Genomic DNA, 72,089 nt, shown 5'->3' with positions numbered 1-72,089 from the left:
CTTACACAGCTGGTACTTTTATTTCCGGAACAGGGTTATCAGGGAAGCTCCAGTTGAGATGCTTCCATTTAACAACTGAAAGAGGACTCTTAGGAAGCGTAGTCTCTTACAAGACTCTCCAGATAAACGCACTAGAAAAGTGCTTGCTCAGTAGTGCTCTCTGTTCTCTTAAGCTCGCTCGTCCTATGCTGCTCGAATTTGCCATGTTAAGAAACAGTATTTGATAGTTATTGCAAGACCGCTCTGAAGTTTTAGAGTGTTGTTCCCTCAGGGTACTTCTGAAATTGAGTTTTAGCTCATGAGACCATCCTGTCAAGTAAAAGGGTAATTAAAGCAAAATATCAGGAGACAGCCTTTATTTTAACTTTAAAGCAGCACAACTTAAGCTCTCTTACGAAGTCAGCTCCGCTGAAGAGGTCTCTGTACTGAATTAATCCCTCCCTTTCTCCTTCCCAGCGCGGGACAGCAGCGAGCACCCTGACCGCGGGCTCCAGCGGGAGCGCAGGAGTTGAAGGTCTCCAGTGAAAGCTTTGGGCTCATTAGCTTTTTCGCCTGAAGAAGCACATTTTCCTGCAAGCCCCGGCGCTGATTTGAATTAATCTCTTGCACTTTCATGCAGAACACAGCGTTACTCCACTCCCGTTGCGCGGGTAGCTGCCGCTCTCCACGGTGGGCTCCCCGTGAACTGCCGGGCGACAGCCGCCGCGGGAGAGGGACGATATCGGGCTTGCCAGGCTCGCCATGCTCCCCCGGGCACGGCCACCGTCCCCATGCTCCGGCCCTCCAGGCTCCGCCGGGGCCGCCGGCGGCGGGGCAGCGCGCCCGCTCCGGGGCTCACCGCGGCGGCTCCGCGCCGGGGACCAGGCAGCTCCGCAGCCACCGCGGCACAGGGGCCGGCGCGCGGGTCGCCGGCAGCCGCGGCAGGTGCCGGTGGCGCGGCGGAGCCGGTCGAGGCGGCGGAGGGCAGCGCCTCCCCGGGACCGCCGCCTGCTTGCCCGCCCGCCCGCCCCCCCGCCGGGGGAACCGCGACCCGCGCCCCCCGCCGCGCCCGCTCACCTGCCCGCCGGCTGCTCCCGCTCGCACGCTGCCCCGCCGCCGCCCCGCGGCAGCGCCCGCCGCCGCCGTACCCCTCAGCGCGCCCCGCGCAGCACCATGCCGGGGCCGGGGCGGGCGGAGCGCGGCGCTGCCGCAGTGCCGTGCCGTGCCGTGCCGTGCCGTGCCGTGCCGCAGCGCTGCCCACCGCTCCACCGCCACCGCCGCTACCGGCTCCGGCAGGGGAAAGTAGGTCAGGGCGGCACTGAGCATGCTCGGGGCCGGGCCGGGGGGCGGCCCCGGGGCCCGGGGTGGGGGGGCGCGGGGGGCGGCAGCTCCCGGGGCCGCCGGGGCGCGGCTGGGGCCGGGGTGCTGCTGCCGCTGCAGGGCCGGTGGTGGCCGTGCGGCGGCTGGAGGCGAGGCGGCGGGGTGTGAAACGAGCGGGCGGCTGGGAGGCCGCTGGGGGGGCGGCGGGAGTGACGGGGGGGTTTCACCCCGCCGCCCCCGCGAGTCCCCTCTGCCCGTGCGGCGCCTGTGGTCCGGCGGGAGCGATCCCCTGTGCCGGCCGCTGCAGCCCCAGCCGGCGGGATGCACACGCCTGTCATCGCATCCCGTCTCAGAGATGTCTGCGGGAGCAAGGGCTGCAGGAAAGGGGGAAATACCCAACCTGTTTGGATAATCTTGAAAATCAAAATGCTGCGCTTCAGAGAAATGCTACGCGTGGTTTCCCCGCAGGCCTGTATTTGTAACGGGATTACAGCGCCCAGCTCCAGTTTAAACCCAGCCTGAGGAGGTCTCAGCCCGCGGAAGCCGACACTGACTCTGTAGGTATCCAAGTGGTCTGTCACAAGAGGGTAAAGCTGACTTTTAACTTGAGCAAAACTGCTTGAATGTGGTTGATGCTACTCGTCCAGGCTGTGCAGCCGCTAAAAATGGATTGGGATGTATGCGGGCAGCCACAAGCAGGAGTCTGGCAGGGACCTGGTGTCTGCTGGTGCTGTCCTGTGCCACTCTCACGTACTTCCTCCTTGACCTTGTGGAATCGGAAGAGGAGGATGAAGGGCCACCTTCAGCTGAGCATCAAGGCCAGTGGGATAAACCATGGAGGTCTATGTTTCCAGATGTTTGTAATCCTCCTATAGCCAGGCTTGGACCCTGATCTTGACATCCTCTTCTGATTGCTTCCAGGGCAGTAGTAACTGAAGCTCCTCTGCTCCTTGGAGGAGTAATCAGATGAGAGAGCATTTGCTGAAACTGCCAGAAGAACATTGGTTAGGACTGCATCTCATTGCAGGGGAGGGGGTACATGAGGCGGATTATGGTGCACGTCAAAGCAGGTCACCAGCCTGTATAGGGAAAACTGAAGAGGAACAGCAACAGAGGGTTCAGAAATGGAGAGGAAGACCCACTCCAGGGAGCTGGACTAGTTATGCCAAGGGCCTGGACACACCACCTTGCACGCAAGAAGAGCAGGGGTGCTCGGGAGTGGTGCAGGCACTGGCGAGAGCAGGGCTGCTGACAGCCAGGGCTTCTTGTGTTCAGGGTCTCCCATATGGAAAAATTGGAAGACGATGGGGAAGACGCATCTGATGTTGTCAGGCTTGGCCAGAGCCAGGTGCCAACTGAGGGAATAGGTCAAAGAGTGTGCTGCTTACTCATCCAGTCACCCAGCAAAACGTTTTCTTGATGGGAGGAGCTGTTTGGGTCATAGGACCTTGTTTGCCACTAACTTGTGCTAGCTTGGCCCCTTTTACTATGCATTTGTTTTTCCTTCTTCCCATGTTTAAGTACTGGTTTTGAACACAATCAGGTGGCTTTTATTTATTGGTTAATGATGGAGCAGTTAGATAACTGAGTCACCAACCCCACAAACTCCTTTAAGTCAGGTAGCACTCTGCTGCTTTCTGAATGCATGTCAAATCTGTGTGAGATGAGGTTGAATTTTTGTATTTGGAAATTCACAGATTTTTCTTTAGTGCCTCTGAAAGTGGCTACCCTTTCAGTCTCCTCAGGTTTCAGTGAACATAAGCCTGTGTTGCTGGAGACAGCCATAGGACTTTGGATGCCCACACACCTGCTGAAGAGGCAGTTTTGCTGGGACTTTTGTCTCCTTCCAGCACTTCCACATCTTGATATGACCCCATTGCTAACAGTAAAGCCACCACATTGTTTGGTCTATGCCCTTTCCTGGGAGATCACTATCTCCCACACTGGGTGCTGTCCATGCTTGTCGTCCCATTCACTGTAGCTGTTCTGGGTGTAACTCAGCAGGGAGATGTAGCCATGTAGACTACCATGGGAAGTCTCCTGTTGCTCTTCATGGTCTGCAGCAGGTAGGATGCAAGGACTTAACACCACCACAGCACTTAAAAGCAGTGCAGAGTTTCCTTTGGTTCAATGCTTCCTTGATGTCCCTTTCTTCCCTCCCCATCTCCCACTTTTGCAACCAACGTGTAGTAGCCCTGAGGAAGACAGCTGAGCTGTGAAGGGGAACTGCCTTTTCCAGCACCCATGGCACACAGTCGCTATCTCACCATAAACTCCTGATGGCCAATGGGGAACTGCCCTCCCTTGCAGGTCAGGCTGCCTTCCCAGGGCTTGAAATGGCTGATCCTGGCCCTTGCTTCCAGCGTTAGGTATATCCACCTGGTATACCATTTGTGCCTCAAACACTGCAAGTTTGGCAAGCTTTCTGAACTGACTCTGCACCCTGGTGGCTAAGCTTGATGTCTTTGGTGCACAGGAAAAAACAGCTAAGGTCTCTGGGAGAGAGAGAGAGAGAGGGAGAGCTGCCTTCAAATTCATGCTTTATCCAGCCTGGAGCAAGGTCTGGAATCACAGTCTGTCAAGTGAGCATGTGGACTTCTGGAGGCCTTTTTCCATTCCACCTTTCCAGTAGTGCTTGCACCAGCTGCATGCAGAGGACTGGCACACTGAGTGGGGCGGGCACTGTAACACAGGTCTTCTGGACGTGTACTCTAGCTCTAGATTAGCTATGAAAATCTTCCTAATTTTCCTGAGATTAAATTATTATATACAGATGAAAGCACGTAAAGAATAAAATTGAGAATGTTGTTACTTCCTTTGACAATGCCTGCCATAGAGAAACACTGGCATTTTATACTTAGCACTACAGTGAGGACATTTTACTCCTATAAAACCATAGCATAGTTTAATAAGAGGCAGTCTTTTACCTTAGAGGAAACAGAACTTTGGTGTTGCTGGTAGTTGTATCTGAACAGTGTAATCAGGGAAGCCTTGTAATCATGCTGTTAGAAATCTAAGATAAGATTAAATTGTACATTTTGTGTAATTACAGTCCCTCCGTCCACTATGCAGAGTGGGATACAGGAATGGCTGAGACAAGCTTGTGTGCCACACAATGTAAGGTAACAACAGAGAAACTAAAGAAAAAAGTTTTCAAATATTTTCAAATATTATTCAGCAAAATAGCTGTATTAGCGTGCCAGTCAACATAGGTACATGAGGGGATATTCCATTTAGAAATTAGATTGGCATATTCCACAAAAATTAGAAAGGAAAATTTTGATTGCAAGAAATGCCTTTTTGCAGTATGGTGATGTTACTCTTTTCTTTCTTTTTTAAAATTTCTAAACCCGAGTAAAATTAGATCTTGCATGAATACTAATGAGAAAACACTAACTTTCTTTATTATGATGTATTTCTTCAGCATGCTATGTGAACTCAATTTAATTGTTTTCTGAAATATGAACTGCATTTTAGTTTTATTTGTATCTGTTACCTGAGATTGTTACATTAGTCACTGTAATCACATTATTCCCATCTGAATGACTGCAATTCCAAGCTAGACCAGCGCTGCTTTCTTGGTTGAGTAGCATCCCGAGTTTTGGGAAAGATGTGGGCACCTGAAAGTCATGGATCTGGCCTGCAACTCATCTTGAGTGGGAGGGAGATGCAGAAATTGTATGGTCCTGGGAACTCCCAAATGTGCTGGACTGGTGCGGGAGGAGGTGTTGCGGGAGGGGATGGGTGTTCCTACCTTGAACCAGACAACTGGGGTCTAGTTCAACATTATTTATTTATTTATTTATTTATTTATTTATTTATTTAAACCAGCATACGTTCTTGCAGCAAGAAGGTCACTAGGCTTGTGTTTTGTTCTTGTTTCTCCTCCCTACCTTTTGAAAGAAAAGGCATGAAGCTCGTGATCTTATGGTGTTTTTATTTGTACCTCATAATATCATCTAATGGTAACTATTTCTCTTCTGCACTTCTGGATTTGTTACTTTCCAGTTTTGTTGGTGGTTCCTTTTTGTCCTCTACAAGTGTATGAATGGGAATGACCAATTAAATTTTATTCCTCCCTATGCCTTATCTTTTAAGGCATGGGGTTACAAAAGTAACTTGGTTTTATACCTTTACTGTGACCCCTCTCTTTGTTCCTCCCAGATGAGGAAAAATTCTTGTCTTGTTGAGGAAGACTTTCTCTGCAGTCATCCACTTTCATCACTGATCCACTTTCATCACTCACTTCTGAGGGAAATTCCTTCCTGAACTATGACATAGACACACTCCTTAAATGAAACAAAACCACTGATTATGTGGTCGCTATAATGTTATCTTACACAAATGCAAATACGATTCTTCTTGAAATTAACAGCATCTCTTTTATGGTTTCATTTCCTCTTTAAGATTCTATTGGCTTTGCAGTATATTCTCTTGACGTAAAGGTCTTTCCCTGTCCTACAGGATGTATATGGACAGTTTCTACATGTACTTGCAGTTGTGTTGAAAGTGGTGTTGCTCAGGCTTTTCAGTGATGTGTGCCACAGAAAGCCTACCCGCGTGGATATGCTAAGCCAAGGGCAGATATGTCTGCATAAATTATTGGCAGCTGAGGAGAGGGTGAAATCCACACCTCTTGTGATCTGAAGGGAAAATTCCACAATGAAGTCCCAGAAAACTGGGTTCAGAGGGTTTGCACCATTGCTTAAAAGTTGCCAAGCTCTTAAGGACATGAAGAAATAAAAGAAGGGCTAGTGAAAGCCGCTCTGTCCCCATCCCTTCCCCCAGCAACTTGCAGAAAAAACTTTCCATGTGTAAGTTGAGGCCAACTGAGAGCACTTCTTACAGATAAAAGAGTTTTGGTTCCTTTCTTTTTCTGCACACCCCACTACTTCCCTGCCCCATGGTTTCCTATACATTTCCTTCTAGCTACTGAAAACTAGAGACAGGGTATTGCTTCAGAGGACACTGATGAGATGAAACTCTAGGCTGGAAATGAAGAGTTACTGAGCAAGGAATAGAAGGATCTTGGTTCTCTGTTGAAGCCTAAGAGGACTTTTATCTTCAGACAGAAATGCTGGGTGACAAATGGATTAGTGGGGACCCTGGGGGAGCCAAAGGCCTAAGGGTCAAAACGATTGGTTTACAGTTACCTTAATAATGTCAGATGCCTCAGACTCTTTAATTCTTTTCCTTTCTACACCAAATAATCTTATTTATTTCAACTTTCTGTTGTATGAAACAATGATCATTTCTCTAATCACCTTTGCTGACCTCACCTGGCCCATAGCTCTCCAGCTGAATAGCCTGAGACAGGGCAACAAAAAACGAATCTACACCACTAATTAGCTTTTGAAACATCAGTGTTTACCATTCACTGCATGAACTGACTATCAGACATTATATCAGCCTGGAAACAATCTACAACTCTATGTCATGAATGTAAAATAATATGAGGCACAGAATATAGTGCTGAATTGCACATGAATGTGAAGATACCGGGAATGCTGCGTGACCTTCACAGAATCACAGAATCACAGAATCAGTACGGTTGGAAAAGACCTGTAAGATCATCGAGTCCAACCTGGGGGGAAAAAAAAAAAAAAAAAAAAGGAAAAAGAAAAAAGAAAAAAAAAGAAAAAAAAAAGAAAAGAAAAAAAAAGAAAAAAAGAAAAAAAAGAAAAAAAAAGAAAAAAAAAGAAAAAAAAACCCAACACCAAAAAAACCCAGGGAAAAAAAAAAAAAAAACCCCAAAAAAACCACAAAACCCACGCCACACAACAACAATAACAAGCCACAACCCACCCAACACCACACAGCACCATGTCCATCAAGCTACATCCCACAATGCCACATCCACACGCTCCTTGAATACCTCCAGGGAGGGTGACTCTACCACCTCCCTGGGCAGCCTATTCCAGTGTTTCACCACTCTCTCAGTAAAGAACTTTTTCCTAATGTCTAGCCTGAACCTCCCCTGTCGCAACTTGAGGCCATTTCCTCTAGTCCTGTCACTAGTCACTTGGGAGAAGAGACCAACACCCACCTCTCTGCAACCCCCTTTCAGGTAATTGGAGAGAGCAATGAGGTCTCCCCTCAGCCTCCTCTTCTCCAGGCTAAACAACCCCAGCTCCCTCAGCCGTTCCTCATAAGACTTGTGCTCCAGACCCCTCACCAGCTTCGTCGCCCTTCTCTGGACACGCTCCAGCACCTCAATGTCCTTCTTGTAGTGAGGGGCCCAAAACTGAACACAGTATTCGAGGTGCGGCCTCACCAGAGCCGAGTACAGTGGCACGATCACCTCCCTGCTCCTGCTGGCCACACTGTTTCTGATACAGGCCAGGATGCTGTTGGCCTTCTTGGCCACCTGGGCACACTGCTGGCTCATATTCAGCCGGCTGTCAATCAACACCCCCAGGTCCTTTTCTGTGGGGGAGCTTTCCAGCCACTCATCCCCAAGCCTGTAGCGTTGCCTGGGGTTGTTGTGGCCGAAGTGTAGAACCCGGCACTTGGCCTTGTTGAACTTCATCCGGTTGGCCTCAGCCCATCGATCCAGCCTGTCCAGATCCCTCTGCAGAGCCTTCCTACCCTCAAGCAGATCAACACTCCCTCCCAACTTGGTGTCGTCTGCAAACTTGCTGAGGGAGCACTCTATCCCCTCATCCAGATCATCAATGAAGACATTAAACAAGACCGGTCCCAAAACCGAGCCCTGGGGGACTCCGCTTGTGACCGGCCGCCAGCTGGATTTCACCCCATTCACCACAACCCTCTGGGCTCGGCCATCCAGCCAGTAAGATTCAGTGTTTATGTCAGTGAGAAAGATGAGCCAAATTATTCATGAGGCTGAAAGGGGGAGAAAAGACATGTGATCTTGGAGCAGTTAGAATTATGTTATTCTTGGGGGAAAAAACCAAGATGATCACGTTAACATTACCATTTCTGTTACACTCTCACCAGAGTCAGAATTTCATGAATGTGTCAAGCTTTGTGTGTCGTATCCAAATGCAAAAAGACAATAGGATTTTAAAGCATCAGTCAATGCAGTTTTTATTCCTTTTTGGTTTTCTATTTTTATAAAGCAAATGCTTTCAGAAACAGGGTGAATCAATAGGTGTGAATCGTCAATAAGGTGGCTATAGGGTGGAGGAAGCTTTTTCAGAATATAATGTAATCACACATTAATATGTAAAACCCAAACAGATATGACAACAAACTGTTAAGGATTTTATAAAATAAAAACAAATCCCAGAACTATTTTCAGTGACATAGTCTGAAGCTATGTTCTTCAGTGACACTGTACACTTATCAGAGGAAGTTAAGTATATTATTGCAGGAAATAATAGGAAATGTGACTTTGAAGATACTGTTTATCACTAGGAATGAGAATTCTGTTTTTCTGCATGGTCCACAATTTGTCCTGGCAGTGAAGATGTGCCAGGCTAGCCTCTATTTTTCAGAAGCCCTGTGTGTCGTCAGCCCATGCATTTTCTTATTAGATCTTCACAAAAGAAAGCAGGTAACTGCTTTTTATGAATAAATATAATATTTCCACTAATCCTCTAATTCCACAGTATAATAGTGAAATTAAATATGTGAGTAATTTCAGTGAGGCAAACCAAACCTGGCACAGACCAAATCAGAAGCAAAAGTATTGGGTATGTGATGTCTGAATCTTTTCTGCTAAAGAAAAACATATAAAATGTGGACTGGTATTTTTTCCTGCAGCCGTTTCAGTTCACCTGCAATGTACAGACGTTTGACATTAGTGGTTGTCCACAAATGATTTCAAAAAGTGTTGACACAACCAGAATGACCACATTTATATTCACCTCATGGAAATGAAGCTATCCTTCAAGGAAATCCCCATACAACCTTGGGACACTTACAAGGGAATTCACTTACTAGAGTCATTATAAGTGTTTGAAATACAGTGGGGTGCTTCTTACTTCTTTGGCTGGAAAAGCAGATTCAGAGAATTGTAGTTTTAAGAAGCTGAAGCCTCATCCATTTGCAGCCAGTTATTATTAAGTCATACAGGGCTGAGCGGTTCGGTTCCCAGCACGTAACAGAACATTTCTGAGATCCTCAGGGTGCATCAGGCTTTCTTCCCGGCTGTTTCTGAGGGGAGTTCCGACCTGGGAAGGTGTTTCCCACCCGCAGAAGTCACAATTTCTCATATTGACAAAACCGGCACAGAATTCCCTTTTTGGGGTGCTCTTCTTTTGCTCAGTTCCTAGAAAGAGGCAAACACTACACTGTCCAGCTGAACTGATTTTGGTCCTTAAAGCCACTTTTGCTGATCACTTTCAATAATACTTGCAAGGGCTTTTTGCTTTACCCATGACTTTATTCTACATCCAGCAACTCCAGTGGATTCTTACATTAAATACCGTGTTTTCTGTCTTGTCAGTTTTGTGATATAAACGGCTGTCTAAATGAAGCTCATTTTTAACGAAGCTAATTTTTAATACTATATTGAGGTTAAAGATTTTTCACTAGCTTAAAATAAAACTTCTACATTTCCCAGCTTGCATTAAATCAGTTAAACCACCATGTGTTTATGCCTTTTGAGATACTAGTTCATTCTGCTGATTAAATACACTTCACCAGTACTTGAACGTTTATCCATCAGCCCTTGCAGCTTGTGACTTTCAGCTTTGTCACAAGGTAACCCTGCCATCTACTGGGAAGTCTTTAGTAATGGGTTTTGGTCCGTAGAATTGGGGTGGGGATGTCTGCAGTTTTTACCTACAAAAAAGGCCACCTCTATTCCGAAAAGCACAGACTGATTTCCTGTTGTTCAGGGGAAACATGCATCTGAAATGCACAGATAATAAGAAGTTACCTTGGAAGGGATCAAATATGTAGTAAACAAGAGCTTTTCCTTTCCCTCTCGGACAGTCAACCTTTTCTCTACTAAAGGTTTTCAAATTTCTCATCCTCCCCTCTAGCTACGTTTTGGGTGGTGTCCCAGGATTAGGGAGGATGGGTGGGGAGTGCCCTGGCCTCCCAGTTCTCTGCATGGAGGGAAAGGTTGGGAGCTTGGAAGGCGGTTGGGGGTGCACAGCTCCTTTGACAGCTCAGACATGTCGCATGTGTGTGTCTGATTTCCAGTAGAGCATGCATCTGAACTCTGGGGACCATGAGGTATTCATCTGGAGAGACAGAAGAAACATGCATCTGGATAGACCAACTGTGACAGACCAGCTGTGCTGGGGGAGCTGTGCATGTTTCTGTGTTGCCAATCTCCATTTGCAGGTGAAGCTGTGGAAGAGGCTCTGGGGTTACCTGGTCCAATTTTGTCCTCTTCTCTGTAAGTTACTTTGCAGCTGGTAGACTACTGGCATCTGGCAATACTGGGTCTAGTAAAAGGCGAAGAGTCTTCTTGGCTTTCTGAGCTCATGTTTTTCTTTCTCTGTGTATCTGTGTAGCTGAGAGGTGCAAAGTTCCTGTAACATGGACAGACATATTCTGTTATGTCTGTGCTTCTGGCAACATCTTGCCTTGAAGGCATCAGAGCTGACATCTCTACTGACCGTAGACCTACCCCATGTCATGCTCTTCCTACTCTTTGTGGATGAGTTTTACGTTAGTTATTCCACAAAACTGGTTTTCTGCCCAGAATTAAGCCTATACCTTTGCATAAAAGTCAATCTAAAGAGCAAGAGGAATTATCTCCTCTGAGGGGGAAACAAAACCCAACCCAAAAAAAGTAAAACAAAGTTTGTCCCATAAAAGAATTGAAGGAATTCATAGATCATCTGGTACTGGTTTGCAAGGACTGGAGGCTATGTCCCTGTTTAATTAACTGCCGTGCAGAGATTCCCAGCTAAAACTGTCTGCATATGGGGGTCTGTACCGCTTAGCACAATACAGGCAACTTCACCAACTCAGATACAGCCCTATGTGTTGCATAATGTTCAGTCCCAGTGAATAAAATCAACAGCAACTGTAGCTGTGCATAGCAGGACATAGTGCTTGATCAGACTCGCATCCAGACGTCTTGGGTGGTGTCATTGTGCGGGGCTCCCTGCAGAGGAGCTAGGTTAGATGTGCCAGCACTGGCAGTGCAGCTATGCCTAACTACGATTGGCTTGGCAAGCATGACAGCTTCCCATTAGCAAGCAAAAGTTTCTCCAGAATGATTTTTAAGTGTAAACAGCTTTGCAAATTAAGTATATTAAGCATCTACTTCAGTTTTGCTTTTAAGACTAGATTAAAAAGCAAGATACAACAGGCAAGTAATTTTAAGGATTATTATGTAATGGCAGAGACGTAATCAAAGTCTCATTAGAGCGCTCTTTTCTCTACATACTATTTTTCAGAAGAGATGATACTTCTTGGTAGGAGACACTTCTGTTATGGGGGAAATGATGTAACTTTCTCTTCGCTAGCACAAAAGACCAAATTGTTATCTACTCTCTGTTAAAATTGGCATTTTACAGCTCACCTCCTCATGGAAAGACCTTGAATAGGGTTGGTATTACTTTCAGATATCAAAAGAAAAAAGTAATTGGTACCAAAACATTGTCTGGATGTTAATAATATTTCAGTTTTACCTTTGCTGAAAAAATAATTTATTCCCACCATATATTAGAAGGGATGAGGCTTGGCACAATCATAGGCTTACTTAAATTTAAGCTCAAAACCCTTTTAGGTTATTTAGTCTTATGGAGGATTGTCTCCTACAACATAATAGACAGCAGCTTTAGATCACAAGGTTTTAAAGCCCCAGATACACAATATCATTTATTTAGGACTGAAATGGGATGAAACTGTGTCAGGGATGGGACCAGTGGGGTCAGCCTCTGGGCTTTGCAGAAGAATCTTTGCATTAGGCATAAACAGGGATAGTTTTGCAGGGAGAGGACACAACTCCTCGAGCTGCTCACAATCAGAAGAGAAAAAAGAAGGATATTTTGGGTGATTGCCAGTGAAATAGGTTCTAATTTTCTGCTTCAGCTCTGAACTAGCACTGCTTGTACTTAGGCTGAGAGAAGGGTGGGATGAGGTGGGACAAGGTACTGTGATGCTGCTCTACCCCCCTGTGAACGCCACGTCTTTTTCATGCAGTCAGTCAACTGATGTGGGTTGCGTTATTTTTCTTCCTCCAGCTGCAATATATCTCTGCATATTACATTGAAGTATTTCTTGAACAAAAGTGGGACGATTTCAGTCATGGCTAGATCCTAAAGGGAACCAAAAATATTCTGGTTTAACGTCTCTGGTCACATCACGATACAGTGTGTGGGGCAGTAGTAGGAAAAATCTCTTCCACCTCCCCTGCATTTCACCTCCTGAAAGACCAGCTACTGTCTACCCTATGCAGAACATGGGGGTTTTTGCCCACATACCTCTTTTTTTTCTTCTGATAGTTTTTAAAAGCTCATTAAAACTGCTTCTTCCTTTTCACAATTCATTTCACAGAGCTTTGATATTTATGCATTATAAAACTTTCCTTTTGTCTACAACACAGGTTGATTTTACTGCCTACTCTTATTGTTCCCAAGCCCGCATTAATGAGACACTGTAGGAGAAATCCTAACAGATACTGGCAGATTGCCTAAGAGGGAGAAATTGGTACCACCTACTAGAATAAATAAAATTACAAGAAGTTCCAAGACTCATAGACTGCCAGAATGTTCATTGGTGCAGAGTTAAATAGGGTAATTCTTGCTTGCAGAAAGCTAGGTATGTACTTTTTCAGAATAGACAGATGTACTAAAATATTTGAAAAACAGGAAGATCAGAGAAGAGTATCCATCTGCCCAGCCTCCTACCAGTAGCCCTTCCTGCTCTGAACGTGGGAATAGCTGCTGTGAATAAATTGAGCATGGTCAGGAAAGGGTAACCACAATAACTCCAACTGGCAGAATAAACAGGGTATATCTGGTGTTTCTTCTGTGTTCTGGAGAATTGTATTCTGTCTTTTATTTTCATTTGTGCCGAATACTCATCACCTTTAGCATTTGCACTGAGTAGTAGTGAGTTGTCCCTCCACTCTGAAGAGGAGGATGGTGTCCTCATTTACAATGGAAACACACTGGAGGGAACAAATGCAGTGGTAGGAGCGGTACACCCCAAGGTGCTCTTTCCCCCATTCTTCATGCACTTACAAGCCAGGAGTCATCTTAGATAAACCCAGCTGGTGTGAGCCATGTCCAGCCACTTCACAGGTGTGGTGGGGCAAACATATTCAAGCTCTTCACGTCAGGTGTTTGGTGGGAGATATAACTGTGCGTTTCAAGCAAATAGATAATTCAAGAGAATTGATTCCTCACAGTAACAGGAGCACATGGCTTTCTCTTCACTGCACATGAGCTGATATATGGGTAACTGGTTTCTCTTTGCATGATATATATTGATGACAAGTGGTTGTTGAAAGTATTTGCAGCTCTGGAAAAATAAAGCACTTCTACTCTTGGTGTTTATTGTTTGATGAAAGATACATAATTTTGCTTGCAGAGTTTATTTCTGGAGTCCAGAGAACAGCTTAATCACTTTAGAAACCTAATTTATGGAACTGCTGGAAAATATTACAGTCGACAGAGTAACTTAACTTGTGTACAGCATGGCTCATAAAAATCAAACAGTATTTAAGCATAAAAAGTGAGAAAATTATTTGATAGTATATCTATAATTTAAAAAGTATTAGATAGGAAATCAAGATGTATTAGAAAAAAGTACTCCTTTCTTATTTTATTTGGAAAGTATAAATTGGTGGTAAAATGAATTAGCTGTAATATCTATTGATTTTAAAGCCAACTGAGACTTTCAAAATGTAAAAATTAAACAGTTATTCGCTCAAATGTCATTCATTCTCATAAAGATAAAGCGGACTGTCAGTTCATCTGAGTGGGGATTTCCTATTATTTGTTTGTTTGGAAATAGTTTATGAAGACATTTTCAAAACTACCTTTTTTCTTTTGAAACAATGTTATTATTAAAAATTACCAAGATGTTAAGGAAAAGGGACTCCGTGCTGCAAAAGAGATTTACCTTTGGTGACATTTCTTTATGGAATGTAAGGTCAAGCACATCAGACTTGCTTAAGTCCTGCATGAAGGTACGTGGAGATGCTGCTGGGTGGTTGCAGGCTGCTCTCATGGTTTTCCTCTCCCTCACATGCTGTGCAAGGAGGATTGCAAATGCTCAGCTTTTACATGGGGAATATAGAATTCATCTTTTTGGGTCTGCTGTTTCATATTTTAGGATCTCAGAGCACTAGAAAAACTGTATGAAGCCACCGGGTGTATGCAGCCACTTTCTTTAGTATTACAAACGTTATGGCTGACATGGTAGTGACACTGCTGAGCAGGCAGTATTTCTTTCTCATTGGGGTTCTTGGGATGCTTGGTGATGAGTGTAAACACACTTATTAAAAAGGAAACAAAATTATTGTGTACATTGGTCACACAGAGAGGCAACAATAGTCTTAAGTCACACGCCCAGGGGGCTGGATGCTCTGAACTCCTGGGCTCTCAGTAAGGTAGGGTATATCCTTGAGCCAGTTGCTTAAACTCTTTTCCTTGAGGTACACTTAATACACCAGTAAAATGGGGGTAGTAGATTCATAATTAGGTTACAGAGATACTTTCAGGAGGTCATTGCTGGATCTTCCGTTGTTCTCATATGCTGTGTAAAGTATTAGTATTTGGAGTTACTGTGCAATTCTTGACAGTTACTGAAGGTAAGATTGCAATTTTTTTTCAATGTCTCAGTGAAATTAGAGCAACAATTTCTATACATTAATAAATTAATAAATAAATGCAGGTTTCAAAAAGTGTCAGTTCACAAAAGAATTTTGTTTTGATCTCTTCATACAATTTCTCTTACAGTTTCTGATAGCGTCCTAAAATCCTGCTGTTGAAAATATAGGAAAAAGCAGATAAAACAAGTGGTGTAAAAGAAGAGAAGCTGGAGTTGACTTAATCCAAATACCAGCAACTAACATACTGACTGCTAATATCAAACTGTAATACTGTGCTTGTAAGGAACTTTAGGCAGTAGTGGCATTTCACATGTTAAAAACCCCAGGCAAACTTTCCATCTTGTTCCCCTCCATGCCATTCAACTTGATGGCACTTTGAGCCTTCGTTCTCTCAAGTCATGATTGACTTGACTCACTTGTTTAGGATGGCATATAAGCTGATGTCTTACACTTCAGAATTTATACTTTAATGCAGCAATTTGTCAGTGTCTGAAATGACCCTGCTCTGAAATGAACTGAATAATTAGTCGGAGGGAGCGGGGGAGAAACGGGCAGCACTTCTACTTGCCTGGGACAGTCTCCAACATCTGGAATCAGCAAACACAGCAACAGTGTCTCTGAAAGCTGCCTGGTGAGATGCACAAATCATATATGAGCTAGAGATAGATGGTTCAGCTCTGGAGAAAAGCATATGGAAGCAATGAAGTGTATCAGGAAAACTGCACTGATTTGTCACGTTACATTTGCTCCCTTCCCTTGGGCAGATGGGTGATTTGCTCTGCACCCTCTGAGCAATGGAGCTTGGCACTGCAGACACCCAGTGCTGACTCCGTCTTGCTCATCTCACCTGCACCGTGTGGTTTGCATCAAAACAGCTCAGAGAACTTTGCAATAATATATATTATATCTGTATATAATATATATTATATAATACACAATAATCTGTATAGCTCAAAGTTGCCAGACATTAACAATTATGAATTTTCCAGTATTGTAAAAATTAATTTGACTGCTTACAAATAACGAAAATAACCACACATTAGTGAGGGGTTAAAGATATGTGGCTTTTTGGATGGGCCCATTAGGCAGAGAGAAAGCTAACCATGTGCCATTATCTTGCTTTTTGGTACTCTAGCTGGTGTTGGTCAGTGTAGACAAATCTGTTGTCTGCCTGGGCTGACTGATTGTGTGAATGGCTACAAGTCCATCACTACCACATCTGGAACTGCTGACATCTCCAGTGCCTTGGCTTGGCTACTGCTGACCACTTTGAGTCTCACACCCAAACATCCCCTGGACTTTCTGACCCACAGGGTGAGAGCCAGTAAGTATTTTCAGAGTGTTCCTATGACAGAGGAAAGGAGCGTATGTGTTCATGTGTGCTGTGTCAGCTGCCTTGAGAGTTCAAACCTACCAAGCAGAGCTTCTAGCCGAGTCCTGAGATAGCCAGCCTTGCTAGAATGGTACCACACCTGAGCTAACGAGCCTTCTCTTTCAGTTTATGCACGTCAGCACTCTAATGTAGCTTCACTGCTGCCAGTTTCAAGACGAACCACCTCTGCTAATTGGGGTTGTGCACCATCCCCTGTAGCCATAACCTGCTCAATCTGGTTGTAGGGTTCCCAGCACAAGGCTGCAGATCCCTTTGTGCAGCAAAGAGGCATTGCTCCTAGGAGTGAATGATAATTATGATCCATTCTGGATTTTGATCCCTAAGCTCCCAGCTGTAAAATGAAGATTTTATCTATGCAGTAGGCATGTTGTGAAAATACCTACACTGTGTATTATCCAGCATTCCAATACTATGGTAGTCTCCAACAAGCAGAAGCAATGCTGCTTCTGATTTTGTTCAGGATACCACTTCTTAGGTCTTTGTGGCTTCAAGTAATTACTGACATGCAGGATCACATACCAGCTTTAGGCTTTTAAGAGAGTTTTTAATAGCTAATCTCACCACTACCTGGCATCTCCTTCCTCTCTCCTGGAATTACACTGATCCAGGCTCAAAGTGGACAGAATTGGCTATAATGTCGTGACAATGTCATATGTGATTATAGGCTGTAAATAACTAGCTAAAGGGTTATCACACACCCTCTAGGTTGATGGACAGAAGAGGTCAGGAGCTAACAGGAGCTGGGAAGGAATATCATTTCTTCATTTAAATGAGTAAAATCCAAAGAGCAAATTTTGAATAAATGAATGAATTTGTGATGGGTGTGCAAGCCAGCTCCAGTGGGGACATAAAAACGGAGTTGTTAATTGCATTTCAGTTGCCAGATGATTGGAAAATGGGTGTAAATATTTGATAGTGGTGCAATGCAACTGCTGTGAGGTGTCAGTTTATATGACTTGGGCACTCATCAGTTGTTTAAAACAAATCATTTGCATGTGAAGGCAAACAAAAATGAGAAGGATTTGACAAGATTCAGCAGGATGAAAATTAAGCATCTCAGTCATCAGCTTTAGTTTTCCTCACAACACTTTCATATTTTTTTCCGACAAGCTTAGCTGTAAGGGCTATCCCTTCTCTGCCATCTGTGGAGATTATGCCTCTTTGTGTGAGAAACTTAATCTGAGCCTTATAGGGCTTCAGATAAGTAATTGCAAGTGTTTTGGGCTAGATTCTGACAAATAACCGGTACAACTATTTACAGAAATAACTGAGGGGTTTTTGATTTTGTGGAAGTATCATTTCTGTTCAGTAGTGGAGGAAGAGTTAGGTGCCGCTTTGATTATTGTATAAATGTCTCTTGCCTTTACAATAGTGAAGGAGGATGTATTGCAGACCTAGAAAACTCCTGTAAAGTCCTTTGTGCTAATTGAAAAGTGATCCATAGTGACTGTAGGATTAGGAATGTGTGTCTAGTTTTGTCCTGGAAGAAAGTAAGTCAATCGCTTGGTTACAAGTGTAATTGATGTTAGAACAAAAATTGAAGATGGAAAGAAAGCTAAGACTATTGCCAGGATATTTCTTAGAGTTTAGAACAGCTGGTTTTTTTTTTTCTCCACTCTAAAGGGGTTTTTTTTCTAGTTTTCTTTTGGTTTTGGCATAATGTTTGTAAATTGCTTAGTGTTCCCCAGTATTTACAAAGAAACAGTAACCCATAAATTAATTTTGGGGATTCCAAGAACCAACAAGCTTACACCATTTAAAATTCTTTATAGTCTGTGTAAATACATTTTCCATACTTACATCTAAGGTGCAGGCCAGGTTTCACTGTGGCTGAAAGAAGCCAGTGGAAATGCTGTTATTGGAGACAGCATTTCTGAATACGTGAGTGTGGCCACTCAGAAGACCTTCCAGGCTGATGGTGTCCTTATAATATTATATTCATACTTCTTCTAGTGTTTTACATTTTTTAGTGTAAAGACTATATAATGGCTAGAAGTTCAGACCCTAGTCTTGCTAATCTTGTTATCTCTGCGGTGATACTTCTTGCTACTTGCTAATCACGTTACCTCTGCAAAGAATCAGGTAAAGTATTTGGTAGAACCTTTTTCGTCAGTAGGTGAGAGAGAGTGGTACAAAGAATCACCCATCCTGGCTTTTATACATGCCTGAGGAGACAAGCATTTTTCTTTGTGGACATTTTCTGTGTCCATCTTATTTAATGGAATTTTATTATATTACATTCCCAGAGGAAATGACATGCAAATAATGTATCAGATCCAAATCATTATAATAACGACGTGATTCCCTCTTCCTACCCCTTGAAATTTTATTGTCTTCTGAAAGAAAACATCACTTGACTCACAGCATATTCAGAACAACAAAATTCACAATACAGGCAAAACTACTTGTGGAATAATTTTTTTTCCCCTGGGTGGATGGTTTTAACTTACCCCTCTCTCTATGGCTTCTTCGATAATCAGCTGTTGTGTTTTGGAGGTTTCCTTAATTGTAATCCACAAAACCATTCCAGTGGAAGGACAGTTCTACTCTGCCAAGCCTGGCAAAAGAAAAGATATAAAATGAATGTTTTATTGATCCAACAATTCTCCAACACCGTCATACTGAAAGTAGCTTCAAGATGGGCAAGATTTCATCTACAATACTGTGGGTAATTTACCACACAATTTTTTTACAGCCATGTTTTATGCAATGACCAAGCAATTTTCTCTTTTTCTGGAGCCTGGGCTAGGTTTCCCTTTGTCAATCAATGATCATTCCAAATCAGTGATGTACGCAGTTTGGCATAACTTAATCAATGCTTGTTTTAAATTAAATATTTTAAAAAAAATAAATAAAAAAGCATAATTGTCCTCCATTACTACCAGATGTATGCTGGCACAAAAGGTAAAGAAATGCAGGAATGCTGTCTTCATTTTTACTGGTAATAGTCACGCTAATTAGATCCTTTTCTGTGCAGCATATGTGTGTGTATGCAAGGGTGCATGTGTAGACCCTCTGGACACATATTCAGAGCCTGGCAGCTTGGTACATCGCCTCTTTCCATCATTGCATTATGTGATCTGTGCCTGCTGCTAAGTCATTATATTTGCAGCAAATCATGGTATTGGCTTGCCTTGTATTTCACTGTGAAAGCTGTAACTTTAAAATTATGCATCCTTGAAGAAATACTCCTTCCAGACTGCCTGTTTGCAGCTAGCACCTTTCAGTGAGAGGCGTGCTAACTTCATTTGCTACTGTCTCCTTTTACACAAGTAGTGGGCTGTAGGCTCATTGACAGAGTAAATTTTAGGGAGGATTTTAGTCTTCTAGTTTTTTTCCCTAGCAAGTTTATGTAGGCACTGCCTCCTGATTATCAGCATATGCAGCTGTTTGAATAATAATTATTCCTTCAGAGGATTTATTTCACTCTTGTCTGTTTTCTGCTCATTGTCGAAGAAGCTAACCAGTGTTTTGTGGAAAGTCCAGCTTACCAGGTCAATTTTACACGGCAATTATTTTTTTAAAATAAAACAGACAGCATCACAAAACAACTTCCATGGAACATACATGTCTCATATAATTACCTCTGAGTAAACTTATGCTGTGAACATAAATCTGAACTGCAGTGTTGTTTGATGCAGTTAGAAATCTTTCTAAATAGTTCTGGTATTTGCAGCAGTTCTTGAAAAGGAAAGTCCAGCAGTGTTAGCGAGACATGCCTTTCATAGCTTATTTACCCCACAGAAAACAACTACCTCTACAGTTTATCAGGTGAAAAAATATTTCCCTGAAGGAAATGAACCCACTGTACTCTGTACTATGCAGCTTGTGTACAAGCTCACAGTCTGCAAACCAGCATCCAATTGCCTTAGCAGTGCAGTTCAGACATTGCTCATCACACAGACCAACTCTGAGGCAAGCAGCTTGTAGCCCCAAGGCAGTAGGACAGGCGCAAAACTTTCCTTTCCTGTTCTGAGCACAAGCTGCAGGGGTTCGTGAGTTACTGACCATTTCCTCTGCCAAAAGCAGTAATTTTGATTTTTTTAAAAAAAGATCTAATTAGCTTATGGTTTATACTTTGTCTGGAAGTCATGCCTTACCTAAGGAGAGATGAATGTAGCAGAGTGCAGTCACTTTCCATCACCAGAGTGACTCCAAAGTTAGGTCCCTCCAGGTGCTTCTCCCTCTGCGAGGCTTCCGCTCTTGGCAGTGCTCAGAGTATCTTTTATATCCTCGCTAGGCAAAAGATTTCACTGGAACTGCCTCCAGTCCCTGGCCTTTGACAGACAGCAGGACAGCCCTTGGCAGAGCTGAGGGTGATTTGCCTTTGGATGCCTGTGACGTTCCTGCAGCAGATGAGTTGCCTGCTTTGAGAGTGCTGCAGTCTGATGGGCTTACATGCCTAGCTCCTGCCTGTGCATTGCTCTCTGATAGCTTCTGGTAAAACTGCAGGTATCGCTTATGATGACCTGGGTGATTTAGGCTGTCTTCTCTTTGCCTCTGTCTGTCCCACTTTTTTGTGCGAGGAGCTCGCTCAAGATGCGTGGCAGGGTGTCCCTTTCAGGATGGGCTCCCAGCTGAAATCTCCCTAACTCTCATGTTCAGAAAGCTGTGAAAATTGTCCTGGAGTTCATCTGTGTGTAGTCCTTAGTGTCTGCCTGTTCCTTAGTGTCTGTCTGCACTTCCGTGTGGAAGTGACTTTGTGCTCCCCGTGAAGGGGGGCTTCTCTGCCAGGCTAATTTGTGCTGGCCTGGCAAGGTGTTACAGTGAGTGTGACCTGTAAGTTTAAAGCTAGAGATGATTATGCTAGTTTAAACCTTTTCTACGCAGTTTGGCTGTATGTGTGTGTAAGTGTACATATGCGGACTCTCACTTGCAGAGAGACAGAGCCTGCAGCACCTCTTTCCCCCATTTGATTATGTGGCTCACCGCTGCTGCTAATGGATTACATTTGCAGCTATTACCAGCTGCTCTTAGTTATCATTTAGTCTTGTTAGATGCTTGCTATGATGTAGGCAGAAAACAAAACAAAAAAAGGCAATTTGTTATCAGATCGTAATACTCTTCCCTCATAAAACCTTTCTGATTATTACCTTTAATTTAGTCAATAATGTGTTCTGATGCTATAATGTAAGTGGAAATGTGGCATCCAGAGTAATACGAGACAGTACACGTGCACAGCAGACATTGTCTCATCTCTAAAACATCACTGTATTCCTACTGCAAGAAAAAGAAGTTAATTTTCATACAAACTCAAAGAAACTCTCTGATTCTTGTCAAGCTTTGAGCATTTTAATGTGTTTGAAGTTCTTTTGCCACTGCTTCTGCCTTAATAAAAGACACAGTTTTCTGCAAGATAGGCAGATCTGAAAGGCTGGTACTCCTGGCTGTATATTTCCTTCCAAATTAAGGTTACGTGTCCTGGTGAGAGTAAACAGATTTTGCATAGATTTAGAGGTTGTTTATATAAATTTATAAATTCATATAATAAATAACAGTCATTAACAGAGCCTGCTAAACTAAACTGAGAGGTGGTGCGATCCAGTGCCATTATGAAATGAGTGCTGAGATGGGAGGTTGGGTCACTGATAACATGATGGGGTAAAGTAGGGTTTGACCTCCAGAGATGAAAGAAAAAAGGCAAAGCTTGAGTTCATAGCAGGTTACCAGGGAAGCTTTTCACAGATCAGGCATAAAGCACTGAGCTGTGTTTATGTTGTTATCCTAAAGCAGTTTTTAGGCTATGATTAGCTTTGGCTGGGATGAAGGTGAGGAGTTAGACTGAGTAAAACCATGATTTATGCAAACCTAAAAAGTAAACCTAAGCTCCACCATAATCCTAGTTGTAGTTCCTAGCTGGCCTAAAAGAGGTATGGGGCAAAACCACATCTGGGGAAAAGAAGTGGGGTGCAAAGGCTGGAGTTAGAGTTGGGGCTCAAGTTCACAGAGGTCCAGGGTAAAAGAGAGTGTCTGCAAGGGGGAACAGAGCTGCTGTCCTGTGTTTCAGCTGGCAGCTCAGTGGCAGGCTGAGAAATTCCCCTGCAAATGATGGAGGTGAGATTGGGATATATATGGTGAGTCGAGACTAAGGTGATGACTTGTTTCAGACTGACTTAAGAAATGATGCCAAATTCGGTTTCTGAGCCACCTTTTGCTCTGGGGCTTAAATGCAAGGTTGGGGAAAAGATTAGTATTAGGGTTGGGGTACAAGCTGGGATTTGCTTCTGCTAGTGCCAGTAAGTGTTGCTGACAAGTTGGTTACACAGAGGTGGCCAGACTATGTTTGGTGTCAGTGCCAGTTTGTGTCACTGTAATGTTTGTATACATGGGACTAGATGGTCTCACTAGGTTAGGGGAGACATTAGGCTTGTACTTAGAGTAAGTCTGCAAAAGAAAGGGTGGAAAACCTCAGATGCAAGCCTGTTTAAACTGATATCCCATACAAATGTATAAATAAAAGTTAGCAATGATGGGTATTTTCCAGGAGGCTGATCTAGAACTGCAGGTAAACAGTCTTCAAATATATTTTTCTTCTTTGAATTTGCTTGGATCTTGGCAAACATAGCGGCAGCACAGAAGCTACCGATGTGCACTGAGCACACTGACTTTTCAGCAATTTGCCTGTGTGTCAAGCATTGTATCCTTCTGGGCCCTGGGGAATCCCAGGGCACTGGAAGCAAACCCAAGTAAGAATATAAAAAAATCAATGCTCTTGATTTCAAAGAACAGCAAAGACATGAGTCAGTCACAGAGACGTCATTCCTTACTACCCTCCCTGTCATGTTCAGCCATAATTTCATTGGAAATCGATTTTAAGTGCTATCCTAGATGGAACTTCTTCTGACTATATTTTTCCCAAGTCCTTTGATTTTTTTTTCATGCAAGCTTTAAAAAAATGAACAAAGTTGGTGGCTGACCAGTGGCAACTGATGAGTTAATTGAAGGCTTGGCTTTGGGAGGAAGAAAGGAGGCAAAAAAACGCAGCTAACTATTGCCTGATCCCTGGAGAAACTGTCCAGTCTGCTGGCATCTGGTAATGGAGCCGCACAACCCTTGGGGAATAGCTGTTTCTCACAGTGTTATCTAAAACTAAAATAAAAGGCAATGTCAAATTCTGTTGTACATTACATGTGTTCTATACGTGTAAGTTATAGTAGACTTTGGTCTATAATGCACCACTCTGATTACCTGGTGAGGAAGGTCTTGTGGCTGAATCAGAGAACTGAAGGTCAAAAGGTCTAGGTTTCCATCTTTACCACAGGCTTCCTCAGGAACTTTGGACAAGTCGTTATTTTTGTGTCTCAATGTGCCAAACTACAGAATAAAATTATTTAAACTATGAGGTAAATGTACCATTTTTTGTAAAGAGCATCTTAGAAATAAAATGCCTACATCCATCTGGGCTTGTGAGCCCTGGCATGAGATAGTTCACTTTCTTACCTGAAAACAAATACCTTTCCCTACTTTTGCTCTGATGTTGTGCATAAAGAAAAAGAAAAAGCATCAAAACAAATGCATATAATCTGCAGCAGTTTATATTAGACTGTGGTTTTGCTTTGTTAGAATCTGTTAGGTAGATTTTACCATGTTTTGGGAAGCTGATGAGTCACTGCACTTGTGATGAGTGGATCTTTGCGGGTTAAATTATTGTCTCCTATTATGTCTTATGTGCATTGCACATTATGTGAAGTAGCTCTGCCTTAATTTGCTTCATCATCAATCATTACAAGTAAAAATTAAATATAGAAGGAGTTATCATGCACATGGAGTGTAAGGTTTTATCACCAGACTGAGGGGTGATGCCTATTTGCTGTTTGCCTTTGCTAAGTAATATAAAGCCTGCTTGCCAAGGATGAGCCCCAAAGGAATCACAAATCTACAGATTCGGGTTTTTAAAGTATAATCAGTAAGAGGCCACTCTGTGGTCACTCATAGGTGAATCGGGAAAGAACAGTGCTTGATTCCTCAAGGACTTGTCAGGGAGAAGGACTACCAAAATCAGCCATGCTACTCTGAAGCACTGCAAAGGGCATACTGCTCAGGCGTGTGGTGTCAGGGAGGGAAGGAAGATGTTCTTAGATCTATGTAATGAAGCACTGCTTCTCCACTGACCTTGACTATGTAACTAGAGGTTTGCTTTATACAGCACATGACATTCCAGCTTTAAAATATTTTTTCAGCAAAGATTATAGAAGAATTGAGGCTTTATGTTCATTTAAATAGTACATTTTCATTCTATTCTATTTCTATTTCATTTGAATAGAAATAATGAACATGTTCTGGAAGTTGGTAATATGAGAAACATTTTGAAGTTGTGCTTGCCCAGCAGAGATGATTTTGGAAAAAAAATTAAACCTGACCACTTTACCACCAATGTTCATGGAAAGAAAAGATAGTGTCTTAGGCTTTTAAAATTAATTTTAAAATAGCCTAGATGGCACAAAAAATAGCCTGGATGGCTTTTCTGGGATAGTGTAAGGAGGCAACCTCTTTGACTTTGTATCTCTGTGGAGGGTCAGGTGAAGTTAGAAGAACCTCACTGTGCTGAGCTAGTGTCTGTGGGAGTAGAGCTCCAGGGAAGCTGAATTTTAAGGCAAGTTCAGTGACAAGTCTATGGAAATTCGCGAGGTAGCTTGACCAGCTTCACCTGCTGGGATCTTTGAGGAAGGGAGTGGTGCATTCATCATCTCTTACAGTTGTGTGTTACCAACCCCCCATTGTCAAGTTCACTGCTGGAGCTTCAGGAAGCCCTCAAGCTGAGTATTGTGTTAACCAAGCAGAATTGTCAATGCAGCCTGATAGGATCAACACCCACCACCTACTTTTCTCTGCACAGGTCCATGCAGCAGTTGCACTTTCCAAACATAAGCACCAGTGAGTTTAAGCAGCTCTTGAGTTTGCATATATACAATTGTATACGTTTCACTGTTGCAATAGTGTAAGTGGGTTTTGTGGGGTCAAATTTGACCACTGGTGAGTGACAGCTTGGGTGGCCTCTGGCTGCCAAAATATATTTAAAACAAAGGATTCTTCCAATATGTTTGACTATTTTCATGTTTTAACTGGGGCAGATGAAAATACATTGCTTCTTGTGAAAGAAAAATTGTTCATGACAGGAATACTAAAATCCACAAGCAAGTACTTACCTATTCCTACTGAAGAATGTAATATGGGTCATCCTCTGTCATAAGGAAATCAAAATCTTGCAAGCAAAAAACCCACTGTATTTAAAAAGGAGCTATATTCTACATTTTCTTCATATCACTGAAGCATACTGACAGAGAAGAGGTAGTGTGATCTGTGACAGTGCAACAAGAACCAGTGGAATTAAATTCTATTGCTCCTGGAGCTGTTTTATTCCTCTGACCATGCAGTCACTAGGGAAATTGAAGAATGGTTTCGCGTGGGGTGAACTGGAGAGTTTTTTAACACCTGCAAGTGCAGAAACAGTATTTTTCTTTCTGAGTTATATTCTGGTTATAGTCGCCCCTAGGAGAGACAGAAAAGGAACTTAAGTCTGGTCAAAGTTACATTACAAATTTGTCATTGACAAAAGGTGCCTTTCATTTTCACAGACTTACTGCTGCAAGTTTTCTGTGACTCAGCAAACTGAGGGGTTTGGCTGTCAGAATAAAATAGTCTCTCATGGCACAAAGCCAGAGTTCAGTGTGCTTTCACTTAGTGCTATCAGAAACTGAAAGTCAATAAAATTTATAGCAGTAAAATTTTCCAGCACATCCACGACCTTGCTGGAAAAAGTTGTGCATTCAGCAGTGCCAGCAACCGTCTCTCATTGTTCAGAGGTTGTGTCCTTGCTGTGGTTTGTATCTAGACTACCTTTTGTATAGGAAGAAAAGGGTGGAGTTTCATGACATTTTAAATTCTAGTCTTATGACGTGGTGCAATTTAAACTAGATTATATGTTATAAAACCACTATGTACTGAATTGGTCTCTCCATCTTGCTTTATCAAGAGGTGCAAGGCAACAGCTCTCCATAAGAACTTTGAAAAGGGATGATTTTCTTTTCTGCTTGGGGCAAGTAAGAAAAAGCTTCAGGGGACAGAAATCCGGCTTATTTTTCTGGACATCCTGTGTACTCCTTTCTAGCTGGAATAAGTTCCATTACTTTATTATGACCCCAGTCCTTAGATTCATGAAGGCATTTGCTAAATTATCTGAAAATATTCTGGAGAATTAAAACTTAATTAAATTAAATTAAATTCAAGAAATCCTATTCCCAGGTTGCACAGTCTAGAGAGTGCATACCTTTTCACTTGATCAGTCTGATGAAACAGACCCTACACAGCCTCTCTTTGGGCTTCGTGACATTGGCTGTGGCTCACTGATGGGGTTTTTAAAGCTTCCCATCATCTGGATGCTCTGTGCTCTCAGTATTCTGTTCTTTTTCTCTCTCTTCTTAATAGGATGATTCCTCTCTCTTGTTAATAGGATGATGACTCCTTTGTTTTCAATAAATCTAATACATTGCTCACAAATCAGTTGGTGAAAAACGTCATCCCTGTTTCTGCTGTAGAAATTCTGCAATGAATGCTAGTGTTCTGCTCTCTGTTTTTGGAACCTTTCCCATAAAGCATTTAATTATGTTTTCTCTTTCCCTGATTATCTTCACCCTTATCTCGATCATGTTTTTCAGCTGCATCATCTGTCTGTATAAACTAGATAGCAAAGTGGCATAATCCTTGGGCTGGCAATGGTGTTATATGTTGTTAAGGGACCACTTGTTTTGTAAATGTTGAACCTGGGTCCCGAAATGCATTCTGATTAACAAACATGCTGTTAGATATTAACGGATGATACTTGCCAGAGCTTGGCATCAAAAAGCAAAGACAAGAATTAAAAAAGCACCACCTTCTTCTACTTTCTCTTGAAAAGCCCCTGAAATAAGGTGGTCTCTCAAGTAATGAGCACATAATTTCAGTGAATAATAAAGGCAATTAATATACAAGTGCAAAACCACCTTCTTAAGTTATAGCTATTGCAGCAATTGACCTATTTTACCACCTCAAACCACAGCAAACCAGACCTGGTTTGATACTGTCTGGTGAGGGAAATAAAATCTTATTTTGCAGATAAGATTGAGTGAAAAAATAAGGCCCCAGAACACAGTATAAATACAAACACCTTCTCCTGAACGACATTACCAGATGCATCTGTTCACCCAGGGCTATTCATATTCAGCAGCACTATCCCTGCCTGGTCCATCTGGTCTAGAGATGCACTCTGAAGGAAGATTATACAGAATAAATAGGATCTGTGCTACCACTGAATGCATGACCGGAGAACAACAGTACTTCAGAATTAAGATACTGCAATAGTTTTCTTAAGATGTGCCTTAATTTGAGATAATTTGCTTTATAAAATGAGCTATAAAAATAACTTGTGAGCTGTAAAAATAAATTTAAAGGAATTTAAGTGTATTGTTCTTTGACAGCATAAATACATCGAATTATTTTTCTTTATCTGCTGTTCTTTGCAATACTTCTTCAGATCAGACGCTTTCTGAAAACTTGAGTTTTCTTCTTACACGGCCAGGAACCAAACTATGTGAGAACAGAAGTCTGTATCTGTGACTGCAGTGGGATTGGGCAGATTCAAGACAAAGGAAATTTTCAGCCTATAATTAAAACATGTGAGACAAAAAATAAAACACTTTCTTAGAAATGGTATGAAGCAACTCCCAATGTAATTTTCACTTTTAAATGACAGGTAATGTTCCACGTGGCAGATGTTTGGAGACCTCCCCATTGGGAAATTTACATCTAAGTCCACGTTTATTGTTACTTTATCTTTTATCTAACTAATGCCAGTTTCAGCAATGGAAAAGGAAAATGTTATGTAGCAATACAAACACATAAGTCACTTACCTACGTGCCTCAGGAAGCCTCATTTCCATGTCTGAAGAAGTTGGGATAATGGTCCCCAAGAAAGAATTATCATTATTACTGCTTAATAATTTGAGTGCTGCTTTGTCAGTTAGTGATCTTCTCTGCATTTTGAGTGGTAGGAGAGCAGTTCTGTGGGCTAAGCTCTACCTAAATATTATCACCTGGAGACCTGCTAAAATGTTTTATCTTTCCGCTCCTTCACTGGCGTGGTGAATGACACTGCAGTTTGAAACCACTCATTGCTTTCCAGCCCATTTTATCTTCTAATGTGAACACCCCAAGGCTCTACACAGACAGTTTTCTAACACAGGTGTTGCTAACCATATTCTTAATGTTGTAAGACTTAACAGAAAAAGCTTTGCTCTTTTAAAATTTTCCTCTACTGGCGCAATATTGTTTCACATGTCCTGCCCTTTTGACAGCTCTATAACCCTGCTCCTGTTTAACCTCATGCAAGAAAGTGGAGCTGACAGGCATAAAAAGAAAGGCATTTCTTTGTTATTTGCACATTGGTACTCATCTATGTGAAAGTGCCAAGATAGGCTCCGAGATCTGCATTTGTAGAACTGTGCTGACAATAAGAGTGTTGGGATAAGTTAAAAGGCACAGTTTTATTTTTAATAACTCTCAACTAAGTAGAAAAGTGAACTCTTTAGGCCTGCTATAAAAAGGTACCTTTAATTGCAAAGATGACTGGTTGAGTGTATGAACTTAACAATGTGACTGAAATGGAGTCGTACCTGTGAGAAGAATATTGCAGAGTGCTGGGAACCACAGCTGTCTGCACATTGTAGAGTTATTTCCTGGTCACTATTCTGGAGCAGTGCTTATCCAGGAGGAAAAATAGCAGACGTATCAGGCCCTCAGCTTCTACTAACAGAAATATTGGTGCCTAAGACATGAAGGGAAAAATGAAGTTATAAATGACCTAGTTGTACTAACACCAAACCCACCATTTTTATCTGCTTTCATTAACCAAGAAAACAAAAAATATTGCAGTAATTTCTAAAAGCTTCCATTAGGCTGTCACTAATACACATCTCTAACAGGAGATCCAGTGTGACACGGAACAAAAATGTGATGTCATGAAAAGAACTACGGAAGATGAGATTCTTCTCACAGAGCTGTTGATAGCTAAAATATAGTCCTCTATAGTGAAGCAAGTCACTGTCTACAGAAGAAAAAAGGAACCTTAGAAATATGATTCATCTGACCGATTTTAAACCTCAGCTATAGAAAAGATGAATTGCATTGACTGACGTGAATAATTCAGATGCAGATATGTACATTGTGGCCTTCATAAATTGACATTTGTGTAGATGGGTTCCCAGAGCAGCACCTAGTAAATAAGCCAGTTCAAAAAGCTTTGTAAATATTAATAACTTAATTTTCCCTCATAATTACTGTTAATGTATGTTTTTTTCCCCATTTCCTGCCCTATGCTTCAAATAGAATTGAAATGAAAACACTATAGGACCAGCTCCTGCAATGGGTCTGATCAGGGAGATGTTTTTAAGAGGCGCTTATGAGGGCATCTACAAATGACAGGCACTGTGATTCAGCAAAACTGCTGATACTCTGCTACAGTGAGACTTCTAGAGCAAATGCTGCTTTAAAATCAGTCTGCTTAAGAATGTGAGAACCACTACGGCAAATTAAAAGGCATGTATATGACCCTGTAGTATCCAGCCACCTAATTTAACACAGGATTATGTGAAACGCATCTCACTTTCTGTATTCAGAACTGTGCTTTATGGGAGGCTGAGTTAGGAGACTGTCTTTGTGGGCCCCTGTGTACTCGGTGTAGAGAGATGGGGTAATTGCCTTCAGTGCAGCTAGAGTGACTCAAGAGCAATGAAGCCTTCTGATCCGGACTTGCCTCTCTTTCTCTGTTGACTTCAGAGTGACTGGAGTCATCACCCTTCTAGCATGGAAGTGATAAGTGATACAAGAGCTACTAATTTAGATTCTTAAAGACAGGGTATATACTCTTACCTTTCTGCTCTCTTCTTCCCCTCCCCTGAACACTAGTAAATTCAGAAAATAATTTTTACCTCTTTGAATAGCAAAAGATGATACAGATCATCCTCTTTTATAAGAAAATAAAATTTTGCAGCTATGAAAAAAAAGAATCTCAAATAAATTTGCATTCTTTGTCAGGTTCTACTAAGTAATTAGATGATGTAAGTACCTGACAATGTCAATAGCATCACTGGATATCAAAGTTCTGTACAAAGGTAGCTATCATTATCCCCATGGGGATAGAGAGAAAGAAGGGACTTGTTCGAAGTTACTCAGAAAGGAGCAGGAAATCCAGGTCAAACCCTTTTACAATGCTCTGCCCACTTGGCAACACCATTAGGGTTTTTTTCCCTTCAGTACATAACCAGCATGTTGTTCCAATGCAGCTATTCACAGAATCACAAAATCACAGAATCACAGAATCACTAAGGTTGGAAAAGACCTGTAAGATCATCAAGTCCAACCATCAACCAACACCACCATGCCCATTAAACCATGTCCCACAATGCCACGTCCACACGTTCCTCGAACACCTCCAGTGATGGTGACTCCACCACCTCCCTGGGCAGCCTGTTCCAATGTTTCACCACTCTCCCAGTAAAGACATTTTTCCTAATATCCAGCCCGAACCTCCCCTGGCGCAACCTGAGGCCATTTCCTCTTGTCCTGTCACTTGTCACTTGGGAGAAGAGACCAACACCCACCTCTCTGCAACCCCCTTTCAGGTAGTTGTAGAGAGCGATGAGGTCTCCCCTCAGCCTCCTCTTCTCCAGACTGAACAACCCCAGTTCCCTCAGCCGCTCCTCATAAGACTTGTGCTCCAGACCCCTCAATTCATTCCATCTGTATTCAACTGCAGTTAGAAAGGGGAAGTAAGATATTGTATATAGACTCTGCAAGATAATGCAGCCACTGGCTTAAGCTGAGCACACCGGAGTCAAGCCAAGACTGGGAAAAAAGTGACCTAAAGAAAAGCTTGAACTTAGCAGCAAACTGACTTGGTGCCTGTGCATGAATTGAGGATTACTTCTAAACCTTGTCCCTAGATCTTAATTCTCATTGTCACTAATTTCCTACACAATAATCTGTTTTGCCTGAATTGTCCTTGCTAAAAACAGAAAGACAAGCTAACATAAACACCTGTATTGCCATTCTAGTTTATACCAATTGTTTTTAGTCCACTATAACATCTCTGACAATGATCAAAGCAAGGGCATAAGAAATGGGGAAATATTTAGTGATCCTTTGAGCTCCTCCCTCATTCGGGCAATCATTGGATTAGGAACTCCTGATCTGGACCATGTGGATCACTGTGTTTAATAGTCTTTTATGGACCTATTCTCAATCATTGTGTTTAATCCTTTTTTCAGACCCATTCATATATTTGGCCCGCACAAAGTCCTGTGTAATGTTACAATGCGTGTAACATGTTTCCCTGGGTTTTTTTCACATCTGCTGATTAAATCCCCCCTACCTCTTTTGCGATGAGAACAGTGCACACCCACTCCCTATGCACTTTGCCTATGCCATTGCCGGTTTTGTAAAGCTGTCCTGCATGCCTTCAGTCTCTTTCCAAACTGCAGTGCCTGGCCCATTTTATACATCCTTTAGGGAAGCTGTTTCATATCACTGTATGCTTTCTAATGCTGTGATGCTGTCTGCACGTGTAAAACAGTTACGATTTTCTGAATGAAGAGTGCTGCATAAGAGAACAGGTTTTGTTGCAGGTTTCAGTTTTTGGCAGGGGCAAAACATTTGTGTAGCTCATTCTTCACAGTATATTGTATCTTCTGTGCTCTGTGAATCAGTTACTGGTACCACGCTGTGGCAGCTATTAGATTTCTAGTGTGGTGGTAAAGATGTTAGCAAAGCTATTAGAAGAATTCTATTATAACCTGGGGGAAAAACAGAGTAAGCAGTATTTTCAATGAGATTCTTCGAAGTGTCAGTAGTTACATAGTCATATATGATTGTTTTGGCGTTATGTTTATCATTCTTAATATATAAATAAATTTTAGAGAAATAAAATATTTTTGTCCCTTGAGAAAGAAGGCCATTTCACAATCAGAAAGTGTGGTTATCACTGTGAATGAGTATCATAAACATCTCTAACAGAGTAAGTCTCTCTCAACAATTTGTATGTGGCTTTGGGGAAGATTTCTTCCTGTCTGTTATCACTGGACTTTTCTTATATGCTTTGTTCTACTTTCCTTTTTTCCTCTGCTGTTGGACTTTTCTCCAGTGTTACCCTTCTCACTTAATTTTCCTGAGCATCATCAATACTTTATTTTGAACAGTGAGAAAAAGGTCAGAGCATGCTACTAAGCTGTTTGCAAAGATCTTATCCACTGTCATTAGACCTGAGAGGCAATGTGCGGGTGTACATGTGGTCATGGCATTGCAACATTTCATTCAGGAAGCTCACAAGAACGTGGCTAAGATTTCCTCTTGCCCTTACAATTCCGAGTCGTGAACCTTTCGTATGGGATTTTTTTAAAGAGGACGTCAAAACCACGTAATTGTCTTAGAAATTTTAGTTCCATTTTAAAAATTTTGTCATTCGGGAGCCTAATTTACAAAAATAATCAGGAGGACTTCACCTTCCTAAATACTAACTCTGAAAAACAGTTTTACTGTTGTAAACAGTTAGGGGATTGTAGGAACTTTTTACCCCATCCCACCTTCATGGCTTTGGTACCACTGCTAAGCAATTCCAAATTGTTTTTCTGAACGCCGCTTTTACAGAATAGCCCAAGGCCTAAACTGCCAGGATGCAAACCAGGGATATCCAATGGCCTTTTTAAATAAAATGCTACTGACATCAGATGTCTATGTTGTTTATGATAATATAATAATTATGAAAGACTCAAATGTGATTTTCTTATTTCTGAGACCGGACCGCAAAGGGTGATTTGCCAGTACAGAAACTATTTCCACTGGTGTATTTCCCACCTGCTCTCCTATCTACTTTACAAAACCTTCCTGTCTAAAAGGGAAATTTCATGTTTCCCTGCTTAGGATAGGTTTTGAGGAGGCTGAATTTCAACTCTTTTGAAAACTCGTTAATTATGAGAGCAGCTCCAGACTTCTGAAGTACATCCTTTTTGTCCCTTACTTTTGGCTTTAGGGAATTAGCTGAATTCATACAAGTGACATGACTGGAGAGAATGCCATGTAATGAAGGGCTCTTTAATCCAATAGATTATTCTGGTGGGTTTTCCATCATTTTAAGCCTTAAAACCAAGATAGGATATCTTTCTCAGAAATAATGAAAATGTGTGGCCTTCATTATAAAGCTGATGATGATTTCCCCTGGCTTTGAAACTCCTGAGTCACTGGGATTCTTGCTTATAGCAATCACCACTTGCAAACATGACTGATATCCACAGAGTTCAAGCCCTGAATCATCTGTGCATGTTGCTTTCTAGAAGTCCTCTCTGGAAATCTATTATGTGGGAACTAATTTAACATCTAAGGGTTATCACAGAATTGCTAGGCAGCAAATTAAATGTGGCCAAAGAAGGTTGCCATTGTAATAGGCTTCATAAAAATACTATTGCTGAGTAACCTAATTCATCTTGAGAGTAAAAATAAGGCGGTCCTAAAGGTATCCAATAGAAAAGTTTAAACACAGTAACACAAAGTAGTCAGTTTCCTGATAAATATGCCTAGTTCCTAATTTATATGACTGGTAATAAGTAACAATAACTAAATAAAAAGGAATAAAAAATAAAAAATGGGAAACATTTTATTATGCCAGTTAGGAAGCAGAAACAAATAACACTCTTACTCATTTGGTGTAACTGCTCTTACTTGAAGAATTAGGCAATATTATATTCCTGATAGTTATCCTTCTGAGGTACATCTCACCGAAGCCAGTGCTGGTCTCCTATAGTGATGCTGGCTGCTTTAAACGAGAAAGTGTTTGGGTCAGACTTGCCACCAGCCAGAGATTAATTATGGATGGGATTATGTAGGATGTGACCTACAACAAATGCAGAGAATAAGGTAATAGCATACTCAGTCATCAAATTAATAACAAATGATGACAATTGTAAGAAAATAATTGGCCTTGATTATTGAAAAAATATGTTACCTGGGGGGCCCATGGAGGGAATGATTAGAGAGATCCATGAAAAGAGCTGAACAAAGAACTCCAGATGAAAAAAAAATGCACTGAGATGCAAAAGGGTGGGTTAAATACTGGAAGTGAAAAAGGTATGAAAAAATTGGATACTGAATAACATATCTGTAATAATCAAGGCTGTTCTCTTTTGGTTTAGGTTTGTGATAAAGTTTCCTTTCTTAGGTATTTCTAAAGGGCTTTTGGCTGTTTCCTTTCATGTTTGTGGGATGCCTGAAACGTTTACAGTTTAACTGGCTATGCCCATACTAAGACAGTAACTCTTAGTGTTCCGCAGAGATGCAGGAACTAGCATATTTGCTTATTAAATAATGTCTTCCAAGTTCTTGGAACTGTCTTGAAAATAGTATTTTACATAGTCCATCAAGAAAACTGAACTGGTGTTTTCATCCCTCATCTTTATTGTTTTGGGGGAGAGGCAGACAGCGAGAGAGTGTATTAAATTATACATTGTCTAATTGAAAGAGGATTTCATGTAAGGCAATAAAATAATTTGATCTTGTCAGAAAAACTTCTTTATCCCAGAAAAATGGAAACAGAAGTCATCAATACAGATGTAACTCCAAAAACTTCTCCTGGAATAACTAGGCTAGCACTAGTGCAACTTCATAAACATATCTAGCAGCAATATAGGGATTAGTTTGCCCAGTTAAATTTTGTTTAATATCAGCTTTCTCTAGATGCAATTTAAATTTTAATTTAAAGACAGTTAAAAAAAGTAAAATGTAAAAAAAAAAGTAAAGAAATTCAGTGTTTCAAATTGTTCCTTCATTCTGGTGGCTACAAAATGGAGGTGAAGAAGCCATGTTCATGATTCCTAAAATCAAACTTTCCTATCAGCTTCATAGCAAGAGGTGTTCTACCTTCCGCTAAATTTCCGTGGCTAAACAACAATAGAAAAGCTAATGTTATATTAGTTGAACTGGGTATTCTCTTAGGAGCCGAACTGGATAGGTTTTTCCTGATTTTTTTTTATGTGCAGATAGACTGGTGATAATTCATGCTGATGACACAAATAAGCAGATTTCTGGATTCAAATGATGTAACAAGCTGAAAAAAGAACAGAAAAGACTTCTCATTTCTGCAAAAACAATGGTTTGTTCCTATATCCTTGGATTCTGGGTTTACACAGCCTGTTATATTCTCCTTTCTGAAAGAGACACTGCGGTGGTTCCTTCAGGATTCTGCTGGTCTGGCCTGCATTTACATGCCGAAATGTGCAGTGTACAAAAGCTGCGACCTTGCCCTTTCTTCAGTGCTGTTGCCCACCACTAATTCAGGATGTGCCTGCATCATCTTCTGGTGCTTATACCTGTACTATAGAGCCACACAGATGCTCCATCATGTCCTAAGTGGCTACAGGCTGGTGGTGATGTACACTGCAAAGATGGAGTTTCCTATCTGCTAATGCACCTGGATACCAGGAGGGTTTTATGGCTAGCATCTCAAGCTGGATCTGATTAGAAATTCCAGCATACAATAAGCAGGAGCCAAAATCCTGGGCCAGGCCAATGGTGTTCTACCTCTGTTAATGCCTGATTTTTTTGAGGAAAGTGCAGGAAAACATTTCTAATCTTTTGATCTTTTAGGTTCAAAGTTCATTATTAGGCAGAATAGAGATTAGAGAATAGAGACTCTAATTCTCCAGAATTAGAGAAAGTTCGAAGGAACAAGGAACAGAAATACCTTCATGTTAATTTTTTCCAGGTCACATCACATCATACTCATTTGCTATACCAATCCAGATCTGATTTAATATAAGTTGAAAATAAAAAGAAAATACAATTTTGAAGGTATTCTCCAAATTCTGTACAGCTAGCAGGAAATCTTCTAGCAGCTGTCAGATTTGTTAACACATTTCTGGGATATTAATTCTCGAAAAGAATCAGCAAGACCCTTATCCTTCTCCCATGGTGATATCTGAGCTTTGCAGGGTTATGCAATAGCTTCCACAGCCATTATGAGAAATGTGAGGTACTGGTATTCCTGGTAGCAATGTTAGAAGAATGAAAATGTGTGTTTCTTTATATTCACAGAGTACTTTTCATTCAGAATGATTATAGTTCAAACAGTGCAATCGTTCTGTTCCCATCTGAGACACAGCCTACAGTGGGCTGCTCAAAAACTGTTATTAAATAATAAGAAAACAAGACAGTTTAGAGGATGCACCAGTACAGCTCAATGGAGTGCTTTTAAATATTTGCCCCAGTGTATCACAATCCAGATTGCAAAGGCAAAACTGAAAGTACTGCAGATCTGTAGGCCACAAGGTTTTAAAATACAAGGTTCCACACAGAGCAAACGATTTTTAAAGGATGAAGTCTAAAATGAAACTTGTATTCAGAATTTCAGGGACAATCCCCCAAAACTAAGCCAAGTGTTTTCCACAAAAACTGTAAATTCTTGGACACCACCACTGATGCTCAGGGACTGACATTCAATTAGATGAAATAGTTCTCTACATGCTCACAGTTTAACGTAAGAACTGTCATATTGTGTACACACATACATTCTCTCTTCTAATGAATTCCCCATAAAAATATTTTTTTCTCAATTATTCATTAATGACAGCTGTGCTGAAGGGCTCTTGTTTGGAAGTAAGGGGGCATATTTTCCTTCAGATCAATGACCTGTGTGAACCTAAAATTTGTAAATGTATTTTATGCAAAAGTTCAGGAATTATGTTGAAGTTGTTACAGTTAGCATTTCCATTCTCCCAGGGAAGAACTGCTCCCCCTTGCTACATCTGTTAGGATGTTTTTCTATTAGGAAGAATTTCTTTACTGAGAGAGTGGTGAAGCAGTGGAACAGGCTGCCCAGGGAGGTGGTGGAGTCACCATCACTGGAGGTGTTCAGGGAGCGTGTGGACATGGCGTTGTGGGACATGGTTTAATGGGCATGGTGGTGTTAGTTGATGGTTGGACTTGATGATCTTACAGGTCTTTTCCAACCTTAGTGATTCTGTGATTCTGTGAAACTCGCAAAGCAGAAGTGGGATGTGTCGCACAAGTCTAAATGTGTGGAACAACACATGCACACATGATATGCGTAGGATGGGTTGAGATTTATGTCCTTTGTACAGCAGAATTGTTTGGGTCATGTACAGTGGCTATTTGTCCAGAATTTATACGTGGTTTTCATCTGCCAAAAGCCTGAAAATCCAGTGGAACCAAAGTGTAGGTACAAGACAATGGGCAGGTAATTGCCCACTCAGGAATAAGTCTGGAGACCCAGCTTGCTTGGAGCTGCCCATGTGTCTGGCAGCTCTCTACAGCACTGCTGTAAGCTCTTCCACAACTGCCTATATCCAGGTAGCGTCAGAGGATGTCCTTGCCACACCGAATCCTTTCCTTCCTCTGTATCCTCCCTTCCCCAACGACAGATTTTGTCACTTGCATCAGATCGCTTAAACTCAGCTATGAATGAAAGAGGTTATTTGCTCTTGGACGGATGAAACAGAAAGGGAAAACCAAAACTTTGATTTGCCACATCATTTCTTTCTATGTGAACCTGTTGCTCTACCTTTTCCTTTTGTCTCTAAGTGACTTCCTCCAGGAACATTTAATCACAGCAAATGCTCTCTCCCAGGAGACCAGAAACTGTGCCTTAAGAGGTTCAGGGAAACAGTATGTGCATGTAAGATTTCACTGCCATTGTTCAGTTTGCATTGTTCAGGATATTAATTTAATTTTAGATGCTTCACCACACTCAGAGAAAAAAAACCAAACTCTCTCTAAATTAAATTAGCTGACAGCAAAAGCACCTAATGTGCAGCAAATGGAATTGCATTTTGCTTACATTCAACTAAATTAACATTTAGATCTCTGAAAGTTAAGAGACATATTATTCAACACGTCACCAATATAAAGCTTGCTTAATAATGATATTTTGATTATGTTTTTCTAACTCAGGTCTGGCTGAATGACAATATGACAATAGTTTTGACGATGACAATGACAATAATATTTGCCTGGGAACTAAAATCAGTCTTAAATGACATTTACATTTATTCCTCTGTAAAAATATATTATTTTCATTAAACAGACATATCAATTCATTCTGTTGTATAAAATGATTTTCTAAACTGAACCCAAGATAAAAATTGCCTTACTGATGGCAAAGTCAGAGCTTTCAAGATTTCTACACGTGGTTAAGAAACCGAGTTGAAACGTGAAAACTTGCTCTTAAGCAGCACTGCGCAGAGGACACTGCTCATTTAGACCCCCCGTTAGCACCATCAAACAGTGTAAAAAGGGACAGGTTTGCCTTCAAAGATAGTGTTGGTGCCCTGAGAGCAGCTTCAGGATTGCAGGCTCTCCCTGCACTATGTCATAGAATCAGAGAGTCATAGAATCGTTTAGGTTGGAAGAGACCTTTAAGATCAAGTCCAACCGTAAACCTAACCCTGCCAAGTCCACCACTAAACCATGTCCCTAAGTGCCTCATCCACGCGTCTGTCACCCCGTGGGTCCTGGCTGCCCAAACCCACCTGACTCTGTGGTGGGGCTGACCTCCTCCACTGCACCAGCCTGCCCTCCAGCCTACCAGCGGCAGCCCCACTCCTGCTGCTGACAGGGAGGATCAGAGGGGAACCTGCAGATGCAGGTTGGGTTGCAGATGAGCTGTGGTGGGACAACAGACCCAGCCCCATGTTTGCAGAAGGAGGGCAGGAGTGACAGATGAGTTGGGACCATATCAAGTACTTTGAACGGGTCTGAGAGGAAAGGTGTCACATACTGGTATCAAATTGGAGAAAATTAGTCTGAAAATCACGTGGTCTTGACTACAAGTCACAGTAATCTGGGAAAAGGGGAAAGGATTGAGCTTGAATACGCAGCTCAAGAAGTTGCAAAGCGCAGAGATGGCTTGGATGTGTGACTAAATTAAAAGGCTTGAGGTGATAGAGAAAAAAAGGAGATGCTGAGCTGAAGGCACTGGAATGATCCTGATGATAGGAGAGATGCTGGGAAAGACACACATCTGTGCTAGTTTGTTATGACATGTGTTAGTTATAATGAGGGGGAAAAGCGGGAATGAAAATTGTTACTCCTTGTCATGTTAAAAGGAATGTAGTTTCAAATTTGTCTGTCCAGAGTCCCAGGACTTTCACTGATTTGTTTATCAGAGCCCCAGCAAAAGGACTTGCACTGAGCAGATGCACAAAAATTGAAATTAGTTATTTTATTGAAAGCAACAGAAAACAGATTCGAGATTGCCGTTGGTAAGTTCACTGACTGCAATAGTGCTACTAATGAAGGTTAATATTGCTAGCAAATTGGATAGTAATACAACAACCCAGGGATAACTTTCACCCAGAGGGTGAGAGGCGCAGCGCTTACCCAGAGAGGCGTCCCTGCCTGGGGTGGAAGAAGAGAACGCAGCCTGTCAACTGGTCCGTCAGGTATCGACGTTCTTCTCTCCCACTTTAACAATCATTTTCTCTGACTCTTATCCCCAAAATGACGAGGTTCCCCCCCACACACACACATGTGATGTGTAGCATGATTTGGGTACAGAGATGAGTGCTATAGTCATACATGTTTAGCATGATCTCTATAATCTTCATTAGCATATGCAGGGTGTGAGTTGTAATATGCATTTCACCAGTAATGAGGCAAATGTCAGCTATTGGACACAAAGCCTTTCGAAGAAACAAAGAACCGTTCAGGTTTTTGTTATTTTGCTATCTTTGCTGACCATAAGCAAGGCTGTCCTACCTCCACAGGGCCCCCTCCTTGAATGCATCCTGTGTTAGACAGGCAAGTCTCCACTCCCCGGGGTCGCACAAGAGATAGCAAGGTCAGTCTTAATGGTTCTTTGTGCACAGGAACCCCACCTCATTATCCAAATTCCACACTACTAAAAGCATGACGCTTGTGAAACTTCCAATTAAGCAAGGTTGTGCCTGACCCATATTTGGTTGGGTTACCTGAGCTGCTGAAGGATTGGCTGGATCCTTGAACACGTATTTTTACTTTTAAATTCTGAACACTGGCACATAAAGAAACAACCATCTGCTATTGGTGGGTAACTACAGTGCTTTCATCCAAACAGTAAATAAAACTGAAGTCACTAAGCAAAATGGGAAGCCTTGGAGAATCTGTACAGTTAAAACTTTCTGAAAGCTTTGTACATGTTGCCAAGTATCAAATGTTTGGGATTACAATGACCAAGGAATTAGAGATCAAAACATTTCTTTATTTTTTCATTTTGCTTGCTTTGTACATCTGGCAGTGTCACGGTATTGTCCATTCCACTATGTCCCCTGTTCAGTTACTTATGCTCTCTGTTCAAAACCACATCTGATTAACAGAGCAGAGAGCAGTTCTATTACACATCCACATGCCTTTGCATATCAGAGATTTTCTAACATACACAGGTACAGAGTAATTATTCACAGACTGAAGTGGAAGTCAGCAATCAGAAAACCTTTTATGAGTTAGAGAATGAGCTGCAAAACCCACGCAAATTGCAAGGGACCTTAGGCCAAATAGTTCTATTTGTAATCATAGCCTAATTTTGCTGGATCAGTTTCAATTTTTTAACACCCTTACATCAGTTTGATCTGACATAACTTTAGTAAAATTAAATACTGATCTTTGAATCTGCAAAACCAGATGCCATACAGCAGGACAAGAAGGAAAGTGACACACAAAAACAATCCCAACATAAGGTGTTAGAGGAATGGATCAGCTGAGATTAAGTAATAATGGCTAAGATCATCTGCAGTGCAACTTCTTAAATAACTGATTTCCCTGTTTCCCAACCCAAATGGAGAACAAAAGCCAGAATAAAAATCAATTCAAATCTAACAAAACCATGGATTTGACGGGAAACAGAACATTTTGGTTTTGAGTATTTTAAATGTTTCTGAATTGGAATAAATTTAGTCATGCAATATCCCACCAAAAAAATTAAGCAAATTGGTTTTCGATCTTTCATTTTTGGCTTTTTTTAGCTGAAACAATCTAAGGAAACATCCACTGTATTGTGCTCACTTTCAAAGTGTTCTGATGAAATCAAAATGTTAATAAATATTTTCTGGAGACAATTTTGATTGCTGCAAGAGCTCCATTTAGCTTTTTCACAAAGCTTCTTTTATAAGGTCAGCCAGTCTCTTGAAGGCCTGCAATGACACAAATATGGTTCATGTTTATGTTCTAGCATTATTTAAATAGGCAACACACCAAAACTATAAAGCTACTAAACTACCCTAACCATATACAAACTCAGTATTTTATACTGCAAAATTGTGCTGATATTCTCTGTTTTCCTTTTATTAACAACATATATGGGCTTTGACTGGACAAAGCTTTCACTTCTCTAACAGAAAATAAAAGGCAGAGTTTTCTGAAATAGAAAAATACATGTATTAATGTTCAAACGTTATTCGGAGTTCAGATGCAACTCAACAGTACTTTTCATACAACTAGTGATCACTGGGAGAGTTATCTCTTTTAACTTAATGTAAGGGCCTAGAGGCTCCAAAGGTGAAAGAAAAGGAAGAACAGTTGAATGGGGAAGCATATAAAAGATACAGTTTGACTGTCAACAGTATGGCTATGAATTACTTTTACAAAGAAGAAGGAAGAAATAGAAGAAATACAGAAGAAGAAATAGAAAGGCAATAGAAGCGCTTATTGGTTACAAACCTTCACAACTGAATGAAAGTACAACTACAAATACTGAAGTGTTTCAACCACCTGAATCAAACGAGTATTAAATCTGCACAAATAAATGTGTCCTATGTTTCTTCCCACTGATTTTACAGATATAGCCAAATAACATCCAAAATGTTCCTAAAATACACAGAAGATTAGTTCCTGAGAAATGAAATACAACATGTATGTCAATTGTCTAAAAGAAAACCAATATTCTTTCTTATAAAGGATTGACAACACACACACACAAAAGCAAGCAGGTAATTCAATCTCAGGAATGGAACGTCTGGAAAATAAAAGATACATGATGCCTGCTAATGCTAAAGCAAATAGCAACACTTACTCTGATGTCAGTAAAGCCTTTATGAATAATGTCTGGGAGGATTAAGTGGGAGATTCTACATATGTGAGATAGATACACAGAAAAATTTTAAGCGGTCCTAAAAATTTGGTACCTTTCACGTCATTTGGATATGAGTATCTTGCCTAAGGAACAGCTAATACTGCTGCAAAAGTACTGCTTAATCACCTAAGTACTAAAAAAACTACGCTAGCATTCAAGAAAACACATAAGAAGAAGTAAGTAAAAATAAGGCAGCATTATTATGTGAGAAACTGTCTTGATAAGAATGTAAAAAAAAAAATATCTCACTTACCAGATCCATCTGGGCTGGAGAAGACAGAGAGAAGGAGGCTCTGACATAAGAACTAGGCTCTGAACTATCGATATTGAATGCTCCTCCAGGAACCAGTAACACCTAAGAAAATTTGATTAGCCACCCAGTTATCACCACTTCTACAGTTTTAAAACACTATGTTAAATTAAATTTGAGAAGGCTCACTGCTGAAACACTGGTATCAGAACAGGGCTTAATATATTTCTTCACTTCAAAATGAGAAGCCAAAAATATGCAACCTGGAATCAGACTTTCCATAACAAAATCAAAGGGCTCTTAGGTTTTGGTTGGTCGGTTACCAGGTTTGGCTTATCATCACAGTATTTAGAAGCACCAGTAAGGTGGGATGGAGTTTACTCCGTACACAGTGCTGGCTCTTATAAATTGTAGAAAGAAAATCACATTTAATTTCTCTTATTAAAAAGATACAGTGGACAGCCATCATTCATATAGGTATATCTATTAATATTATATATACATGTTGTATACATGGCATTGTACTATATATTATAATGGTTTATATTTAAGTAAGCTGATTAAATACCAACATCTGAATACAGACATGAAAATATTTTATTAATGAGTCACTATGTGACAATGCCTGACTTGCAGACTCAGTGATGGGGCACAGCAAGTTCCCCTGCTTTTTTAAGTGTGCGCATATGTGTGGATAGATATGGTATATTGATTTCATCCTTCCCTCGTTTCATTTTAACATCGTAAGCCGTTAAACCATAGGTCATACTTCTTTCTGCAGAGCTTTTTCCATGATCAGCTGCTGTGTATCAGAAACACCCTTAATTTTGATCCATAAGAACATGCCAGCAGCAGGAGGGTACCATTCTGCCAAGTCTGTAGAGAGAGAGAGAGGAAAGAAGGGAATCAGGAAAGAAACTTCTGCCCCACCTTTAACTGATACATCATATATTCAATGATGTTATAGATTTGTTGCTCCAATGAACTCAAATGGAATGTGGGACACAGAGCCAGGATGCCACTTGCAAAATTTAAAGTATTCCTAATCAAATCTGTGTGGGCTTATTGCACTTGTGCTGGTATCCTCAATACTTTTTGTGAAAGTGATTGCTCTGAATTACAGAAATCCCAAACATTAACAAACTATATTTGTTGATTATTTTCAGATCAAGTAAACAACCTAAAATAATTTTTCTGATGCAGTTTCTCCTAATATCACATTATCAACACAATTTAAAGTGTAGCAAAGTGCAAAACTGTTTTCTTTTAAGTTACAATGATTATAGATTTTTCCCCAAAGAAAGGGAGAGCCTAGGAGTTATGAGGAGGGAAGGCTTAGAGAGGATTTATGTCTTAAATTATATATGCAGACTTACTGTATACCTTTTGTTTACCTAGAATTATCTGGTTTTGGACATATTTTTGAAGAAACTATTAATTTGACTTGACATCTTCTCCAGCTCTTCCTTGATGTATTTAACTATTGCATATCTACAAAATAAAGGGTCTGTCTTCCATAATTTTATGGCTCCTATTACTAGAAAATGTGAAGACCCTATAGTCTTTTACATGTAAGTACATTTTCACAATACACTTTAAGGTAGGCCAGTGCTATTACACTGTTTTGATACTTGGAGAATTGAGACAAAGAGGGCCAACCTAGGTCAACAACCCATGGTTGTTCAGAGCCATGTAAAAAAGAAGATATACTTCATATCTAAAACCATGGAATTAGCAAGAGTAAGTACATTAATGATTGTGTGGTGCCCAAGGACCCATGTCCCATGGAAATATCATTTGAAGTAGGTGGGCAGTTCTTAAGCAGTTATTGCTGATTCCATTTAGACTGACTAAAAGGAGTGAGCCACTAACTGTAAGTGCATTACTGTTGATCAAATTCTTTCTCTGCTCCGTGATTAACCACAAAAGGGAACATCTGAAATTGATTTCTGACAAAAAAATTATTATCACTATTGCTATATCGATTGTTTATATCTTTTTTTAAATTAAGGACATTAAATCTGGTTATCTCAGACAGAGATTTTAAAGACAGAGATTTTAAACATAAAAAGTATAAGAACACAGTGGAGTGAAATATATGGTCTTTGCAAAACTGCTTTATACAGTAATGTGGTGAGCTTTTTTCTCATCACCATCTCCTTGTCCCACCAGAAAACCATGAAAACAGCAGCACTAGATAATTTGTCCTAAGCTTAATATTTAATGTCATTGATTTGCTTATAGTACTTATCTGTCACTTCAGTCAAGAGATGAACTTTAGTGATTTTTCTTGAGCACCAAGATGATAAACAGCTGGAAAAAAATCTAAGTAATTAGCTATGTTGCACTCACTGACCTTTTAACCACTTGTCAGCAGCAATAAGCATTGCATCCCGCTGGGTCCTGTAGAACTCCACCACTCTGAAAGTAAATTATCAATTCAAAGTCATGATCCCATAGCGGTTCACAGTCCATTTGTTATCAAAGGCAGCAAAAAAGCTTTTCTACTTGAACAACCTAAGTGTACATTAAATGGAAATATAAGCATATCCTAGATGGGCACAATACAGTATACTGTGTGTATAAAACTTTATGTATCAGAGAAGTCTTGAATGCTTCAATGTGTCTCCAGCAAAGCACTGATCAAACCAGACAGAGGAAGTGCCTGTGTGGCTGCTTCTTAAGCTTTACATATGTCATGGAAACTCTTCATATATTATATCCATTCTGTCTATTGTATCAGTTGATACAAGCCCTGTTAGCAATATTTACCACACAAAACAGGCATATTGCAGAAAATTAAGGACTTACATATATGCAAAAGCACACACACTCAATATTTGTGCATTTTGGTTGAATTTGTGTAATAGGTACACATGGAAATGTTATTTTACAAGGTAAAAAGCAAATCATATTACAAACATGTCAGGACTATTTGACAGCTTCCCCTTTTCTAAACTTTTGAAACTATCTATCATCTCCTTCACACTTTAAGTAAAACTTGGAAATAATTCAATCTCCTACTGGGGAAAATGATCCTAACCCAAGTTTCAGCATGGACAAGTCTCATGCAGTGGCTTTTGTTGATATGAGACAGCTGAGATTCTGCAACAGGAGACATGAGAAAAATGCCTGATAGGGAGTTCATAAATCAGATGCAAATGTGTTCCCTTCTCTGTAGAGAAACCATACTTATTAATTTGCACAATTTTACATTTAGATTTTTTTTATACTCTCTGACCAATAGCTTTGATTTCTGGATGTATTTTATTACACCTGATACCAAAGGCTTATATAGTTTTGGGACTCAGCCTATACCATTTGCTACATTTTGCATGAAATGGTAAATCTCACTTACGCAGTTTTTACCACATCACAAATTCTGTTGCAAGTTTTTTGCCTTTCTGTTATCATTTTACTTTCATGGTGGAGTGAAATTGTAAGTGTTAGTGAAACAAGACTTCCACAAAAATGTAGCTGCTCCAAACAAAAGGTTAGCTCCTACTCAAAAGCATGATCTAACAAGTCAACCTTGTCCAAATGAGATCACCTGGAAAAGATTGCAGTCAGCTGTTTGGCCTCATCAATAAGTCACCTGACAACAGAGTCTAGGTTATAAAGGGTTGCAGCTACCTTACTGCAGCACTATTCTCACTAGCGAAGAGGAAGAGTAACTGCGTGGCTTGAGCAAGGATGCTTTTTGGCCTACAAGAAGGTAAGCAAAGAGATACATTTAGGATATATTTTTCTAACTGCTGAAAGTTGAGCTAAAGTGTGGTCCAACTTTCCCTGCAAAACTTACCTTTATGCTCCTATTTCTTAAAACAAGGCAAAGCCAGGATTGGTGTGTCTGTTTTCTTAAAAATACTGGTGTTTACAGTATGGACAACAGGCAGGTGCTCAGGGGACAGAAGTGGCTGTTATAGTCACATATGAGAACTTTTTCCATGCTTTGCTCCCATTCCAGTTACAGGCCTCTACAGAGTGTAGCACATGACCCACTGAAGTAGGAAGCTTGGGGTTCTAATGGCATCCAAGTATGGCTTCTGAAATGAAGTATGGATACTCAAGAGAAACTATACTCCTCCAGCATAATAAATGAAAACCAAATGCATGTCAGTCAGTATGTAAGAAATGCCTTGCTGAGTTAGATCTTAGCCCAGTGCTCTCTCTAAGAGTAATGATAGAGGCAATGTTTAGCATGTGTAGGTGAACCTCACTGATCTCTGTAGTTCTTTCAATCAGCATCCACAGTCATTAGATCAAAGATGTTAGAGGGTGAATCCCTGCTGAGTTAGTGAGGCAAGAATTCCCTTTATAGAAGCTGTGCTGACTCTTTCTCAATAGAGTATGTGCTCAGTAATCTTAGCTTTTGCTATAGATCCTCCCACTTTAGCAGGGATGAAAACTTTATTCACAGACTTGGAGCTCCCAGGATCCTCTTGAGTTCCCTTCAGTGGACTGGCAGATTGTCATTCTGTATCGGCAGTTTACATGCCCTGACTTGCGTGTCTGCAACTTCACACAGAGCTCCTTCAGGACTCTTGTGTGAATACTGTCAGTCTTGGTGACCTGGCTTACCCATTTGGCCTAATAGTAATGCACCTCCTCTGACCTCTTTACTGCAAAGAATGTTTTGTGTAGGTAACATGGAGCAGAATGACAGAGGATGGGATTCAGCAGATGACATGACCCTACCTGTCTATATGCTCCAAAAAGCCCCTTTCTCCCCATTGCTGAAGCAGCTGTGATATCATAATCTAAAGAAACAGAACACATCATCAATACCATATTTTAAACAGGACTGTTCTGCAATCATCAAAAGATATATAGCCTGATGCATTATTAAAAATTCCACACAGGCAAGAAACTGCATGTGGGGTCCTTGGAGCCCTTTATAAACAGAGGTGGCAACAGCAACAGGTCATTGTAGTCCATGTTACTGCTGTCTGTGAGGATCATGGCAGTGTTTGGTAGTTGGGGTGGGGGAGGGAAGAATGGATGGAGAGCTAAATATAGTAATCAGGGAGAAAAAGGAAGGCAATGTTATATTGCTTTACCTTGCTGCCCATATCAACCTCTCTGCTTACTACTGCCTCTGTGATGAACTAATGGAGCTGGAAGATGGAAGCCATATTTAGATGTGCTCAATGCCTCCTTATTACTAACTATAAACGGACTGTAGTTGGCAGCCTGCTTCATAATGTTTCTGTGGGCTACCAGTATTGTTCTAATTACAAAGTAGAATGAACAATAGGGAAAAACTGAGTGCTTCCAATGTACGCTTTACATAGAGGTTTTTCAAGTGAACCTACTAGCAAGGGATAAAAGTATTTTAAATCTTGATTCTTGAAATTTGAGGGTTAAGAGATTATTAGCTGTGCTTTCTGTGCACTGAGATGACACTCTCTAGCTTGGGTTGTAATATCTATGGTGGGCTCCCTTCTTTTGGCAGACTTGACAATGTATGTGTTTATTATAAACAAAACTGCAAAAGTACAAAGCTGTTCATTTTTGGTTTCTTATGACTTGGATTATGTTATCTTCTCTAAGTACAATTCAGTTGGCAATTTGGTACTTGCCTGTGTGAAAGTGCTGGTGTGCATTGTTGAAACCTGAATGTGTAGAACAACTCTGTCGATAAGAGGCTTGGGACCTGTCAGAAAACCTATTCTTAACCTAGAGGAAAAAAAGAAAAATTACTACAGAAATGCAATGTGCTAATACTTTGTGTGAGTTATGGTTTAACTTATAACTAGGAAAACTTGTAATCATTTCATTGGTATTGTAAGGATCTTCTGTGAATTTAAGTTTATCTGTATCTTAATACTGCACTAAGCCCCACATTTATGCAACTTATGAGCTGACTATCCAAGTAATGTAATAAAAATATTTAAGGATTTTTAATGCCTATAGTTGCTTCTTAGTTCTGAGACTTCAGGACATATCCCACATTTGTAAGCTTTCCTCTGCAACCATAAAGATCACATGAATTGATGGGAAGGAAAGACAGGTTTTCACATAATGAAAAACCATGAATGGTCAGGTTTTATGGAAAACAGATGGAAGTTGCAAACAGCTTTACTCTTTTGCTCCCTTTCAGTACTGTAGAATAAATGGAATTTAGATGGATAAACCAGATTCTTATTCATGTGTCAGTGCTTATGACCCATCTTTACAGATTGGCTAAAGTTTTTCTTTGAAGAAAAACAGAACTAGTAAGCTCATATGCATCTTTGACAAAGGTAAAATTGCATCATGCCTTTTTGCAGTGTCACTTCTGAAAGTGCAATCACACTTAGCATCATGTTGTCTCCTCACTTTCTCACGGTTGGGGTTATAATCCACTAGCTGCCAGTGCAGAATTTGCATTACTTTCTTTTATCTATTAGAATAACAGACAAAAGCAAGTTAAAAATCAAATACGTTCCCTTGTGTGAAATGGAAAACAGCCAGCTTAGTTTTTCAGGCAGGTGAAAACAGCCTGAAAGAACTCTAAGGCTAGAAGGTGACAGATCAGTATAACCCTATGAATAGTTTGTGGAGAACAATGCCAATCATTCTGTATTACAAGTTCAGGGAGTCTGGAGGAATGATAAGAGATAGAAGGAGAAACAGAGAAAGACAAGAGAAGCTCCTAGGAGGTCCAGGAACAGAGCTGGAATCCAGCATCTGTCTTACTGCCTATATGGTGTCTGCAAGAATGGGCTGCCTGGGGAGAGTGGCTTAACTATCAGTATCAGAAGAGAAACAGGATCTGGAGTTAAATGACTGCTAAGAGATGACATGAAAAGTGAGCAGACTGAGAAAAGGTGTGGATCCTAAAGTACATTCCAGAAATGGATAGGTATTAGATGAAGTGTTAGTCTTGTGCCTTAACTGAACAGGCAATGCTGAGTAGTCTAAAGCTGGCCTTACCCAGATGAGAGAATTTTAGAGAAAGAGTCAGTCCTGATAACTCGGCCATCCACATCCATTGAGAGGAAAGTTGGAGCCCATGGCTTGGGGAAAAAAATAAAAAATAAAATTCAAGGTGCTAGTAAGGATTATGATGGAATTATTTTCTTTACTATGAAGACATTAATTTCTTAAAGAAATATTTTAATAGTAAATATTTTCCAAGGAAAAAAATGCAGTAACTTGCTGACAAGTGATTGTTTAGGCTAGCTGTCTAGAGATGTGATTACAATATTCTATGAAAGTCATCAAGAAATCAGCCTTGTTATTTTTTGATGCTTAGCCCACTGTTCATCTCACAAGTGTTCAGTTCAAGTTTTGGTATGATGCCATCAGTAGGAGAGAGAAGTAATGATTTCTCTGCCAAGATTTTTTATGGAGTAAACAGAAAGATTCTGTAATTTCTGAGATGGGGCCCTGTAGACTTTAGCTTTATCTTAAAAAAGGAAATCAAGATATGACTAAACTTGGCTTTGAGTTCATCTTGCTTTTTCCTTACCAGGAATTCTATTTTTACACCTTCTCCCCTTACACTCTCTAACAAAGCTACACAATGCTATTCAATAAGTGAAGCAGTTTTATTGCCTCCTCCCATAAAAACCTATTTCAAAACAGAAAATACTGAACTTTAGCTTCTACCAATGTTTTACTGATTTATAAGACCAGCTTTTATTCCTGAAGTACTTTTAGGTACTTCTGCAGACTGTGCAACTGTAGATCCATGTGTGAAGACAGGTCAATGCTCGATTGTTACCCATTTGGGGAAAATTTACATGAAGGAAGCAAGCTGCCTATCCAGTACTACCTGTGGTATCTGGGAGAACTCTCTTGGGTGCTCCAAAAGGCAAAGGGGTAAAAATGGGATATAGTAGACTGGCAGTAGGCAGTCTTCTACTGAATGGAAGAAGAGACTGGGCTGAAAGGAACATTAGGAGGCTGCTATTTTCAAGTGCTGCTTCAGTGGCATACTTGTTTTGCTCTGGAGGCAAAGTCTTTGTAATTTTCTGACTAATGAAGGAAATTGTCTTGTATAAGGCTTGAGGAATTTGAACCCCTGATTAACAGGACTGAGGCAATAAAATGCCACAAAGGGGATAACAACTGAAAGTAGCATAGACTGTTAGGCCTACAACTAACCTGGTAGGATGTGAACAAGGATCATGCATGAAGATGCATGGCTCAAACCTTAGTTCTGTCCCAGACCACAAAAGAAGGTGTTACTAAGGAGTATGGAAGACAAATTACCTTTTCAAACTGAAGAAAGTAGTAAGGATCATCTTCTATTATGAGGAAATCATATTTTCTTGCAAGCTAAAGAAATGAATAAAAAATAAAGATTTGTTAAAATGTAAAGACACTGTAAATTCAGTTCTTCCCGTACCCTGGGTCTATTACCTGAACCATATTATGATCCTATGGATTGCAAATTCATTATATACAAGGCCCTATCAAGAGAAGCTTTCAAGTGTCCAATTTAGAAATCAAGCAATTGTAAGAGTAAACATTGTACCTGCAGTACAAGGACACATGTATGCAACTGAAGGTCTGTTCCATGCAGTATTCAAACTGTGCAGAAAACCTGCAGTATGTCCAGTTTGAAGCCTGTGGCAAAGATACCAGCCAGCAATGGGCTACCATGGCAAAAACATTTTATCTAATGCATAGTCCACCTCTGAAGAGTTGCCATGAAAGAGGTTCTGCTAGAGGCAAGTCTGGGAGGAATGTCTACTAGACCAATAATGGGCCCAAACACCACACATGGGGTATCCTCAACTGAAATGAGACTGACATTTACCCATTTCCACCTACAAGGTTCACAAGGCCCCAGCTACATACCTGGTAAATCTCCTTCTTGCGCTCTGTGGTCAGAGAGTTTCCAGTTGGGTTGCAGCCATTTGGAATAGTGTAGAGGAATTTGGGGAGGTGGCGGCTACGATTTTTTACATCTTCTGAGCTCCACGTAGATAGAATTTCTTTTAGAGCTTTTGGAATAATGCCATGTTGGTCACTAGGAACATTAATTATGTTACAACCCAAAGGTCTCAGCTGTTGATAGGAGGAACAAAACTGTCATAATCCCATAATTCAAAGGTCTTCCTTTTGTGATTGGCATTGTAAAATTTCAGGGATAAAGTCTTTCTGACTTTATAGCTATCTCAAACTCCATTTGCTTGTGATTCAAAAGGAAGTTTGCCTGAATTTGCTGTGAAGCTTGCCAAACTTACCACATTACTCGATTTGCCCTGTTAAGCCAATTGAGAAGAAAAGCATAGCTGCTATGTCCAATTGCTGCTCTTCTCTAGGAAATCACACATGGATTTGCAAGCAAAAGGGAATTTGAACTGTGTCCTCTCAGGACTCCCCATGCTCTCAGCACAGATAGTAAGTTCATAGCACCTTCAGTTCCTACTGACAATTTACACTCTGCGTCAGTGGAAGTGCCAGAACTGTAAGCTACTTTTCACTGACAAAGGGTGAAGAATCTGTTCTCAATAGATACATTCAGCAATACATGGGAGAATGAAATGATGCTATTGCAATGACATGTTGACAGCAGTATGATAAAATATAGGTAAAATACCAACAAAAAAGCATGCTGTCTCCCCTCTGAAATTTCAATTTGTACCATGTAGTGCTCTGCATTTTTAAGTAAAAATGCAAGTTGCTGTATTGTCAAAATATATTCCTAACAAAGTATATTTGATTAGACAAGATATAGTCAAACTTAGCACAGCAAACAATAACAAAATTCCCTTTGATGCAGGGGGAGACTAGACTGAAACTGTGTTGTGTTATCTATTCTAACCCTTCTTACCGTTCTTATGCATTTTGAGCTGCAATTTAATTACATACTGATTAATTTACTTTTCAGAAGTAAACTTTGCTATTTTGTATAGTTCTTACTAATTCCTATCTTCATACTCATATGGATGCTGAGGCCTACTCCAATTTTATTCTATTTATAGCTATGGTATAATCAGACCATGAAATGCTTCAGGTGAATGTGCTGACATGTTAAAATACCCCCTTGTTATAAATTTGCTTCAACCTGATTAGGTTGTGATGGCTTTTATTCCAATCCCAAATGTGACCTTAGCTCTTGAATGAATTAGGAATTGGAAGAGGAATGGCTGTCCTGGGAATAGCTTTTATAGAACTTTTAGTAGAAGAGCTTCCAGGAATTAATATTTATGAACTTAACTAGACTAACACTAAAGACTTGACTCTTAGATATGTTTTTACAGTGAATACAGACAGTGTCTATAAGCCTGCAGATCAGATACTAAATTGCTGTTTACTTCAGATGTAACATTGGCAACGTTTTGTAGCTAAAGCATACTTACAGCTGCTAGTGTCCCAGAGTATGTAGGTGCATCCAAAAGGATGTTGTCCCCAGGATTAATGAGCATTTCAAACACCTGTAAAAGAAAAAGTCTGTTTTAGAAAGATTGTGCCATTCTTGTACACATGCTTCATATTTCTGACTTACTAGTGGGATTAAAAATCTAATCAAGATTTTAATAATTCCCTAATCATTTAATTATGCTGTCTGTGAGTAAAGCAATGAACAGATGAAAAATCTGCTTTAGAACCAAATGAAGCTAGGTAATCAGCTAGAGAATACCAATTTGAAATGCAAAGACAGTACTCTACTATACAATAGAAACAGTGCTTCAGTTACAGAAATGATCAACTAAGCAGCAGTGAGAGTGAACTGGAAAGAGTAATTATTTAAGGAAGTCTAACATAATTAGAATTGAGTTATGGTAAAGCAAATAATGCACCTATGTACTTATTACTGCACTACTTGAGTAACATGATATGTTACCTTACAATATATTTTCTGACAGGCAGTTTGTTTTACCCAAACATGCATGCAGTCCTGACAGATTAGACTGCCATGCCAGTTTTATTTCAGTTACATTATCTTGTATTGATAATACTGAGAGACATATATTTTAACAAACTACCCTGCATATAGTTACACAGTGGCACTTAATGCTGAGTATAACTGAACTGATGGAAGAATAAACATCTTTCTGAAAGAAATGCTTTTAACATATGAAGTGTTTGGCCTTACTTTACACAAGCCTTCCTGGCTGCCGGTTGTGACACACACTTCCATTTGTCCTTGCTCAGGACTGTAGTTGGCTGTGGGGGGATTATGTAGATTCCGCTGGAAATCCTTTAGCCAAGACAACAGCTCTGGAATCCTGAAATGTGAATAAAAGGTGTATCTAACATCTTATATAGGCTGAAGCTAGGCTGTTCCCCTAAATCACTGCCAAATCTAGCACACAGTCCTGAGTCTGATTTCAACTGTCACACAGATACACTTAGATGCTGATTTCATGACTGCTTTATCAAATGATAAAAATGAGATAAATGTTTCTTATGGAAAAGCAGAGGAGATAGAGAACTGTGGTCCATACACCAAATTATCATACTGAAATCTGGGCGGAAATGATTCACCAAGGGTGGAATAGGGGTGGAGTCTGAACAATATCCACTCCTAGGAGTGATCTTTCCATGCTCAAATGTGGCAATGTGACAAAGCTTGCACAACTGCTAGTAACAGGCTGCAGATAATAAGGATATCTGAAACAGATTTTTCAAAAAACATGTCTTAAGATCTTGTAGGATGTTCACAAATGGCTGGGTTCATTTAAATATTAAGAAAAGTCTTGTCTTAACTGATTAATGCCCTGTGTGCCTCTGTAGGTATCTAAATATTTTTGCAAACCTGTCACAAGCCTGACTCAGTGCTGTCTGCTGGGTGTAAAAGTAACTTAAGTAACTGAGTGCTAAAGTAACTTAATGATACACAATTTTTGTACTAAAAATGACAATACTATAAATACTTCCATTCAACCATCACAAGTAGTACATACTGACTTTAATATATGGTATGAAATGAGAGCAAAACAAATACTCCAGAATGTGGAAATTGTGTATTGCAATGCAGTATCTTTTAATGAATATCTTATTGCAAAACACAAAATGGTTTCTCCTAGTGATTTGGGAGTCTGGATTCTCAAATACTAACAGCCAGGAAATGCTCTGGCTTGAGAATTACTAGTATTAGGGGTTTTTTGAAATTACTAATTTGCTCAAAACTTTCCACTTAAACTGAAGTGTAAATAGTGAGGCAAATTGGAAGAAGTTAAACCTGTTTTTGTAAAACAGATTTTAAAAACACAGGAGAATTAATGAAATAATAAAGGATTTTATGATCCTTTGATTCTGGTATCTTGAAGTGCAAGCAGCTGTGACAGATACCCTGCTGAGGCTGAGTACTGGAGAGCTCTCTTCATCAGATCTTCGCCAATCTCAACAGCAGTTCCATGTCCAACGGCAACAGTGGCCCTCTTAAACGGAAAAACATTAGGGTTTGGTGCCCCTCCAGCCAGAGAGATGAGAGATGGAGGAGACTTCTGCATCAATTCAGCTAGAGTAAATGGAAAAGACCTTGGTTACAATTTAATTATTGCAACACTGATCATATCCTTTAGTCAGTATATAATAATGGTCCAGAGAAGTTTGTTCCATTTTTTACTTTTTTAATTGTCATGAATTCAAAAGGATGATAATTCTTCTTAAACTTACCTTTCAACTTGGATTAAATAGGTGCTGGGGGGTGGATGGGGAGACATTGGTGGGACAGACCAGAACAAAAGAAATCTTTGTTTTAAAATAAGATAAAAAAGGTATTTATAATTTGTCTGGACTGTTCTACAATAGTAGAAACTTTTGTAGAAAAGTAAACTTTTTCTGTGACTGATGTCTTCTAAGCTTCAAGAATTTAAAATCTTAATGACCTTCTGTTTAGACTGGCTTGGAATGATTTGCTTTGTTTTTTTGTTCAGTCTTGCTTTAGCTGATGTGGTAATAGTGCAGCTACACTGATAGTTACATCTATGATTATAGCTTTTCCATAAAGGAGTGAGAATGTTTCTGGCAGCCTGGCTGTAGTGGCAGAGGCACTGTGTAAATAATTCAGTATGATGAAAACATTAACAACTCTTGCTTTAAAGTCAGTTTCACAAACATTCAGATCCAATCTATGCAGTGCAGGCTGGACCTTAATCCAGCAAGGCCACTTGATTGCATTATATCTAAGAGCTCACAATATAGCGTTCATGCTGGCTTAGCAGTTTTACATCAGATATGAGAGGACAGATGACACCAGATCTGGCTTAAAGCCTTCTGTTACTGACTTTGTTCTCCACTGCTTATTAGCAAACTTGAGCATAGGGAGTTAATTCATATCAGTTCAGCAATATGGGTCATGTCTGTGACTTTTGTTCTGGTAAAGAGAGATTCACTTTGTCATCAAAACTGCAGCCTCAATGTCTTTCTGCACAAGCTGTGCTACTTACTATTTGTGTTATGATGCATATCAGTGTATCACTTGAAAAAGTATAGAGCCTGACTAAAGCGAGTATGTTGATTTAGCTGTACCTGTATGAAGCATTTTAAGCAGAACAGCAAATGCCAACCCCTTATCAGGAGAAGGAATTAACCCCTGAAGGTTTAACTAGTGATGTATGTCTTGTGCTTTGATTCTGTCAGGTCCCTGTAAACTGGGTAAACAAAGCAGGCAGTTATCTTCTGTCACACAGAAGACTATGTAATATGGTAGCCTAAAGATAGCGTAATATAGAAAAGGAAAGTACAGTAACACTGAGGGTGTAGGTGTGGTGAGGAATTCATGGACATTAACAGGATATAGGAAAGCTAGGTGGAAAGAAACATTATGCTGGGACTGAATTTCAAGTCATTAGCAGTTGCTTGTTCCTGGACAACCAGTGTAAATTCAGTAGCAAACTACCAAAAGCCCTGCTTCAGAGGCAGTAGCAGAGAGATTTTCAGAGACATGTTGCAGTGACAATACTGTTTCTTCTGGCTGAATGGGTTTCTGAAATGGTTCAAAGCTATTCACTTTATTCTTCTTTATACCTGCTTGGCATCTCAACTTGACAAAAGTCAAACAAGTTAACTGGCCTTGCTTACAGCATGGTTTTCTTTCAAGCCTTTTCAAGTCTTTAGCCGTGATACCCCAGCAAAGTCCAGAACACAGAATGATACCCTTCCAGAGAACCTGTAAAGAACAGGTGTATACTCACTCAGAAGTCTTATCGGAGATGCTTTTCTTGCTGCACTCACAGTGGTGATGAATCGAGAGTAATTCATATCTATGGGGAAAGAGCAATTAGTTGGACATGAAGCTGGAAAAGTAAATAGGAACCCCTGTGCTTTTGGTATGTGCATCTCCCACAAGTAATGCTTCCAATTCATCAACTCCATAGATGTCCTCTATCATAAATTAAATGTCAACTTATTCATGTTAAAATCAGTGCTGGAATTTATTTTCCTATTTGAGTTCAGGGAAAAGGTTTTTACTTGATACTCATGGGTTCTGTTACAGCCTTTCAATGACACTGGCACAGTGATATTAGGCCAGATGCTGCTGTTCTGATAAACACAAATAGCAATATAGCTTTGATTTGGGGTATTTGTTGGTCTGCAGTGAACATGAAAAAGCCTTTTTCCCTTCCCTTTACTGCTAGCTGTGGAGTTTTAAAGGCAGATTACAAATTTTAAGATCTGACAGATCTTAAGCACCCATCAGTTCTTTTTAAATGAGAATCCAGCTTTATTTAGCTATATTAAGTGTTGCATTTCAAGTGCTTTAATGATTTCAAGCCATAATTGAGTCACAACACTTGTCAAGTTAGAGGGTTTTTTTAGGAAGGGTAATTAAGAATGTCTTTCAAAATGCTTCAGATGAGTGTTTTCCCCCCGTTTTTCCTGGTGCCCACAGAGATACAGTGGAAGGCAGGAAGCCCTCAAGGCCTGTTCTCACAGGAAAGCTATCTGCTCCTTCATAAGGAAGGAAAGCATAGGAATGAAATGACAAAGACCCTGTCATTTTGACTACCACTTGCAAGTGTGCTTCTACTGAATTCACAGAAAATAATCCTCTAGCCACCACATCAACACGCATGTGCTGTCAGTTATTAAAAAAGATCTGTCGAGCAAGACTGCCTAAAACCCCCTCACGCTTTCTAAAAATACCGTTCTTAACTTTCCACACCCTCAAGCGCGTTTCCCCCAGCAGAAGCACACCAAGGCCCGGCCGCAGCGGTGACGGCTATATACAAAGGCGTGCTCCAGCATTTCGGGCACGGCTTCTGCTGCTTCTCCTACCGCCGCCTCTGGCCGGGGCCGCCAGGCTGGCTCCCGCTCTGTTTTAGGGGGTGTCTGAGGCAGCGCTTCGCTCCCCTCCCCGAGGCGATTCCCGAGATACCGCTCCGCTGCCCCCCTTCCCCCCTTCCCGGAGGGGACACGCCGCGGGGACGGTGCCCCCAGGGCCGCGCCGGGCGTCGGACACGACCGCCTTGCTCTGCTCGCTGCCGGTACGCGCCCCGCCGTAGGCCGCACCGCCCCCTCCCGCGGCCCCTCACGGCGGAGGCAACGGTGGCGCTCCGCTGGCGGTCGTTAGCCGGGCCGCGCGCGCACCTACCGGCAGGACGGCGCGGAGCCAGCAGCAGCGGCGGCGGCCGGAGAGGGCAGCGGTGGCTCCCCGCGCTCCCGGGCATGTGCGGGCCCGCTGGCGCAGACGGGCGCTGGGGCGGCCTCTGGGCGCCGGGCGGGGCGGTGAGCGTCCCCCGGGGCGGCTTCCTCAGCGCTGCGAGGCCGCGGCGGCGGCCCTGGGCAGCGGCCCGCGGCCGGGTCTGGCCGGCGCAGCGGCCTGCGAGGGGAGCGGGGCCGGCAGCTGGTCCGGTAGCTGCAGGCAGCGCGGTTGTGAGGGCAGCTCGGCTGCCTTTCGCTGAGCGGGTTTGGACGCCGATCCTGCGTAGATTCGTGCAGAACTCGTAAAACGCACGGCTCCCCCCTCGGTTCCTTCTGTGTAGTGCCCTAAAAACAAGGGCTGAAGCTCGATGGGAGAGGGGAGGTAGCCGGGCAGTGCCCGTGTGCAGCCTGGGCCTGCCGCCGCGATGGGGCGAAGCAACGGTTGGTGCTGGGGAAAAGAGGAGACTGTGAAACCTCTTGCCGATTTCCTTTCGTCTGGAAGGTTAGGAGTAGCAGACCTGGTGTGTTTGGTTGATACATCAGGCTTTTAATAAAATTGTTAGCTTGTAAGTCGCTAAAAAGAGGCAGCACTGAGGAGCAGGAGAACTGAACCCGGTGGTGTCTTGCAGATCTCACTGGGGCAGCGATAATGGTGTAACCGGGGGAATCGTTTTACTTACGCTCTAAGCTTTATAAAGCAGCAGTGCAGAGTCTGTGCTCCCACGACTCTTTGGGGCTTGCTCTTTTGGAGCCGCATGGGATGAAGGAACTGGCTTTGGTTAAAGCACAGCCAGAATGTTCTCATTTTTCAAGTGAATTATGCTGTAATCCACTTTGTCATGTTTTCATTAAAGCTTCTGCTGATAAAAGGGAGCAGGATTTAGATGAAAACTTGAAGTGGGACATCTGAAAGTAAATTTTTTTTTTTTCACAGAAGAGCAGGGTCAGTGCAAGGAAAAGCAGGATCAGTTGTGTTGTGACATGCCCCCTCCTCTCTGGATGTCACGTGCTGTTATTTGTGCAACACACGTGACTGTAGCTGCTGCTACTTAGAAAGGTCCAGAGACACAGTGTCATTTTCTAGTCATGGCTTTGGACTTCAGCACCTCAGGGCTGCCGTGGTCCTTGCTTCTGCCTGCAAAATGGAAGAGACGGGTCTAGGTATAAAGTAGTCTGAAAAACCAGTGCAAGCACATATGAAATCAGGTGTGCTTTGCAACACGTAGGTAGGTCTTCCTAGTTAGCTTGGAGGCAGGAGAGTAAAAATGCTGGAAGGGACGAGCACTGCACCATTTCTAGGCTTTAAATCAGTAAATCACCAGGCTTTTGCGTTCCCAGTGCCACTTTTTAACTGGCACCTTCCAAAACCTGCTCAAGGCAAAGCTGAGGTATGAGAGCGAAATAGCTCTAGAAAAAAGAGGAGACGCCATGGCAAGATACCTTTTTTCCTCTTTTATTTGGGTGACTTTGTGCAGTGTTCTCTGCTGAAAGGCTCCATCATTAGATGGAGCGTATTGAAATAGAAATGCAGTTCCTTCCTAGTTTTTGATGCAGATGAGGAAGGATTGTTTTCTTAGTCAGTACATGAACACTGTTACACTGAAAATCAAATTTTGTTACTAACTTTCATGGCCTGAAGAATTTCAAATTTAGGTAATTACATTATTATGTGATGTACAGACAAAAATAAAAGATGGGTATATAAATATGAAAAAACTTAGAGAATGACAACCTGTAAGAAAACCACTGAGTATATTGACTGTGTCCCCAAGCAGCCACAAGTGGAGGGATACCAAACTTCTGTGGGGAGCTGGCTGTGAAAACACCAATTGAATCTGAGCTGCTTTTTGTGTAATCTGTTTTTTTTTTTCATTTCCAGGCAGTCAGTGTTGCAGTTCTGTGGCACAGACAGAAGCCCAGAGAAGTCGAAAGGAAGACTCTCATTGATTTCTGTGGGCTTTGTCTGGTCTCTTAGCCAATTATGGTGCCATTCTACTGAAACAAATGAAAAAAAAATTAGAAAATGTACGAATGTTTGGATGTTTATCCCTGCTGGATTCATATGGCAGATCTCTGCATCACTGTTTATATTCCTTAGCAACCACAAGTCGAGTGCTCTGTTTTCCTGCTGTGTAAGAATAGTTATTTCCTTGATGTCTTTGTGTGTTATGTGCACACTTAGAACAATGTTTATTTGGTGTGAGTCTTAATAATTCCTGAAGCATTGGTGAGGCCTGCATATGATTGTTTCTAATGAGAAATTCCTCCTGTTGTCTTAAAATGCACTTTACCATTCTCCAAAATGTCTACATGCTGAGGCTAAACTAGGTCCAGTTATGTGTTAAAAACAACTGACAAACAGAACAAAGAAAACCCTAAAGCAATTTGACTTAAGAGAACAAGGTGATTAGGCAAATAATATTCCTGCAGTATTTCCCTCTCCCGTAAGGACTTCAGAAATACCAAAGCAGTATTCCTTTTAAGAGGACCAAGCGGAAAGCAAAGAATTGAGACAGTAAGCACCAAAATTCAACTGAGATGCTGTTTTTGCAACTGTATCAATTTTAGTGTAATGTGTAAATAACCTGAAGAAGCTGCAATGTCACCTGGGGTGCTGTAATTTTTATACTCTTAAAGCATGTTTGTTCTGTAAGATTTGAGTGCCCTATTGGAAGTGATAATTTCCTATCTATTAAATGTGAGTCCATGAAAAATAGGATCCTGTCGGCAGAGGACCCAGTCGGGAGTAAAACCACGAGGAGGGTTAGGACCTGGGTGGTGCCGCTGGGAAGCCCGGCGGGTGGGCTCGCACCGGCGCTCGGCGACCGTGAGATGGCGTATGCGCGCTTCCTTTCCAGGTGGTGAACTCGAAAGAAGTATTTACCATAAAATCGTGCGGGCGTATTTTATTTGACTGTAATTGCTTCACTGCAGGCAGTTTCTGAAACCCGAAATTAAGAGTCCCACCTGAACTGCTTGGCTATCTGCATTTCAGTTAATGGGTTAAATTTTGGCCAATAATGCTTTTTACTAGTTGGAGACAACAGAATTAAAAAGTGGCACTATCAAAATAGCTTTACGATGTGAAGGTGGAAATTTTAACGTGACGAATTGGAATGGCTGCCCATGAGAAAATCGCATAAGACCAGGAAATGGATAAGTGTGATATCAGCCATTTTAAACATCAGAAGGAAATTGTTACTGCCAAGGGCTGCCTTCCACAGGAAGAATGCTGACTTTGGCAGTACCTTTGTGTTTGCAGAACACCCTGTATGCAGCAAGCTATCACAAGTGTGCAGCAGCCACGAAGATCAGGAGGATCTCAGCAGTGCAGAGCAGTTTCAGTCTAGGATGTGAACATCTGCTGACACAGTTACTGTAAAGATCAGATGTACCTCTTTTTCCTGTGGGTAGCTAAAAGGGCTAGGAGAGTGCTGGCTCTGTGTTTAGAGAGAACTAGTGTAAGAGATGTGACATTTGTTGTCCTTTGGCTTGCAGATTACTTGAGTAATTTCCTGACTCTTTGTCTGTCTTCACTTTAAGCTCTTGGGGAAGTAACTCTTCTGTTCTTCCTTTACTTAGTACCTTTTTCAGTGGGACCCTGATATTGCTGGCTCCTGATCAGAGCTACTGCAAAACAAGTAAAATGCTGTCACTTGCTCCTCTCCCTCTCTTTTGAGGCAACTGCATAGTAAAACCTGTTTATAGTGTCTTTATTCAGCGTTTTAGAACTTGATGCATCCCAAAAATGAGAGGGGGCTTAGGGAACAGTGAAGAAAGATTCTCAAACAGTTAGAAATCGTGCTGCCTATCCACATAAAATTAAACAGCAGCCTAGGCTTACCTATATGCTGTTCATGCTTGCTGACCACCTCAGAGTTAGGAGAACATTGTTGTTATGTCAATGTGCTTTCTGGTGGTGCTCATTTTGTTACATTTTCCTTTTTTTTTTTTAAGGCTGCCTCCTTATTATGCTTCAGAGACTGTCAGGTGAAAGTCAGGGACATCTATGGTATTCATAATATTCATAGCAGCTGTCAGATGATACTGTCTTAGAGTGAAAGACTTACGGTTCTGCAGAGTGACAGCTATGGCTTGTATATGTTTGAAGCAGCCCTTTGTGCTTGAAAGGTTGTGCACCCAGAAATGTAGCAGTCTTATTCTCTGATTGACAACCTTTTTTCTTTTTTTTAATGTGCCAGGGCTGTCATCGTTGCTTCCATTTTTACCTTTTTCCAATCAAGCAGAGAGGAAAGCATGGTGTCTAGAAAATCACAGCTTTCTAGATATTCTAGTACAAACTCTAGAAAAGCTGGCTTTCACAGTAATGTATTCCTCAAATGCAATCATTTGTTCCAGAACATGTTCCTTTGATAGGATGTCTAATACAATGAAATGTTTTCCTTAGACAGGCACTCCTGTGCCTTAAAAAAAAAGTAAAGCTAGGAGTGATATTTTTCAGATCACTTTGTCCATGCTATAGAAGCTGAAATTGGATGCAGCAAAGATCAATAATGTATCCAGTTAATACACTAACATATAAGTGAAATGAATCAAAAGAAATGAAATGACTTCCTGACAATCTTTAGATAAATGCTGTCCCATGATACCTCAGTCTTGTCAATTTGAATTTATATTATAGGGAAACAGTTGCTGACATGTGAACTCTATTGTGTAAATCTCCCAGGAAGTGGGTACTCACTATTATTTGCAACATATGTTATTCCCTGGGCTCAGCCTTTATTACCTGTTTTCATTTAGTAGGTGAAAGAGTTTTTCTCCCCTGGCCTTGTATGTTCTTCTGTTCCTAGCGAAGTCACACGTTTTAGTATGATGCAAGAGTGGCATGGAATGAGGAATGATCCTAAAGACAGAATGAAATAATGGAAAAGTGAAATTGTTGCTTCATTCTTGTCGTTGCCTGGAGAAAAGATGTTTCTCAGGTGTGGTGACAACTGGCACTAGAGATGCGTTGGGTTTCTTTGTGTGTTTTGAAGTTTGTCTGTTCTGTTCAATATGAAATAATTTTCTGGTTTTGCATCTAGTCGTCTTCAAACTGCTGAAGATACCTTTTTGTTGTTATTTCTTGATTAGAATTCAGCCTTTTGTTATGAGAATAAGTTTATCTTGACTTGGGCATTTATCTATTAAATTTTAATTTCTGGGCCTTTCTTCTATAAACATAAAAAATAATTCAGGCTATTCCTCTGTATCCTACTGCAAGCCAAATTTTATATTCAGCAGTTGTGATAGTTATGCTTCTGTTCCATTAGGCTTTGTTCTTAAGAGCTAAGTTTCTTCAGTTCATGTTCAAATTACATCAGTAGTAAAAAGAAAATCATGTCACTTCTGAGAGCAGGCGTCTACATGTGTTATCAGAGCGGGATGTGGATAAGCAAGATCTTCATATCAATCAGTCTTACAGTGGTTATCTGCCTGCAGTCATTACATGGCTCCAGAGATGATACAGAATTCCTAAAGCAGCCTGAAGGTTCTTCTGTCACTCTGAATAGACAGGGAATCTGGGGAGATTGCCTGATGTAGCTATTGCCTTTGAAGCGTGCAAATTCTTTCCTGTGTTACATACCCCATAATATCCAGTCTTAGCTTGACATACTTCAGTTATTGCATGTAACTAGGACTCTTTAAAAATCTTGGAAAACTTTTGGAAAAGCATATTTTGTATTTGTAGGTACTTATTAAACAGACCATTAAAACTCTATCTCCTGCTTAACTTCACTAGTGGCTGTTGTTTTAGTATGTTTGTTTTGACATAGTGTATTACTGTGTTTGGCATATTTTACCTCGCTGTTGGCCAATGCCTTTGATATTCAAACCTAAAATAGATGAGGAGCTTCAGAAGCTGTGGAGTCTGTCCTTTGATGTAAAAAGTTTCTGTAACGTTGACAACAAGTTAATCTCTAATGAAGGTTAAATGCTCTTCAACATACTTGAAGAAAGAAAAAGAAGACTAGGTAGGAATGGGGAGAACTGAGAAGGTGAGAGCCATCCATTTATAGGTGTGCTTCAGGGATACTCTCTGTGGTCTAAACTTTTTTCCTCAGACCATCTCTCATTTTGTCCTCCTTCTCTCTCTCATATTTGAGAACATTGCCTCTGTCAGAACATGCTCAAAGTGCTGGGTTTTTTTTCTGTGGGCAATTGCTACCTCTAACTGCTCCTTTCCTAATGAATTTGTAAACATACTGTTCTGATAATGCTAATCTGTTAATTTGGGTTGAAGCGAGGTCTGTTTTAATTATGGTATCTTTTTCTACTCTGTAATCCTTATTCAAAAAAAAAATGTTGAGCCCTGCAATTTTGAGAGTGAAAAATATGCATTGTTGCTCAGATTCTTGGGCTTTTAATCCTTGCAGGTGGTCAAGGTGATCCTTTTTCATGCAGTATATTCATGTCTGCCTGAATTCTGCAGTGCTGAAGGATCTTTGCACATCTCAATTTTTTCTTCCTTTCCCTATCAGACTCTTCATTCCTCAGTGCCTTGTTTCTCTGTCCTGCTTTCATCTTGTACCTATAGCTCTGTCGCTGGTTCCTCGAACGTCCTTCTCATTGTGCTTTCTTTTGTATCATATTCTTTCATATTAGGTGGAACAGCTCCCTAGTTAAAGCAACTCCAATTTCTTCTTTCATTTCAGAGGAGATCCTTAACCTGGCTCACCTGCTTGGGTTATAACCAGGATGCATTTTGTTGTCTACATGCTACTTTGTACCAGATGTGGTGTGTTGGTTTTTGTGGTGGTGGTTTTTTTTAACTGTACTTCTCCTTAGGCAGTGACAAACTTTTACTGCTGCTATGTCTAATGCTGTAATGCACAATGTAACTTTCACAGGACAATAAAAATGATGTATTATCTGTTAGAATAACAGGACAGATGGAAGCAAAATCATGAGTTCTACAGGTTTGGTGGATCTTGGAAATGGTTCTTTGGTGGTGCTGGATACAAATTGAATAAGGTTATATCAATTCATCAGCAAACAATAAAAAGTAAGTTCTAAGAGGGATAGTTTTATCTTGTTTTTAAGTAATAAAGTTAGTTTCTTCTGATGTCAAACTCCTCACTCTGACTTAAAAACAGGTGTAAAACACTCACTGTAAAACACCTTTATTCCTGTGTCAAGTGAGTCTTGACTGTGCTATTTTTGTTTAATGTATTTTGTACTTCAGTGTTTGTGTCCCAGACAAGTTCCGCATCCTTTTTCCTTCTGGCTTATCTCGGGCATGATTCAAAATCCTCAGAGACAGCCTCAGCCAAATTCATTTTTGTGAGCTTGATTTGTAAAACACACTAGCTTTCTGTGTTTTTTCATACACCACTAAATTTAAAAAATCATAAACAGTTCTGCAAGCACCAACAATCCGCGGACTTGTACCTCTCTGTCAGCATATTCGGAGGAAGCAATTGCATTCACAGAAAGAATGGTAAAAGTGACAGTATCATATAGACTATGAACAACATTTCAATGGCATTTTAGCATTCATCAAAAGCTCTTAGCTCTGCAGTTGCTTTTGTTTTGCTCCCTGTTTGCATTCATGCTATAAATTACTGCTTTTAAAATGGATTTAGAAAGTGCTTTTCTAACACTGTCAGCAATTAAACTGTGAAAGTTAATTCCTCAGGAATTATTAAATTATATAAATTAGTCTGATTAATTAGTAAAACTAAGGCAGAGATTAGTACAAGTAAGATGAACTGTAGAATGATGGAAGTAAACATAGAAAAAAAAATCAATAGATGGCATAATAAAACAGTTTATCTTCATGTATAGAGTACGTCTGAATTTTCTTAATTTCTCTGAAGGACTGAGTATAAGTAACTGTTTATACAACCAGGCCATGTTTTTAGGATAACTCTGGCCAATGCTATGTCTGTTGCATCATGGAGCTGGAGAAGGAAAGACAGAGGGAATGGTCTGTTGCTGATGCTTATAGGTAGATGATCTTGTGCCTATAAAGGATTAGCTGTGTTTTGTGAGAGTGTCCTTGGTATCCCAGCGTTTATGAATCAAAGTTCTAACCCACATTTAAGTTTAGAGAAGTTCCTTGTTTCTGTGGTGTGCAGGAATTCTTAGGAGGGATTATCACATGGATGTGAGCCTGGGAGTTGGTTGGAAAGATTGGTGCATGTTCTGGGATTCCCTGAAGTAGTTGGGGTCAGGATCTGAATGAATATGCTTTTGATTTTAGGATGGCTGCATATTGTCCATGCAGGTACTTCAGGCTGAAACCTGCAGTAATTTTCTGGAAAACTGTACTTGTGTTAGCATGCTTACCTTGTGCCTGACTTAACCAGATGCCAGCTTTGCTCTGACTAAACCTACCATAGAGAGATGTAGGGGTGATACTAATATTTAAAAATATTATTTAGGGAACTAATCACTCACCTTATTGAATGTTCTTAGAATTTGCCCATGTGTTCTTGACATCTGTCACGTTCTACAGTATAGGGTATTACCCATGAGCCTTAGGTATTTGTGATTTCTCTTAAAGTCAGTAGAAAACTAAACTGTCAGACTGAAGGAGCTTTGAAGTTTTCTCTGCTTTATGCTGCAAGAAAACCATGATTCCAAAAGGGAAGCATGTGTCTGATTCCTGGCTACCTGTTTATGAAAGGTGCTGTGCTGGATATTTGCTGTTGGACCTTAGACTTGTCAAGCTTGGTGAAGTATCAGGATTTTTATTCTTTTTGCTATCGTGATAGAATAGACACTGTTGCAGCTTCTGAGGCTACCAGGGCTGAGGCATGTTAAATGCATTTTGAGGATTTCCTATCGGATGGCATGCTCGAGCCTTCTCCAGCTGTCAGTCACCTTGACAGTTCTGACTTCTATGACATAAGTCTCTTGACACTAAAGCATCTAGAGCTGGTGAAATACTCTTGAAGATTCTGTAGCTGAGCTTTGGGGGGGGAAGAAGAATACTATACATGCAAGGCTGTGAGCCACTAAGAATAGGAGTGAGGCTCAAATGGCAGAGTGAAGGAGTCTTGGATGAGAGCCATAAACATCTCCTTTTAGACATCTAGGCTGTGGCCAACAGTGAGTGGAACTACAGGTGAGAGGAATATAATGTATGGATGTTTTTACATTTGTTTCTTAAATGAGTTCCACTGTCAAATGCTTTCAAATATTTTTCTCTTCTAAAATGAAAACTAACATCAGTTTCAAAATAGAAATATTTCCATACATTGATCTGTTTATAAGAAGATATCATATACCCTGTCTTCAAACTTATTTAGATGTTGCTAGAGTTTTCTAAAGGTTTTTTGAATTACCTACTTGAAACATTGCTTTTGCTAAACTTGCTCTGTAATCGAGCAGTGTCATGTCAAATCAAGTCTTTAATTTGGATAACACTGCATTAAAATTTTGGACTTAGTTTCATACCATATGAAACTGAAAATTTTAACACCACCCACCCCCCAAATCCCACTTCTTGGTTTAATGGCTCTCTATTCTTTACTTATTTTAATACTAAATAACTACAGATTTTGATATATTTTGGCTTTGCCTGCTCTTAGTAGATAAATGAAAGGGAAAGATTTTGTCACGTAATATTTCAGCATTATTCTAGACATTTACAGATATGCTTGGATACCACTGAGACAACCCGAAAGCCTGATCAGTTCTCCTAATCATTCTTTGTCTCTTGCAGGAGTGACGGGCACACTCTGTAATTCTGGGTCTGCATATAAATTAAATCTTGCAGAAAGGCCTTGAAATCCATGGGGTATTAGGGTCTGTATGGGCTTAATAAGAGAGTTCAAAGCCTGAAACTGTGCTGTGGAGTGCTGGATGGTTCAGAGGGAAGCTGTCCAGCTGAGTGCACCTGCTTACTTAGCAAAAGCTATTGTATTGAATCAGAAGTGGGAAAAATCTTAACTTCACTGGCATATTCCTCAGATCCCCACGCATCTCTGGTTATTTCCCAATTTACAGAATACCTGGAAGAATGCAGTATTCCATAATAACCTGTTCTTTAAAAAACATTTTGCATCCCTGGTCACTTCAAAAGTTTTTCTTTAGCTTGAGGATACATTTTGAAGCTCTGGAAGGCATAAGCCAACTAATAGGATTTCCACCCCTGCTCTAAGGAACTAATATGACTAACTTTGGTGAAGGCAGTTCTTCTATTGTTCCAATTGCCCTTCCTTAAGGGAATCTTCCTATAGTTTGAAGTAGAAGCTTCTTTCCCCAACCTGCAAATAACAGTTTCAAGGCAGAAAATGTTATGGTGCTAAATATTCAGACAGCTGAAGTCTAATCTACCCATTTTCTCCCTGTAATTTGTAACCACAGCGTTTCATTCCACTGGAAGAAATTGCAGAAAATGCAAAGTCAAGCCTCTTGACTATCTCTATGTACCATACGAGTGCATAGATGGAAAAGGGTGCTGAGATTTGCACTGGAAACTAAACTGCAAGTTAAAAATCAGTTGTCATTGGAAGAAGCTGCTTGGAAAATTTGATCTGAAAACTCATGAAGATTTTTGGTTGCTAAATAGTATGCATACCGACTGTGGGAATAATATGTTTTTCTTGGTTTGAGAATCACTTGTAAATGAATGATGGATCTGTGAAGGCACTTGCATCAGGGTAAATGAATTTAAAAACTGATCTTTTAGACAACACTTGCACAACAGTACAGAAAGTGAATTTCCACTATTGCCTTGTCAGTTGTTTACTTTATTTTTCAGTGTCCCTGGAAGATGGGCCAACTGTAATCCTATATACTTTATAAGCCATGTTAGCCTCTCTGCTTTCCACAGAGGAAAATTATTTGCCTGATTGTCAACTGACTTTTCTCTATCCAAGTATAATCTTGGTTTTAGAAGTTCCTGCAAAACTGGCAGTAAGCTTTCAGTAAATAAAACTGTTAAAATGATCACTTAGTGTCTGTTGCCATGTGGAGAATCCAGTATTATATGAAAGATTTTGAGATTTCAGTGAAGTATAAGAGTATTTTGAAAATTTCCAAAATAAGAGAGGATAAACTCCCTCATCTTGATTGAAATACTGTTTGTAACTCATTTTGCAAACTCCCCATCCACTCTGGAGATATTTCAGACTTTTTCCCTCAGAAATACACCATTGACAAAACTGATGTTCATTTTGTGAAACTTCAACTTTGATATAACTGCCTGTCCTGAAAAAGACCCCCTCAAAGTTTTGCCATTTATCTCTATTGCATTTGTCTGCTTTATGGGCTGACTTTCCTAGCAATGTCTTGGTTTAGGAAAAGTCACCTAAGAAGCTGTTGTTCTGATGAGGTTTTGGAATTGTCTGAACAGTTCTCCCTCCTCCTTTTAATGCTGATACTAACTTTACTGTATCTGGTAGTTTAACACAGCTTGAGTAACATTTCTTTTCATCCCTCTGGACTAGTTTACGTTGCTTTCATTCACCAGGTGATTGTTGGATGTACTGTGGTCATAGACATGACATTTGTCAACTCCCAGATTAGACTGAACTGGAAGTACTGAGTTCTCAGCTTTGAAGCTTTCTCGCTATTTTATAAATTGTACTGTAGTCCATGCAAGAATAAATTTGAAACACCCTGTAAGCTTCTTCATCTACAGAACTTGTCAAAGATCTGAAGTGATGGCCTTATGTCACTTCTCTGCCTAGGAGAGAACGGTGTTTGCAGTAGCTAGAACAACAGAGAATACACAGAGTAGAAAATATGAGTTGGAATGCATACGCTAACTACTTCTTTTGCACTTGCTGTGGTATCTGAAGTACCAAGCACTGATGACTATTGATGACAGCATGCCAGAGGCTGGATGTCAGTTCTTGTGTTCAAGGCATTCTTTGTAATTCATTTTCTGTATAAATTCTTGAAGCCTCCTTCTGTATTTGAGGTCTTTCTTTTAAGACATGAGGAGTAATCCTACAAGAAGAATTAAAATATGCCTAAGCTGCAAAGGCTGAATTTCATAGCTGTTTGGACTCCAGTGTTTGCTTCCAATTATAAAGCATAAAATTAGAAGGCTCGGTTATCGGGCTCATGAAATTGGAGTTATTTAACATTGAGTTCTCTCATTCCTGACTTCAGTGAAGCAGTGTGGTTCAGTGAACAGAAAACAAATAATTTTTTTAAGGTAATCTTTGAAACAGATTAACATAGGCTTTAGTTGCACATAAAAGCTTCCTCCCTACCACCTTATTTTCTTGTCTAGCTTTTTTGTGAACAGTTAAAATTTTATTTCTGAGGTAGAACTTGCACAAAAATAGTAAGCGGAGGAGAAAACATTCTTTTATTATACTTTACATCCAGATCACACTTCTCTTCATGTCATCTGAAGATGCAGCTGTTCTTTCAGATAGCTGATTCATGTCACCCACAATTAAAATGTCCTTGCTATTTAAAAAATGCTTCTCAGCATGTCTAAAAAGGTTGTTGAAACAATGGCTTGTTCACAGTGAGAGAAAGGCTCTTGATGGTTTATGGAAGACTGATGCAATGACTTGATTAGAAAAATCTGGTTTTATCTGATTTCAGATGAAGTCAGATATTTTTTTTGTATCTTGACAGTTTAAAACCAGATCTTCCTGATTTGGAGCCAGGGATGGTAAGTTACACTATATTTGTGATTCTTGGGTTATACAACATATTTACAAGTACTTTGATATTGATCTCATTCTACATTGCCGTTTCTATCAAACGCTGCATTTCCTGCACCAAATGCATTACTTCACTTGTTACAGGTACTCAGGGATATGCAGTCCAAACTTTCTAAACTCTAGACCTTTGATTATTGATAAAGAATGTTGCATGCTTTCTGATATTATGGAGTCCTTTGAGGAAAGCAACATCATGAGACTTATTCTTGCTTACTTAGTAATGGTTGGGCATTTCTAAAATGTTGAAAAAAAAATTTAATACTTCTGTTCATTCAAGTTGATGAAAAGATTGAGTTGTCCCAACTCTTAACATCATAATAATGTATTAACAACATAAGTTTAAACCTCTTGTTGCCTTCCGGAATTCACTATTCCAAGTTGGACATGTAGGTTTCCTGTATGATGTGTGGGGAGGGTTGCTAGCTTTTGTGTGTATGGGATCCTGGTGTACAAACTTCTGGCTAAGTGACTAATGGCTGTATTTATGCCCTTGGTACTTGTTAGGATCCTTATGTTACAGGGCTGCCTAGCTCCAGATTGTGGCAGTGTGTTTTGGCTGCAGTTCAAAACCCACACTTCTCTCCAGGAAGCTGCCTGGTAAGCAGTGGTTAGACCACTTGCTGGAATACTGCAGAACAGAATCCCATTCCCTTTCTCAGTGAAAGTTCCTGACTGCAAAGTTACAGATATTTTGTAACATGAGGTCTTTTCAGTTTGAAACTGTTCCTCTCTTGATAGTATAATTTGGTGTTCACAGACTGGATGTCTGTTATTGTTTGTGGATGGAGATCCTTTTCAGTGAAACAAAAGCATGCACTGAAGCAGGAACTGGAACCCCTCTTCTGCCCTAACCGGTGGGACTGTGGTGTGTATTTCTAGGTTTTGGCTCGCAGAAGCTGTTACTCCCTTCTGAACTGCAACAGCTCCAGCTGAAGGAGTTTTGCATTTCGTAGCAATTGGTAGGTAAGAAATGTCTGCAAGCTGGACTGTTATAGCAGTTGAGTAGCTAGAGCACCTGCCAGCTATACTTCAAGTGAAGAGACTTGCATTGTTTGTTTTTGGTTTTTGAACTGTTTCAAAGCATAATTCACAATTAAGGGCTGTGAATTTCAAGTCGGGGA

At 40.6% G+C, this 72,089-nt stretch overlaps 1 protein-coding gene across 1 annotated transcript; it reads right to left on the bottom strand.

Moving 5' to 3' along the window:
- Window positions 1-40,676: 40,676 nt before the first annotated feature.
- On the bottom strand, window positions 40,677-58,311 carry AADAT (aminoadipate aminotransferase). Its single transcript, XM_059817677.1, has 14 exons — window positions 58,278-58,311; window positions 56,878-56,946; window positions 55,031-55,199; window positions 53,832-53,964; window positions 53,095-53,169; window positions 51,587-51,796; window positions 50,996-51,061; window positions 49,712-49,794; window positions 48,376-48,472; window positions 47,492-47,553; window positions 45,150-45,214; window positions 43,563-43,669; window positions 42,797-42,898; window positions 40,677-41,605 (listed from the first exon to the last, which is right to left on the bottom strand). Exons 2-14 carry the CDS (start codon window positions 56,942-56,944, stop codon window positions 41,564-41,566), a joined length of 1,278 nt encoding a protein of 425 aa, XP_059673660.1. The 5' UTR covers window positions 56,945-56,946; window positions 58,278-58,311; the 3' UTR covers window positions 40,677-41,563.
- Between the last annotated feature and the right edge of the window lie 13,778 nt (window positions 58,312-72,089).

This window comes from Gavia stellata, chromosome 5 (genome assembly GCF_030936135.1).
Source record: "Gavia stellata isolate bGavSte3 chromosome 5, bGavSte3.hap2, whole genome shotgun sequence".
NCBI classification, from domain to species: Eukaryota; Metazoa; Chordata; class Aves; order Gaviiformes; family Gaviidae; genus Gavia; species Gavia stellata.
The sequence above is the reverse complement of the archived record's forward strand: the minus strand, read 5'-3'. Positions and strand labels throughout refer to the sequence as shown.

Bases quoted from the DNA above. Each gene is read 5' to 3' on its own strand.
- AADAT (XM_059817677.1), bottom strand. From the start codon at position 56,944: ATGAATTACTCTCGATTCATCACCACTGTGAGTGCAGCAAGAAAAGCA. The intron at 55,200-56,877 runs GTGAGTATACAC...CATTTACTCTAG, and splicing joins ATCTCCGATAAGACTTCTGA to CTGAATTGATGCAGAAGTCT. The intron at 51,797-53,094 runs GTAAGTATGCTT...TCCTATCAACAG, and splicing joins ACTCTGGGACACTAGCAGCT to CTGAGACCTTTGGGTTGTAA.